Source organism: Lates calcarifer, linkage group LG16_LG22 (genome assembly GCF_001640805.2).
Source record: "Lates calcarifer isolate ASB-BC8 linkage group LG16_LG22, TLL_Latcal_v3, whole genome shotgun sequence".
NCBI classification, from domain to species: Eukaryota; Metazoa; Chordata; class Actinopteri; family Centropomidae; genus Lates; species Lates calcarifer.
The window spans coordinates 5,263,039-5,329,574 of NC_066848.1; the positions used below are offsets into that span (position 1 = coordinate 5,263,039).

A 66,536-nucleotide genomic window follows, 5' to 3' on the forward strand; every position below is an offset into this window, starting at 1 on the left:
TTCATGGTAAAATATGAAATCAGATGCTTCTTTTATAGTGGAGAAATATTATAGTTTGTTAATGGAGAAAAAAATGAAAAATACATTAAGCAAGACATTTATAAGATCAGCAGTGAATTAGTAAGCAAACAGGAGGATCCATACCAGCTGCTGAAAACTTTCCTTCCAAGGGTTTGGCTGCTCATACTCTTCTGGGTTTATCTGGTAGAACTTCCCTGCCTCAGGGTGCATCATGGGTCGTGTGTATTCAAAAACTTCCATGTACAGCCTCTTCCTGAAACATGAGGGCACAATGATGATTAACACCATCCTCCTCTCATTTATGCTAGAGTCTCCAGTGGAGAAGCTCTTGTACAACAGACAATTAAACAGGGGTCAATGGCGTTCAGGTTATGTTTAGTACGAGCTTGATGATTAAATTAACATGAAAGTGAAAATTGTTCAAAATCCTTCTTGATTCTTCACACTTAATTCAGCTTCGAAATATGCAGTTATTAGAATATAATATACAACAGCTGAAGCTGCTGTAAAACCATTCACTGAACACAAAGGACCAAGGTAAATATCACAATGTACTGATCAAGAGAAAATGTTCCAAACACAAACAATCTATTCTAACATGTCTCACCAGAGGATGGGGTCATTGGCCAGCTCACTGAAACGTTTGCACACACATGCAGCACGGCACAAGTCCTGCTCCAACAGGTACGAGAAGATCTTTAACACCACCTCGTCTGGAAGCTTCTCCTGCAAATACTGCTCTGCTGGAGCTGCTGGGAGGAGGATGACCACAGAATTAAAATAAAATATTTTGAGGGACACTTATATCAAGATCACGTGAGATCAGAACAGCACCAAATGTCTGCAGATGTGATGAATGTCCCTTTTAAGCATTTTTAAAAATTAACAAGTTGAAGTGACCTTTGATTGTCCTCCTGTGTGTTCAAAGATTTGAGGCTACAATGTATAAACAAGGGTGTGAGTCCCACAGTGTTTATCCAATATTGATGTGAACAGCCTCAAAGACCCTCAGAGCTGTGTCTACGTATGCAGGCTGCATGGACTAGAAGGAGACTTATACTTGTTTGGCTCTAACTGAGATTCAAAGAGAGCACTACTAGTGCTACTACACTAGCACTACCTCTGGATAAGGGAAGAAGATGGAACAAAAAAACAATTCTGAAGAAAAATGTCACATCAATTATGTGGCAGTCATTTTGTTTTTAAAACAAATCATGTGGAGCAAATGTGAGCACAGCAAAAGGGAACATGACAAATTTTTTGACCATGTACTTCGACACCACAAAGCCGTGCATGTTAATTGCAAAGCCAGAACCAAATGCCATGTAACGGCTGCTTTGGCTAGGACTACACAGTATGAGAAAGATTCCAAATGCCACAAATAACAGAGCTATAATTTCCACTTTGTGAAACTCGTGATGCTGTTTCGTGTCTTTACCAAAGAGGTTTTTGAAGAGATGATCTCACAAGAGGTTGATACCATACATACAAATCACATTGTATAAATAGGGTCTATGTGATTCACAGAACTGTCATTATGAAAATGAAAGTGAAATTTAGAAAACAAATAAATAAATAATGTGTTCATAAGAGACTTTGAAAACAGCAATGTGATACTGGGTGATGAATAACTTTCCTATGATGAATGCACCTTCCTGGAACATAGAATTCAAGGAGTCAAGTAAAGTGTTCCTAATTACCTGGTAAGTCCTGACACTTTCCTGAAACTCTGGGACGCTTAGGTCGGTGTCCAAAGTTGTCTGTGGTTGAAGTGGAAGCACCCTGTAGATTAAAAAAAGGAGAATAATTATGGAAAATATTTAAATATCAATTAGTGTATGTTTAAAATCAAACCTTTATCTTTTAGGTATTTATACCATCTTTTAAGGATGTGTGATAAATGTACCTCCATGTTTGTCTTTGTCGGACACACTGTTCTCTTGGGTAGAGACTTTCTTCTGAGCTGGTAGGGACTGTTCTGAGCTCCTGGACCGGATTCTTCTGCGACCATATCTGCAGGAACGTCCTCATCTGCACACAGTGAAGAAGATACAAACTGAATACTTACAGTGCTATTAGTTAAACCCACACAAAATACTGGAAGATGTGCAACAGAGAGATATACAAGCGGAATGTGTTTCTGATGTGTAGTTAACAATTCATTATGTGGCATTTCAAATATAAAAAATTGAGTTATCATTTAATAGTAAGCACTATGTTGTGCTGTGTGGTATGATTTTCTCTGCTGTGGAGCCCTGAATGGGCATGTGCAGTTTCATCTACAATAATGGATGTTGACTGTATGTATGTGTCAGATCTTTGGTTGACCAACAAACTTGATGTCAAACCTTCAACAAATTATTAACTATAGAAATGATTGGAATTTGAGCATTCAAACATTAAGTTATCAGTAATAAGAAATACATCATTACATCAGATTATCAGAGACAATTGCCCAATATCTATCCCAAGTATCTATCACACAGGTCACAGGACAAAACCCAAAGAGAACAAAAACATTTTTGTTCATTACCTGCTCTGTATGCCACAGACTGATTAAAGATCCTATCAAAAGGGGATTCAATCAACAGAACAACAAAACCACCATAGCATCAACTCCTGAGCTATACCAGGCATGTATTTAGAAGCCTATTCACCATGGCATGATGAGTTGATAGCTACCCCAGATGGGAGATGCAAACTCTCTGTCTGTCTGCGTGTTGCTCTGGTTGCAAGGATGACTCTCCCCGGCTACTGGAACAGTAACCACTACAAACACGGTCGGTGTAACAAAACTAGGCCAATTAGAGCAACTTCTCTGTAGCTGTAAACTGGAACAATATAAAGGTTTTCCTGTCCTGGTTGACTGAAACAAACACATATCACTTCGCAGCAAATATACACTCTGCTGTGTGAAAATGGGCAAAAATACTGTAGTTGATGTGTTACCAACCACACAATCATTTACTCACTGACTGTCACCTTGGAATGACAACTGTGCTATGCTGTAAACATCTGGAAAATAGGTACCATGGCAGGTCATGTCTGAATAAATGAATTGGGACAGGGAGAAGCACTCTAGAACTAAACTAAACTACTAATTAATTAATAGGATGGGCATGGGGGTTCATTTTCAATTAGGTTGTTTTGTCAGCATTATCAAATAATTACTTTAGTGTTTTACGCTTGCAATCTCTTAAATAAGAAACAACAAGTAAGAGTTAATCCTCTGCTGCTGATTGCCATTCAACTGATGATGTGAGGTCCAATATCACAACATGTCAGTAGTCCACCTGACAACGTTTAATTAGATTCAGCAACCAACCTTTAATGTTACCGAGCACTGTCCCCTAGATTAACCGGGAATCTCGCGCTGGTGTTCAGCCATGACAACTATGATTAAAGAGCATTCCTTACTAATGTTTACTTTAAAAAGATACAGTCGATATTCGTTTACATTACACCGTCTGTTCACACACGGCGTTCTTGGGAGGAAAACAACAAAATATGATGTGACTGAATTGTAACAGTGACGTTAGTAGATTTGTTCCGAGCATTATATTCCTGCATTGACATTTCAACGTTGTAAGGGTTATGAAGGCTTGGGCTTTCTTTGGAAAACGCCAGGACGCGGATAGCTAGCCAAACATGCTAATAATAACAGCTAACTAGCACAGGCTAGGTGCAGTTAGCATGCTACGACAACTGGCAAAACCACTTTGTGTATCCTTCTCTGCGTTTGTCACCCACGGACCAAGCAAACCGTTGTCTACAGCTGTCAGTTTCACTACGAATGTGACGCTGGCTTACATAAAAGTAAAATCTGTCAGCGGTTTGTGCCCAGACAAGCAAAAGAAAGGCCGCCTCGGAGCAAAAATCAAGCAAAACAAAGCGCGGCCTGAATGCTAGGTACTCACACAAAAGCCTCGGTGTTTCCTAGCTGCACGGCGACCCTTGGAGACTGCTGTTAGCTGCCCACTGTTTCATCTCAACAACCAGAGTTGCCGTAAGGTACGCACACCATATGACCATAAACAACACGTAGATCTGCCCGATCATAAAAAATACAGTTTAACCCTGAATCTAGCTATTTGACAAGCCGTTCAGTAATGCTAGTTAACATTACCTCTTTCCTGGTGGTTCCTCTCCGGCTGCACCGGGCGCGGCCTCGATACTCGCCTAGGTCTTCTGCTAACGTTACTTGCTCTGACGGAGTTCATTTGGGGTGTTGTTAATCTTGAGGAAATGTCGAAGCCTTCACAGCAGAAGAGGCGACGCCAAGCACATCATCTATGTCTTTTTCTTCAGCATTGCACGATCTGCCATGTTTAGCCGCAGCTCCTGGAAAACGTTTCTCGGTGTGTGTTATTCCCGTTCCCCTGCACTGGTGTTACGTCTAGCCCCGTTCTACTGTAGCAGGAGGAGCCATAACAGACAAGCACAGTCCGTCAGGCCTCAGTCACATCACATGGGAGGACCTCTCGCCGTCACGTCGCTCCTCCGGTTCACGGCGGTCTGTTCAACAGTGATATCATTTGTGCATTTCTAGCATCCATCATGGGAGAATCTGCATTTTGTCTTAGCAGCAGTCTACTTTCCACTTGGAGATGAGTGCAGCCATCGTAAGTGGAGGTCAGGGATCAAGAAATCCACATCTTCCAATATCCTTTTTTAGGCCAGACAGCCATTAATTTATCATTGTCTGTGATAACAAAATATCTAATAACACGCATTCTGTCTGGCTATGATAATATGCTTTTAGCTCTAACTCACTGACCACAGATCAAAGCTTGATTAAATGCATATATAATGTGCATATTTTCATCTGAGAATGGATGTGTAAAACTGGCAGTGAAGTATGACGAAAAAATAGGTAGGAATTATGTAGAAAGAAAGAAGAGGAAAAAAATATAAAATACATACATTACAAGAATATGTGTTAGTGTTAATGAATAAATATTTTCAGAACATATGTACAGGTGGCAGTGTTCACCTGTCACACACAGGTGAGTTGTTGTATAGAGCTATGGAGAATGGCAGGAATGATTTCCTGTTGCATTCCTTGTGACAGCGGAGCTGAATGAGTCTGTTGGAGACTTTGACTTTGGTCCTAGATCATACAACACATTCATTGTTTAGTAATGTCTACATTTTGTTAGGTAAAATCTGAAAGGTAAAAATCTGTTCATAATCGTTTATCTTTGGCAATTCTATCATTGCATAGCAAAATATTTGTTACCAGATATTTATTCTGTGTAAATATAATGTATTGGTTACATATTGAAATATATATATATTGGCAGTTGCAAAAAGGTGCCCCACATTATTCTAATTCTCTCTAGCTGTACTTGGCAGTTGGCAGGAATCCTTACAGGCTACTGAAAATTGCTTGAAAAATGAGTAATTTCTCCTGGGATCAAAATACCTCATAATTATCACTATGTAGACTAGGTATGAAGTGATAAAGAGAAGAGCTTCTTGTATATTTTCCCTGTGTTTCAGATGATGAGATGGTGGGTACAAGATGAGATTCTTGAACTTAGTGTTTTGAGGACACCGTAGTCCTGGACCACTGTTTCTTCATTTTTAGCAGAGGCTGTTGAGGCAGTTTTGGCACATGCTAAGGATATGTGCTGCATCCTGGCTGCTTGCCCTGTTACGACTGTCACTCTGACCTGCATAAGCACCTAGATAATGGATGACTGATCATTTTAATGTCAAACAGGTCAGTCAAAAGATACTTTAGTCTTCTCAGGTTCTGCCGCAGGGAATATTATTCATCCACAGCAAATATGCTCTCATTTTTTGCTGCTCCGTTTCAGACCTGTTCATACAGACGATCAAACATTGCACGGCCCAGTACACAAAATCCTAATGTTGCATCCTGTTGGATTATGACTGAGTGGAATCAATCAATATAAAAGCAAGGGCTGTAAATGACTGGACACCAGTTTACATACTTATCATGTACTTAATAACTCCAGAATCATCACTTACTTTCTCTGTTTAGTGGTTCAAAAAGTATCACAAATCATCTTTACAAAGTCTTCATTCAGTTTATCAGGAGGAATAAACTTCACTGGCCTGACAAGGCCGAGAACCACATCCAATCCCTCTGTACAACAAGCATGGTTTTTCCCTCTGTGTTATTCACAGTCCTTGTGATTTAATGCAACCTTGGCTTACACATTGTAAAATACGTGTATTCTTGGTTAACATTAAGTAGATATGAATGAACGAATGCTTGAGTGTAAATAAGAAAATAGTGGCAAGAACCAAACCTATCCATCAAATTATTTTATGCAAAGAATCAACTTTAAGTAAGTTAGAATTTTCTAACAATTCCCAACAACTGGAGGTGAAATGTTATTTGACATATTGCTATTTGAAAATCTGGCACCTTGCAGAATTCAGCCATTGCAACATGTCAAATGTTCTCAATGAAAAACATATTTTAGAAAAACTAATTCTGCCTTATATTGCAAAATATGATTATTTAAAATATTTTTTTGTCATTTATAAGTTTGGTTTTATTGTCAGTCTAAGTCTAGTTTACTAAATAGACAATTGATTATTTTGTTAATTAATTACTTGCACAGTAGCCTGGTTGTCCACTAGATGTCTCCTCATCTCTACCTCGGAGCACTCACTAAATGCTGTATAAGCATCACATGATACTTTACCTCTATGTCTGTGTCTTTTTGTCCCTATTGTCTGAATGAGGCTTCACCTTGCTCAGGTTTTATTTTCCACAGATGCTAAAATATCAGTTTTTGTTTCACATACATACTTCTCCTGGCAGTCACTGTAAGCTGAAGGAAAGGAATGGATGTTAGGATGCTGCCATGACAACAATATTGTTTGTCATGCTGATTGTGTCAAATTATCAGATACATAGAAAAATTATTATAAATGCCAGCCTTTTTATAGCAGCAAAGCTTAGCCTCATGATTATGTAAATATTTGCTTGTAGGATATCAAAATGTGTCTGCGGTGACAACATGGTAATTAATTAGCATATATTTTGGCTGGTCTAAATGAATACTGTTCCACTGGCTAATTAACTACCTACAGTAAATGAGTCATACTGAGCTGTGAAACTACCCTGCAACTGCCTTTAGGTGGCAGTGTCCTCACAAATTATGCAGTATTATTAGTTTTGATGCACATTTATAGCATTCATATTTTCTGTTTATGCATCTGTTTGCTTTCATGTTGTTATTTAGGCTTTCAGTCAACCCCCAGGCCTATCAGCAGGACCATCTGTGATTAGTTGCTCTGTGGTCATTGACCCATCTGTGAGTTTGTCTGTCTGATGAGGTTAATGTTGATTGATCTCGAGAGGAGTCAGCTGAGAGTCTTGTGTCGGACATTCTAACGTACAAAATCCTTTAGTTTCAATCAGTAACTATAATGCAGTGAAGTGAAAGAGTTCTTGTGTTTTGTCTTTTATTGGTAAACCTGCAGTTATGTGGGTGGTTATCAAAGACTTTATTAAGTTGATCACTTTTTCTCAATGGACTTGTTTTGTTTGTGCTGTCGCAAATGACAAACTAATTACCTTTGTGTTCATGATGCTCGAGCTGTTGTCCTGTGATGATAAAATGGTTGGACTCAGTGTTGCCATGGCCAGAAGGAACATTTTTCGTCCAGTCTTACATAATCTCCGTTTAGTCTTTCTAGTTCCATTTTTTTTTTATTTAAATTTACTCGTTTGGCATTTTCAAACTGAATCACCAGTCCTCTTAGAAAAATATACAGAAACATACTACTTTACTTCAGCATGAAACATGGAGAGCTTAACTGTCAAGATCTGTTGTTTTCGACACTAATCTGTTGGAGATATGACAGTGAGGCACATGTGTTGGCTTGGTAACCAATCTAGTATCCAGTGGCAACAGAGGTCTATTGAATGCTGGGTGGCTCTGTATTGGCTGGTGTGCCCACCACTCTCCTGTGTCACCAAGTCACAGATGCACATCCATATAGCAGCTCTGAATAATGGTAGGGTTGTGTAATATCCAGCTCAGGAGTCAATATTGTGTGTATGTGTGTGTGTGTGTGTGTGTGTGTGTGTGTGTGTGTGTGTGTGTGTGTGTGTGTGTGTGTGTGTGTGATTGGGGAGGGGTCATCCTAGCACTGATCCTACAAATGCTCTTTGTGTTTAACAACTTAATGTACTGACCTGCAGGTGGTAGCACTCTCTGTCTCTGTCACTTTCTCTGTCTCTTTATCAGATGCACTCACACACACAAACACAGAGAGTCTGTGTTTAAATCCTTACTTCAAAGAACCTCCCTCCTTTATATTACATACTCCCCATGAAAAGACTGAATGTGTTTCAGGATTGTCTCCATTCTTGGTCATCATTGAGTCCTACCCATATCTGAAGGCATCCACTGGCGCAGAGGCAGACACAACAGGATAAGCGTCTTTGTCTCAGACTCCTGTCTGTCAGAGACACCCCCCCCCCTCCCAGCCTCTCCTCTGTTTGGGCGGCTGTTACAGAGAGGGCAGATGGCTCATTACCATAAATAGGACAGAGAGAGAGTGAGTGAGGGGGCCTTGCACACCGACCAACAGGACCATGCCGCCCAAAACCAAGGAAATGGGAGGCCGTTGCTAGGAGAGAGGAAAGACAGCTTTATGGCAACACAAAGCTGATTCCCCCATCCGACCTCATATAACTCCCGCCCCCTCATTCCCTGCTCTGGGGACAGAGCCTTGAATCTGCTGGTTGGGGACAGATGGTCGATGGGCCCCACCGTCTCTACAGCTGGACACAGGCTACACTGACACAGTCAGACCTGGCAGGACTGAATCACACCTCATCCCGTCCAACGTATCAGAAGCAGGAGCAGAAAGTGCTGAAGCCCAGGCCATCATCTAAGAATAGATCCACACTTGTTGCCCACGGGAAATGTGTGGCTGCACAATAGATGATAATATGTTAAGAGTTTGTCTTTGTAGTAGTGTAATGCTCTCTTGAGGATGAAAATCATTCACTGAGGATAATCACAGGTTGTCTGTTGCTTCTCTATTGCTGCGATTTAGCTTCTAAACACTTAATGGCAATGATTCGGCCAATCCTTGTATAGGAAAGTTCTAAAATGATACACCAACTACACAAACACATACACAAATCCAAACATGAGTGTTTGACATGTTGTAAATAGCAGTCACAGTTCCAGTAACTGTACTTGTTTTTAATTACTGTTATATCAGTTAAATGTATTAATCTACATGCCAACAAAAACATGACCTGAAATCGGGAGAGGAGGGGTGAGGTGAAGCACCTCTTCCTATGGAGAGTATCTCAGTCAAGACACCACCTCTGAAACAATAGCACATCTGTTCTCACTAGACCTCTGGTTGAAAGGGCAAGTGCAGCCAACTGTCTCAGACAGCATGGTGGAGAAATCAATTGAGAGTAATAATTTAAATAAATGAAAAACGAAAATGAAAAAGTGAGGTAATTATTGAATGCATGTTTTGGTCTGATTTGAAGCTACACTTTTGTTAATTTCCTTTCATTTGCCATAATAGTTACTGTTGGTTGATTAGCTATGAGACCTTTCGCATATTGTCCATGGGGGAAAAGACAACTTGGGGCAGGTTTGACAGCATCACATTTATGTGTTTCAGGAGAAAAGAAGGATGGGAAAGGGAGAAGGACAACTAGCCAGAACGAGGGAAAGAAAGCGTGGCAGCAGCATGACAACTAAGCAGAATAGAGGCAGTCCTGCATCACCTAGCCATCCGCCCTGGTTGCATAGGAACACGAGGGCCATGCCTACCCTGCAGACACACTCCTTTCCTCTCTCCTCTGCCACGCTTCATTACCCAGTGCTCAGCCAGGCACAGAGAGGCACTGCACCACTTTCTCAACACCACAGCCGTGTGCCCGCTCACAGCCTAGCAGCCAGGCTCCCCGTAGACCCAGGCAGGGTATACACTACCCCTCAGGCATCAGGTCACACTCACTTTATATGCATAGTGCAGAGAAAACACTGTGAGGTCTCTACTTGTATCATACTAAGCAGTGGGTCACTACCTTTTTTTACCGTACCCCAACAGTCATGTTAGATGAACTCAGATACCCATTCACTGACACCACCCATCATGTTCCAAATGTGTTTGTTTGAACTGATTTTAAACTGTGTTTTATTCAACTAATAGTGTCATAAAAGTGGATATATAGCGGGTGCTACAACATTTTTTTCATACAGTTTAGCTGTCAATATTTAGGTCACTTTGGTCACACTTGCATCGGTACTACTATCAGGACTTGCAGAAGCTGGACATTTCAGTCATTCTCAGTAAACTATTTCAACCATATATCCTTTAGCCTACTTTTAGCCAAGAGTTTCAACCATTTATCCCTTACTTTTTTTAAAATCAAATGAAAAAATAGGTTTGATTAAATCAGTATATCACCGGTTGGGAAACAGTGATAGGCTACTTTGTGTGCCCTTACACAAAATGTATTTCATGGACGTATATGAATATTTTAAATCTGACTATGATCATTTTAAACTGTACATGAAAGTTTCAAATTATAATTCATACTACCAAACAGCAGCCAGGCTGATAATTGAACTGTATGCTCATGAAAAAACACGACACACACTGGAGGAACACTAGCAATCCCTCATATGTGTCATAGCCCACTATGGAGCTGGTACTGCCAGACAACGCTGCTGGGCACAAGACCACCATTGTCCCATAAGATAAAGTGCGTTTGTGACCAAGGCAAGGCGGGGAGGACCAGATGCTGTGAAAAGATAAGGGAGTGTCAAAGAACAAAGCTTTTGGTGTTGTGTTGTTGTTTACAGTGAATTCATCAGTTGAATGTTTCTATAGACGTCACGACTCCACATTGCTGATAGAGCATTTTAGGTCCTAGGTGCATATCAGAGTGGGATGTCTTTTCTTTATCCTCCTCCTGCCTCACAGTTAATTGACTACAAGTGTTCATTTGCCTGCAAGGAGCAGTCATTAAGGTTGAATAACAAAATTTAGCTTGGCAGTAGAACAGCCAGGGATCAATGGGTTAATTCAATTGCCCCTGCATGTGGTGTATTGTATAGCAGGGCCATTTGAAGGCCTTTAAGGGAGTCATGTGGTTTTAGTGTGCTTAAAAGTGCAAAGAGATAGCATGGATATTGGTCAATAAAGAGAGAAAAGAACAGCACTGAAGGCAGGGAATTAAAAAAAAGACCAAAGTCCAGTGCTGTGTGTTTGGTGACCACTAAGTTAAATACAGATGACTGTCATTCAATTGTTACAGTCAAGTTTGAGAAACTGTTGTTACTGTACACAGAGATTGATTTTAGAGATTGTAATAATGCATCATCATTCTTTTATGACACGTTACTGTCAGGTACACTGTATGTAGTCTATTACTCCCTGGCCCATTCATAATGTATGTTTATCAAGTTTTGCGGTGAAGTGGAGCCTTAAAGCCAGAGTAACCATCTTAGACCAGAAGAGAAGCTGACTGTGCAGATACATTTTAGGGTCTTACAAGGGGGCAAGTATTTATAGCTGTGCCCCTGTTTTGGCCCTTTGAAATGACAAAAAAACAGTCCTTTTGCTTATGTTTCTGCTGCTTGGGCAATGTGTCTTGTCCTCATCACAAGCTGATTGTTTACCCCACTGTTTACTGAGTGCTGATTACTGAAGAGGACAAATAAAACCTTTAAAAAAGCAGTTTGTTACACAGCCCTGTCTCATTAAACAGTTGAGTTCTTTTTCCTTAATCCTCACTAAAATTTAATTTACTGTCTTTAGTTCATGCTGATAATCTTAATCCTCCCCTGGAACAAATTGACACTTGGGCCTGTTTATACAAGCACTGGCCCAATCTAACCTGAACAAATAGACTGAATCAATACAGAATTACAGGATATTTGCTTGACTGTTAAAAAGATTATTCCTCTGCCCTAGATGTTGAGCATTTTATTGCCTGTGCATTAAAGGAGGCACTTATCAGCTGACAGATAACAGACAATCAGCACGCTGCTGACACAATTCATAAGACCCAGTTAGCAGAAAGGATTGTCAAACAAAGGCTCCTGTAGGCAAACACACTCTTCAGTTGAGGATAACTGCAGGCAAAATCTAGGGAAACCTCAGGGGAAAACAAACCTGAAGAACAAAGAAAGTGTTGCATTTGAAACAAGCTGACCACGCCTGGTTGCTCTGCTGACAGTTAGAGGGCATGTACATGTAACATTTATACTATTTTCACATAAATTTAGCCTCTGAGATTTAATAAGGAATACATAAAGGTAAAAATAAGCTGTCTGTGGTGCTTGTTTTATGCTCTCTCCTTAAACAGCAGTTTGCTTCCTCTAAAGCAATTAAGTCTGGACTGGTCTTGACTCTTTACACAGCAGGTGGCCTCTGGCAGCTTCACAGACAGTTGCATTCTCGTCCTTGTAGGAATGCAAATACTACCTGTTTAACCAGTAACTGCTCTGACCATACTTATCTAGGAAAATGAAATGCCATGGAGCCTCAGCGCATGTGTGAGCACATGCGTCTGCATGTATATCTGGGCATTCCCATATGCGTGTTAGGACTCACGTCACAATTCTCTCGATGGCTCTTCCACTTCACATTTCAAAGGAGGTTCAAATTAATTAGGTCAGGGTGCTGGTTGTCTGTTGGTGCTGCAGGTGATTGTTTCAATGCCTCAATCCTCTAAAAGGACCAGGACAGTGACTTCATATAGTACACTCTATAATGTCCTCACCTGTCCATGGTATATGAAGTGGACCTAACTAGAGTAAATACTGGCTAAAGTCTGCCAAAGTGTGTATAGTGATAAATATTTTGGGTAACATCATAGTCATAGTAAAGAAACACAGAATGCATTTATCTAGTCATTAAAACAGCATCTTCCTCTAAATGTCTGTGTGACAGCAAGCAGGAGAAAGTAAGAGGTAGAGATATAGTACCTCACAGGTTTCTAACGAATATGCAAAATTCATTATTCACATGCTACAGAGATAGAGAGAAAAAGAGATGATTTTGAGTCTGGATTATAGCTGTAGCAGGGCAATCCTGTTCAATGTTTTAGCAGCAAGTTTCCTCTGGAATGTGATTTATCTGAACAGTTTTCACCTCTTTACTGGCTGTGTACCAAAGTGTCAACACTGGTGTTCCCACTCCAGACACCAGAGCTAGGTGAAATGAGAAAAAGGAAAACAGAGAGAGAGCAACAAAGGCAAAAGGACAGATTGAATGAAGAGTAGCATACAAACAAGGGCTGTCACTAATAGAGACTTTTATGAGCTCCAGACCTGCTGAAATGGAGTGCCGTGCGTGTGCAGCAGCTCTTATCGGCTCGCTGGCAGTAGGGGAGGGTGAGAGCTTCCACACTTGTGCTCCGTAAAAATGGTCTGATTCATTTTCCGCATGAGAGGGTCTCACTAGGGCGGCATCAGACCAGCCAGTCCACACAGATTTATGGACCATTAAAGCAGCAGGCCTCCTGACCGCTACGCCACTATAGGCTGGCTGCTAAGACACACTGCACCCTCATTCATGCTCGGTCACTACTCTCCATCACAGGCCGGCTTCCTCATTGTTCATCCCTTCATCAGTACTGCTTTTACTGCCTCACATGAACTCCTCTCATAGTCTGTAATCCTGCTATTCCTCACCTCACTCCCTTTGATACAGAGTGAGCTGTTTACTGTAATTATTCTTGCCCATTGTTAAGTTAACACAATTGTCACAAAGAGTTTTTTGTTATTCTTTCGTGTTACAGAGAGGATAATCACTAAAGTCCCTTATCAGCACCTTGGGCAGACAGCATGTTATACGGTCCAGGAAATGCTCCAGTACTGTTATGAACGTCTCTGATGGTGGTCAGTGGGGCATGTTGTTTTAGCCTAACTGTTTTACAATCAGATTAGCACCATTGCAGGCACACAGACTAATGGATCTGTCTTTTCGAGGCATCTTCAATCAGCTGTTTCCCTGGTGATTAATGCATCTTGCTCTCCTCTCCCTCATTTACTAGCTTTGCAACTTCATCATCCCTAGGAGTGATACTAGAGGGAAAAATGGGGCAGAGTCTATGCTGCTTGCTGGCCCTAAGAATAGCTCACTGTGCAAGAAAATTATGCCACAGCAACCTGAACAAAGGCTCAGAAAAACATGAATGAATGAATGTAATGGTGCCCAGAGTGCTCTGCCACCACTGATAAATCACATCTCACACTTCTTTGTTAGATAAAAATCACACTTAATGCCATTCTTCACCTTCTGCATAAGCATAGAACATATTTCTTCACAATGTATCTAAACAAACTGACACAAGATAAACAATGAACTCGGTGAAGTAGCTTAATGTTAAATAGCAAGCCACAGATCAACAAAAATACTTTCCACAGCATCACTCTGGCATTGACTCTGACACAAAACTGCCATTACACCATCGCAAAGCCTGTTTGTCCAGTTGACAGAAGGGGAAAAACAAGGGTGTGCATCAGCACCAGTGTACAAGTATTTACTACAGCACTGCTGCGCAGCAGGTATTTGGATTTATACACAGTAAAAGCAAACAGAGAGGCTATTAGATCAGTCCACAGAGAGCTACTCTTGTACGCTTATGAAATGGAGTGGCTGAGATGAGTAAGGTATCACCATTATGTGAAAGTTACAGTTTGGTGTGAAGTCAGTTGGCCAGTAAAGCTGCACTCAACAGATAGCCTGGAAGAGACGCAAAACTGACCCACTGCCTTTCCTGGAGTACACTTTTAGCAATAAAAACACATCCATACAGTCATCTAAATAACAATTATGTCTAATTTCGACTTTTCACACATACACTGAGAATGGGTTTTATCCACTGGAAAAGGTGCATAACTGTGCTTTTCTTTCTCTCCCCATTTCTTTTTGCTTTGTCCCAGTGCTCAGGCATCACTCAGCATGTGTCTGTTGTGTATCTACATGTCACATTAGCTCCTTGAATCAGTCGTTTACTCTAGGAGGGGCCCTGTTGAGGGTCCGCTATCGTCATGAGGCTGGGTGTGGTGACACATCCTTTCTCTCCGCCCCGAGGTGTTTGTGTAGCCCAAATAACGCGGGAGTGCATGTGTTTGGGTCTCGTCCGACTTGATCACTCACACATTTTATTAATTTAGAATCAATCCCATCACTACTTCACCATCAGTAACGCCTTAGTATTCAATCAGTTTGTTGAAAACACAATGAAACCCAAAACACTCCTCTAGATTACGTTACAAGCAGCTGGCAGTAGAAGTGAAAGCACATTGCACGATGCAAAATAGGATGGCGTGCGCGTTCTCGGAGCTCCTGCGCTGCGGCAGTTGCCAGGGGAGATAGGAGGGGAGGGGTTTTGATTGGCTGAAGTGGGCCTGTTGCCATGACGACGGCAAGGGGTTTGGTAGCGTTGCCGTGCCGTGTGTGATCTGCGCGCTGCGTGTATGGAGGAAGCAGCTGCTGATCTGATCTCTGACATTGTGTGAGACAGACATCTGAATAAACTGCGCACAGACGTGTCTTTAAACATACCGCACCGAGGCACGCCGTGCATGATTGTAAGTATTTGATCGATTTTTTTGGTTTTTAATTTACAGTAATTAAATAGTGTTTGGCAGGATACGGCTTCTGTTTCGAACAAGCTAAAAGTAAATGTGGTCAAGTGACTTTGCTTAGAGCAGCCAGCATGGCAGATCAAGCGACAGCATGTGGCCAGCTAGCTAATGTTAACGTTACTTCACTCTGTTCTCCGGACTCGAAGCTCGAAGAATGGACAGGGATATGTACGGCTTCTAAGAATGGTTATCGTTTGATATGTGGACATAGAGCTGCTGTAATATTCTGGATAGTTAAAATGTTATGCTAACGCTAGCAGCAGATTTACCTTCACTGACCCATCGAGCGACCGCTAACGCTACTTTGCCTCACGCTCGTGTTGGGTGAGCTAACGTAGGTAACGTTACGGCTTGTGAACTTACTTCTAATTAAAGCCAAACAAAATGTAATGAACTAAGCGGAGGTATGATACTTCGTAACGACTCCCTTGTGTCGGGAAGTGTTGTGCAATTCTCCACGTCATTACGTGTAACTTTGTATTCCTCATTGTGTTGCTGGCTGTGGTTGCTTGTGAATGTAGTCTTGAGACCGTGGTGTTTCATGCCACAGTGTCTCTAGCATTAGCTACAAAGCATATTAGTTTTCCTTGCTAACAGCACTTTCAGTTTATCTTTTCCACTCGCTCGGTCACAGCGTTTTATTAAATGTGTTTGGTTGTCGTATCGTTTCTCAAGTTGAAGTAGACAGCGATATTAAATCAGTTTTTGATGGCGTTCATTTAAGACACACACCTTCCCCTGTTATAAATAGATTAATATTTCATGGTATATATCGGCAATAGCAGAGGTTGGGAGGCTACACTGGGTAGCTGAGCACATGATGTAATGGATTATCACAAGATTGTCCCAGATACAGAGTGCTCTACAAACAATGTCAGAGTGTAGAAAAAATATCTCTGTTTAATCCAGTTGGATATACTTTATATGTAGTTGTTCCTGAATAGAGCTTAATACACTTTTATTCCACATGTCTGCCCCTGTAGTCTCTTCAGTGTTACCTGACAGGTGTGCTATTTACTTTGCTGGACGTACTTCATCTAAAATTCAGGTTTCCGTGTATGTTTGGAAAAAGTGATGGGAAAAAATATTTTCCTTTGTGAGGTTATGATATTAATGTAGACTGACGCTCCTTTTTTCTTCTCGATTGACAGTTGTTAAAGCCCTGGTGGTAAATAGAAGACAAAGGCAACAGGAACTTAAGGGACAGAAAAAAGACAACAACAACAAAAAAAAGAAACAGATGTTGTCAGTCTGCCATTATTTTATTGCCAGAATCTCCATGGTCGTGTTGTAGGTCAAACCATCTGTTGTCTTTGCTGTTGTTTGTAGTCCTAGCATGTTTCTACTCCCCTACATGTTGATATGTACAGAAGCCTCTGAAGGGTAAGTACCTTTGCCTCCCAGAATAGATGAGGGTCTGCTAACTTTACTGACATTCATTTCTATAAATAAGACTTGTCGTAACCCAGTGATGCAGTTATTGCTGACGTGAAATGGCTTTAATAAGTGCAAGGATAAGAAATATTGTTGGTAGAGTTGAATTATTGTTGGTTGTGCGCCATTATAAGCTTATTTGAATTGCTGGAATAGGCCTCTAAGACATTGTATTTACCACAGATGGCATTACTCCATGAGGTTTGACATACTTTTCTTCCTTAACAAGAGGTGAAATACAGGTGAAGTAGGAGACAGACTGGCCAGTGTTTGTGAATATTCTGGTCTTTTCTAATGGGTCTATTCACAGAGGACAATGCTTGAAAAGGTATCTGGCAGACTTGAGAGTCAAATACTTTAACTGATGATAACCTGAAAATGAAATTTACAACTAGCTGATGTGACAATCGCTTACATGAGTCATAGTATCATTTGATGTCTTGTCATATAATCCTGACAGTAAACCCTAGGGGTATTGGCCTGCTTGTTACAGTCATTTAATTAGATAAGAGCAAAGTCGAGACTTTTATGTTCTCATTTAAAAAAACATTTTTCAAATGAGTAATGCTCAGATTGTCTCATACTTCAATGTTTTGACTATACTAGTAAAGATTTTATTTGACATTATTGAGATATCTTACACCAGATGAGCACAGTAGTAGACACAGTATCAAATATATCTTGAGCAACTCTTGAACCCTTGAGAGTGCCACATTTCATTTTTACTACTTGGTAAACACACTGGTGCCACTTTTCTGAGAAGTTGTTCCGATGTACAGTACTGGTGACAGAAAAGGAGGATGTATAATAACAGTGAAGCAACTTGACAAAATAGACTACCGCACCACAACATTTCAATCAATTGAATTTTTACATTTTAAATCCAATGGAGTTCTGTTTTCCTGTTCACACTGAATATAAAACATTTTAATACAAAAATGGCTTGGTAGTGCATTGCAGCTTGTAGCTGTTACCCTCTTTCCAAGCAAGCATGGCACAGAATCTGCAGTTCAAAATGGTGGTGTAGCCATGTAATCAGTCTTATCACAGAATTGTGTACTCTGACCGAGGGCAAAGGATAGGTTGTGTCCTCTAAAATCCACTATGTTCTTTGTGGTTACATGAGTGACTTGTTTTAAATTCTTTACAAAAGCTGACCAATGTGGCAGAAACATTTTGGATTGCTTGACACAGTCTAAACCTGGTCTCTGGCTGAACAGAGAAGCTCACAGCTTTATAATCTACTGTTCTCTGAAAAACCTGTAATTATCAAGTCATTTGTGACTTTGATTTTACTGGCTGTTTTAAATAGTTAGATTAGTGTAAAGGTTGAGTAATTTGATGATTGTCAGAATAGGGAAGTTGACAGTATTTTCTCACTTGAAGTGACTGTTTCTATGATTTGTGTGCATTGTAGTGTTTCAAAGCTGAAAATAGTTTAAAATAAATCCATGTGCCATGAATGAAGTGAAAGTAGACAAGCTTTATATTTTTTAAATTGTTAACCAAAGGAAGTCTTCATATTCTGTCATTTTATAAAGAATGTGCTGCTTTCCCTCTACCCCCGTTATGAGGGTTGGTAAATTGAACAATCACATATCACATATCTGAGATCAGTCACCAATCAGTGAGCTCCAGCACTGACTGCTGATGCTGACCTATCTAGCTTGTGGAGGGGACTGCCTTGTGCAGTTTTGTGGTGGTTGGCTTTAATGATAGAAGCTGCTCATGTGTGTTTCTTGACCCACTCACAGCCCCTGTGTGTTTTTGAAGGAGGGACGTCCCCAGGAGTATGTGCTCCTCTGTTGTCTCAGGTCTGTGACATTCTGCTAATCAAACATAGGTGGTAGCTGAGAATTTGAGATGCAAATGAAAACGCCTGTAGAAGCATGCTTACACTCATACTGTCTCCTTTCTTTTTCTCTGGTTATGGTTTTGCTTTCCTGTGCTGTTCAGATGATCAACTTTTTGTGATGTTTCACATCATTTAGCGTCTCCTGAGAGATCAGGGTACAGCTAAATGGCATCTATTTTTATCCCATAAGCCTTCTGCTTAACAGCTGTCACTATTTTACAAACTAGGGTCAACTTATTGTAGTTAATGTCATGACCAACAAAAAGACAGAACAGGTTGAGATTTAGTCCAGCAAATCTAAAAATACACAGTGTGTGAATGTTTCCAGTAATTGTTTTTTCATCTCTTGATTGGTGGCCATTGTTGTTCAATGAAAATGTAAAAGTTTAGAGTTTCTACCTCAGTTTTTCCTCTTCTTAGACTGCCATTGTATGTGAGTATTTACAGAAGTTGCATTTGGGCATTGTGTTGTGGCGCCTCTCCCTCTACTCCAGTTATTGTTTTGCATTTCTTGATTGGTCACAGGGGTTATGCATTGACCCCTCCTTCTCCTCCCTTCCCCTCTCTAACCCCCTGACTGTCCCTGTCTCATTTCTGATGCGGCGGACTCAAGACACAGCCCATTAGGGCCCGCCTCATTGAAAACAACAGTGATGTGACCATTTCCTTGATTGAGAGAAAGGAAGAGGGAAACATGGCTGTGTCCTGTGTCACAATGGGTCTTTGTCTTGTCACCCCTTGCTGAATTACCAGGATTTATTTAATCGATGACAGTATGACAACAAAAATGCAGACAATTCAGTTTACCAAGACTTTGGAACCAGTGCCAACTGAGGTGCCACAGAACCTCACCAATTAAGTGCTCAGTTGTAATACAGTATCGTCATTACAACAGCACTGGTTAGGTGTTTGCCCAAAGCCAAATGTAAACATGTAAACTAATGTTATCATACAGTGTTATTTGAAAGATAGTTTTACATTGGGATCTGTTTATGAAACAATCCACCAACACATGAATAAGTACAAAGCTGCATTTACTAGAGCATGTCTAGAGCTTTGCTATTTTTAAAAAACTGGCAGTCATCAGATCACCATGGTGATTTATTGCCAAAAAAAAAAAAAAAAAAAAATCAGTTAGATTTAATTTAATTTGAGTAGAAGATGTAGCAGAGGCCACTTGTATGGCACTAAAATGTGTTTACATTCTTGAAAACCAAAAAAACAGAAATGTATTTTATGTTTTTACCACAGTTCCTCTGATTTCACCAAGCTGCCCTGTTTTCATTGCAACAAATTTGCTGTATGTAAAAATGTTTTTAAGTGAAAAATATGATTGTATTAAAAACAAAATTAGGTACTAAGAAATTAATGTATACACACCCCTAACAACATAGCACGATTAAAAATAATACGTGAGTTTACAATAAACAGCTTTATAATGATTTGTACCTTGTTATTCAATAATTTAAATATTGAAACGGAACATAAACAGAAGTGAGTGAAAGACAAATATCACAGGCTGTAATGTAACATGCCAACAGCCAACCCTTCAGTGCTGTCAGAATAACGCACACAATGTGTTGCCTGTCTTTATGTTATTTTACTGCCACTTAAATAGATGCTTCAGATGCTTCAGGAAATATTTTCACTCTTTGAAATCAAGGCACTTCCACCTGTCTTTATGCTGTTTCCTCTAGGTGTTTTGCAGGAGCCCTGTTTTCCCACTTGTAGTTAGTCTGAGTTTGCTGTAATTCTGACATGAAGGTTTTTGACACTGGTTTCTGCTTGTACACAAAATTTAACTATTTTACTACACTTGTAGTATTTACATGGTAAGTAATCTCTTACATAGCACATTCCTGCAAGGGCTTATGTTGAAACTTTAGCTGAGCTCCAGATATACAGGAACTTAAGGATTTGGACATTAGTGCACAGACACAAAGCAAATGTTCTGGCAATTTGTGCTGTTTTTGGTATTTGGAAGTATATGAGGTTGTTGCTTACATTGAGTGGTGGTGAGTGTTTGTACACTGAATTTACAGCCACATGACCCAAGAGATAAGGTTTCAGCATTGGTTGGGGGCCGACATGTACTTTGGAAGGCCTCACCTCTATTTACAGTCAAAGTAGCAGTGCAGTATGTTTCAGTTTTGAAAACTCTGTGCTGGAGTTAATGTTTCAGATGAACATCACAGTATACACTGTTTTGTTTGCTTGTTTTCCCCTAACTGTTAAATGATTGCAGCAGTCAATACATTAGGTTTGGCTCAGGGTGTCAGCAGTCTATGAGCTACATGCTGGTGGAATTCATAGATTGCCAGAGTAAATAGTGCTGCTTCAATAAATGCTACCTCGCTACTCGAGTCCACTGTTTTGGTGCAGAACAGGCCTAACTGTCTTTGTGTGAAGTCTGAATTTGTTTTCTGAAAATGAACTTCCTCAACAGGCAGGAGGTGTTTCCTTCCCTCCCGGTCCTCTGTTTGAAACTGTGAGGTGAATACTGAGCACTTCTGAAACATGACTAGAGCAAAAACAACTGCTCCTTTGTATGAGTCAAGTGCGGGGCCAATTGTAATGCTTTGTGCAAGTTTTTTCTTTTTGCTCTTTCACCTCAGACACCAAGTAGATCGTTTTAATCCATTGAGTAGTTTTATTTAAAAATGACTCATTTACACATGCTTTAATAGTACCCTGATTAGCCTACACATTAATGGATGCTTTTTTGTTATGACATAATTTGACCTCTGATAAAATAAAAGACTGCCACTTGGCTACCTTGCTCTGGAACAGCCTCTTTCTCTCCCTCCCTGTCTCTCCCACTCTAACTCAGCCCCCCTTTGTCTCATTCACAGTTTCAGAGCTCCAGCCAGACTGGGTAGTCACCTAAATATCAGTTAGGGTTTCAAATAACAGCCCTCGCCATGGGGCTATGCGACACACCTTTGTGTATTTATTACAGAGGTGTAACTGGTTTGTGTCAAGTGCTTTATTTCTTGTGAAGAGGGTGTGGCATGAGTAAATCAAGGCAGTTACATACATTATCTGTAGAGTTTTATTCTGAAATCTTGTCTTGTGAATTATATGGAAATAATGGTCTGAATGCAATATTTTACGAGTATTATAAATGTATGGCCTTAATGGCACTTAGTCAGTAGTGCCATGACATCCAGGTTGGCTGTGGCCTTTCCCACTGCTCTTTGTCAGACAGGTTTGTGGAGAACAGCAGCAGACTGCTGGCCTCAGCATTTTCCGCCTGTATTGATCTCCCCACATTAGCTCTCTCTTCATGCACAGACATGAGCACAATTGCTTCCCTTACAACACTGGCTGCCGTGGCAACTGAGTCCTGATCGTGAGATTCGCTCCCAGAAAACATCTCAAACCAGAACCTCTTCATTTTGATGCTGCTATCATCTCCCTTACATTCCCCCGTACATATTTGACACATCAACGGCTTGATTTGCCACTTAAAGCTATCTCCATATGTCTTTGTGTATTTTTGAATAGGCTAAGTGCTTAACAGGATAAAAGAGCAGTTTGAAAGGGGGGAAAATGTGCCTTGGCACCTGCTGTTAGTGCCTGCCTGTTTGCACATGAATATGATGAGGCTGGCGGTGCGCTGTGCTATTTTAACTTGCAGATGAGCCCATCAGGTCAGCACCATTGCAGCTTTGGTGTATTTTCAAGGATGAGCTGCAGTCAACAGGCCAGTCCGGCTTATTAGCTCCCTCTCCCCTCTCCACTCTTTACACACTAACGTCCCATTATTCATCGTGTTCCTAGCCGCCTCTCTTTGATGCCTTTTCATAAGAGCAATGATAACTGCGATCATTGCAACAGCAGTGGTAATTGACCAGCTGCAATCATGGCAAAACACTTCCTGTGTTTGGCTGGATGCAAGGCAGCTTTCTCATCCGTCCACCCTGCCTCTGTTGATATTCAAATGACCGGCTTCTGGAGGAACTACTCAAAAGAGGATAAGCGCTCTCTGGCATCCAAGGGCCCAGCTGAGAGGTCAGGCCTGTGAAGATGGACTGAGGTGAAGCTCTCTTGTGCTTTTAAGGTTAATCAGTGGTCTTACACTTTACCCAGGCCATGACTTCTTTTCATTTTCCGGCCACACAACTGAATCAAGTTCACAGTCATTCATGAGCTGTTGAAGAAGAAAGGACAACCATGTGGAGTAAACAACTGACTCTGGCTTCAGAAAACACTTCAGCCGCACCTTAATCAAATGAAGACCTGAGGCATTCATAGCCTTTTTTTTTTGCCACACCTGTGTTAGCTTGTGGTTTAGTATGAGCTAAATGTTTGTCATCAGCATGTTTTGGGTTACAGTCATGGATTTAGACTTGACTTAAACTCACAAAGACAGCCCAAAGTAGGGCTCCTGAGTTGATCAGTCAGCTGCATTAGCTTCCATTTAATTATATTTTGAACCAAGTCTGATTCAAAATCCTTGTCAAGTGCACCCTCACTCATCCTCTCTATCTCACTGCCTTCAACAGAATTAAATATACAAACGCTTTGTAAAAATCAGCCCTTAACTGTAGCTAAACATTTCAGAAGACATTTCATCAGAAGAGCACACACAGCTGAATATAGTCTGAAATAGATTTTAGAAGGATAAATGATAATTTCCTCCAAAACTATAGATTTCTCTCTCTTCTTGAGATCCTCTCTATTTGTAAATTCATTTAGAGTAGGAACCTGTCATGTCAAAAAAAAATCTTTTTGTGTTTTGGTCTCTTGAGCAGAGATTTTCTTTAAAACACAAATGGGCAGTTCTCTTGCTGCCTGACATATCTCATTGCTCTACTTTGCTGAGAGCTGTGATTCATCCTAGACTAGGGATAACTTACATAGCCTACCTCACTACCAACTGAGTCTCAGCTGGCTCTCTCTCTCTCTCTCTCTCTCTCTCTCTCTCTCTCTCTCTCTCTCTCTCTCTCTCTCTCTCTCTCTCTCTGTCTTCCTCTCAGTCTCTTGGTCCCTCTTCCACTGTTTCTGCCTTGCTCTCTTTCTGTAAAAAGGATTTCCCTATTGTTATGTCTCTTCCTATGTTTGCTCTGCCTGTCCCTTTGCCTTTGGCCTGGAAAACTCTTCTACTTACTTCCTTTTTGCTGGTGATCAGAATCACACAAGTACTTGTGGTACACACGGACATGTCTGTGGTCCTGATAAATTAAAACACAAACAACTGAGGATTGACGGGTAGAATACAGGACAAAATGTAGTTAACATGACGTCACCTATAGAATGGACAGAAGGTATGCTTTTAAGGCTGGAGATATCATGATCCTGGATTTAGAAGTCACCCGGTCTGTCTGCTGTATGTTCCTCTCCTCATTGAGAGTCGAGTGGTCATTTTGTAAATGCATGTCTCCTTCTCCCCCCTCCTGTCCTTGCTGACCAGCTTTGACAAACTGATTTGTGTGTGTGTGTGTGTGTGTGTGTGTGTGTACTCTTCCTCTCTTGTCTCGCCCACTGTGCAAACACTCTCAAGTTTGACCCAGTTCTTATCTTATCACAGAAATTAAAAGATATGCCTATCCCCCATGTTCTGTGTGCTTTTACCTCTCGAACCTACCGAAGCTTGCTTCCTCCTTGATCTGGATCCAGAGCATCCAGGACCAGAACCCGGGACATCTGGTGTCCACACATGGGTGCAGCAGGAGTATTTTGTTACAGCGTAGCTGCCCAGTGGTCGTCCATGGATGAGCCAGCCAGCATGGATTACTTATTTTCCCATTGACTCTTGTTTGTGGGATTTCTGCTCTTAATTGAAAGAACCGCATGGTTGTCATGGTGACACCCAGGACATAAAGCTTGTTGTGAGCTGAGCCAAAGAGTGATCTCTTTGTGCTTTTGGCCTCACCAATCAGTGTACATAACCATAGCAAAATAATATAAATCTTTGTAGGCAGTATTTAGTGAAATATTCAATATTTGGCTATGATGACTGGACATATCTCTTTTTGTGCCTGTATTTATAAACATGCATAAGTCATTACATTAGGTTCAACTAAAACTTTGACAGGATCACTTCTGTTGTATAAGATGACATGCTTCGTCTGAGCTCAGGTTAAAAAAAAGTATTATTGTCTTATTAATAATGGTACTTCAGTGGAATTAGCTAATGATATAGGGCTTTTGGCAATATTGAATTTCCCAGCGCTGTTCAATGACTGACAACTTCTGGGGCTGCAGCCTCTTTACACTACTTAATCTGGCATGTGACAAATTGAGACTTGATCTTGGTTGAATGCAGATCAGTCTGTAAGAGCCATCCACTCTGCAAGATGGAGGCTTTCCACTCATTCCTGCAGTCAGTGGATGGTTTCATGCTCATTTACACGTAACGAGCAGCTGGGTCTCGTCTGAAACGAGGTGGGCGTCGAGGAGTGGAGCCTTAAGTCGCTTCAGTTGCTTGAGAGGACCTCCTCAAAGCTCCTCGGCTTGAGTCAAGAGGGGGTGGGGGGGGGCTGAGAGCCTCTCCGTCCTCACCAGTCGTGGAGGAGAGGGACAGTGAGAGGGTCAGGAAGTGCAATAGAGGCAGACAGGCACAGCTATAAGGGGTGTGCCCTCAGGGGAAACTTAAGAAAACAAGGTCAACGCTTGGAAGAGCACATCATTCCAACATGCCACATCCAGTTATTTCAACTCAACTTTGTTTTGAAGTCTAGTCACCATCAAAACTGTGATTTTGTCTATATGCATTTGTCTATATAAGCTGTTCAATATTAACAAGTTCTTCTTCTTTTCTCTCACTGTCTCCAGACCTCTTTGATTTAATGGGTCCAATCATTGGGATGTCACCAGATAAGAAAACGGAAATTCCGGGTATGCAAGAGGAGCGGACGGGGCTCAGAGGTGTTTGTGGTGTAGGAACACTGCCTGAGGCGGAGTGCGCATCCAGTCCGCTGGCAACCAGCGTGGATCGTACTGGCGGCACTGAGGATGAGGAGCTCACCAACCTCAACTGGCTCCACGAGAACTTGCTTCAGAACTTCACTTTGGGGGGTCCCGAAGCTCAGCCCAGTGGCAGCCCCCTTTTCGACATAGAGGGAGACTACGGGTCCAGCCAGGGCCCATCATCCTCCTCCTCATCCTCGTCACACAGCAGAGGCAGGGAGCGGGACTCGTTGAAGTCGAAGCCACCTTTCTCATTTTCTCTGCTCATCTACATGGCCATTGAGCAGTCTCCCAGCAAGTCTTTGCCTGTTAAAGAAATCTATGGCTGGATTCTTGAGCACTTCCCCTATTTTTCCAATGCTCCCACTGGCTGGAAGAACTCAGTTCGTCACAACTTGTCCCTGAACAAATGCTTCCGCAAGGTTGAAAGGAGTTTGGGAAAGGTAGGTTAGCGCACCGCCTCCTAACTTTAATACACCTCACACAGACTTAAACCTAGAAAACTGCACTGTTTAATGTATGCGTCCTGAAACTGTTGTCATCTGTATACCCTGATGATATGATACCAAAATTTCCATAGGCCAACATTTGTCTGCAAAACACTGTTTGTGAACAGTGTGTTGCAGCGCGAAGCTGCAGCGGGGCTCATGTGACACTGTCTGGGACTGTAACACTGCCGCAGGAACCTCTGACTCTGCTGCGATAAGGGTGGAATCCAGTCAAGGTCGCAGATACTCCTTCAGAGGAAATGCAAACACAGCACACTAAGATAGGACTTTATCTCCCAAAGCACTATAAGGTAGTGCAACTGTTTTAACCGGGGAGAGAGGCATCCCACGGTTGGAAACCTCAACGTCACACTGCGAGAAGGAAGCAAGCGTGTCCTAAAGTGTAGACATGAGTTTGTAGGAAGAATCTTTGTCAGCCTATTTCTGGCAGAATTATGTTTCACTCATGCTCATTTGTGTTCCTACATAGAGAGGGGGGAAAATAGAGAAGTTGGCCATCTCATATGCACATGCTTGTGACAAAAGGTTAAACACATCCTGTATATCCTGCCCAAACATTCTTGTGAAATGAATAGTGAGTGAAACGCTTCTTGTGAAATTGTTAATGTATTTCCCAGTGGCTGCACTTTCCATTTAGCTTTCCAGCCTTGTTGTGTTGAAAAATGTGGTGAGGGACAGAAGAGAGAAGTGGCACTTTCTGAAAACATGGTTTCTTATGTATAGCATAAGTAAGACGTTATCAGCACTGTGGGAGTGCGGTTTGATGAAATTTGATTGATAGTAGCCCGGTAACATAAACAAACACCCCTGAGAGTACGTTTGTCAGACCTGTATATGCAACCTAATTTGCATGCTGTAACTGATGCAGGGAGTGACATGATGGTAGCCATATTGAGCTTCAGTATGAGTTCAGACTTGTGACCGGTAGAGCCCGTGGTGCCAAGGCTGTGCCTGGCTAAGACCTGATATTTTCCCACCACGGGAGGGAATGGTGGTTAGCACTCAGCGAGTGGCAACGCGGTGCAGTGCAGGCCGCTCAGCGTGCAGGTGCACAGCGTGAGCCCTTCGTCTGCTGAGAGACCAGCACCAGTTTCACATGACACACTAGCTGGTGGTTTCCGTTGCCATGGAGACATTTCCTTCTTCCTGCATCAGGGCTGGTTGGTAATCTGAGTCAAGGTTATTCTCCTCCCTCCCTCCCTCCCTCCCTCGCACTATTCTCCTCCCAGACTGGGCAAGAATACGCCACCATCAGATAAAGTGACAGTTAACACACTCCCGCACACATCACCAACAGACAGATTCATTCCTGGCACAGTGCTGCGGAGCAATTATTTCCTCCTCCTGCTAAAGCTGTTGTGGAATTCTTACTTGTGTATTTGCTGTTTTGTTTATGACGTAGTGCTAAGAACTATTGCTTTAAAGTTTTTCGCAAAAACAAGACTTATAACAATATTAATGAAATGTGACAGATCACTATGCTGATTTCTGTGCAGTCTTCTGTATCACAGATCAGCTGAGAATTTTCTGAATGTAAGCTCTTTCACAAAAAATCTGTACACCAATTAGATGGACTGAAAGTAGAATAATTGCCACAAGAGTTAACTTTTTTCAATATTGTTGTTTTTTTTTCAATATTAGAATAAGCATATTTTGTATAAAAGGTGCTATGAGGCTTAATGTTGAAAAGAGTGTAGGAGTGCACCCATAAGGCAGTGACAAAGACTGCAAGCTAGCAGACATCAAGTAAACAATGCAGGACTCAACACAATCAAACATTCTGCTTTGCAAACACCTTATTTAAACATAGGTTTTGTTTGTTTGCTAGAAAACTCCACAGGGATTTTGTCCAAATATAATCCGAGAACCAATAAAAATAATATCTAATTGAACCTATGGTAGTTCTGTAACACATTTATCCACGGTCAGAAATCAGGACTTTTTCAATATAAGAATTTTGAGAGTTACTGTAAATAAAGATTCCTGTCACAGTTTGTTGCCTCAAGTTTCAGGCAAGTTCCTTAATTTTGAGTGAAGCAGTCTGACTGTCTCTGCTCTTTCCTACAGGCCAATGGAAAAGGTTCTCTCTGGTGTGTTGACCCCGAGTATCGCCCCAACCTGATTCAAGCCCTTAAGAAGCAGCACTTCCCTGCCGCACATGCCTTCTGCACACCACCCGCCTCCCCACCCAGGTAAACCAGCATCACTCGTTCTCTGGATGTTATGAATTATGGGTTTGTATTGGCACAGCAGCTTTTGTGTTAAAATAATATTACCGTAGTTGCAGTGTTAGCAAAACACATATTCTGGGGGTCTGTATGTCTTGTTAAATAACTGAAAGTTTTGACTTTTCTGTACATCTCCTTGGCAATTCAAAATCTGACCCTTCATATTTTCTTTACCTTTCACAGTGCCTCCTCACCCCCTCGGCATCTCTTTCTACAAGGCTGCTCATTCAAAGGTGAGACTGAAGCAAACTTGATACGTACAAGAATCTGAAGATGTCCAGAAATTCCAATCAGTGCAGGTTTTTTTTTAGCTTGTGTTTGTGCAGTATTTTGATTATGTTGCCTTTGCACATTTCAGCCCCAAAACATTCAGCATCACCGTGTTTTTACCCTCAACCCTTGGTTTGATTTGTTGCTTTCAAGTCATTGATGCCTCATGTAGACCATAATGTTGAGAGCTTCCAGTCGATGTCTCAGCCCCCCCCCCGACCCTCCCCTGCCTCTTGGATTTGTAACCTTGACGACAGGCAGAGGTTCTGCTGGTGCTGAGTGTCGAGCACTCAGTCTCACTGTAATCATTAATAATTTAGAGCCCCAGAAGTGAGCTATGAGGCTTTTAGACACTTTGTCAGGTCTGAAAAGATTGGATGCACTCTCTCAATATCAGTGGCTAGAAAATATCCCCTGGTTTGTTTCAGTGAATCTTCTGCATATCCAGTCCATTCAGTAAACATCGACTGGGTCAGTGTGTCTCTAGTTTAAAATGACTGAAGGAGCCCAGTTCTCACAGTCCTAGTAGAGATGCCATGCTACCATGCTTTCACACCTTAGGACTGACCATCATGCATGTTCTCTCCTCTTCCAGAGTCTGACATTGATGCTGCCACTGCCATGATGCTCTTAAACTCTGCCCCTGGGCACCACGTTGACCCATGTAAGAGAATCCACAAACTGCCATACTTTCACCTATCTTCCAACTCTTTGTCTCCTACCCCTGACATACCACCCTGTCATTGCTTAACTCTTCTTTTATTTTGCGTGCTTTAATTTGTAATGTGTACGTCACCAGTTCTTACAAGCAAAGTTTGGTTCTTTCGCAGGAAATGTTTCCAGAGCAGTACTCGTACCTGACAACATACATTTTCTCCTGTAGAAGGCATATCATAGGAATAGTTCAACATTTGGAAAATACTAGAATCAGTAGATGGTTATTAAACTGTCCCTTTATCATATAATTGAAAATGTTTTTAGAGAATATTACAGCAGCTTAAGGCAGTTTCAGAAATTATTGTCAAAGTTCATGATCTTTCTACATGGTTAATTAATTTCCTGTTTTTTAAAAAATGTAATTAATACTATTGTTATTGCTTATACTTAAGATTAGATTAGAATTTATTTAGCCTGTACTTAGTTCATTTGATTTGTTGCCAGCAAAAGCCCCCAAGGACCATTTAATGTGAGTGGGTTTCCCCATCTATGTTGATTCTGCTTTAACATGCATGCAGCAAGATATTTTTAAATCAGGTTTTCCCTTTTGGCCCAAGACCAGTCTTAGTTCTGCTTTATACATGTAAACAAAAGAAGCTAAAGCTGCAGTGTGTAGTGCACTGTGTCTGATTTCTGCTTTTTCTTATCCAGAAAAGAAAAACAATAGCAAGTTTACTGTAAAGTTACAATAAGATTTACTTACTGTAAGTCACAACCTACTTACCCAGCTAGTTTGTATTTTATGACTATAACGAGGAACATTTGACATGCTGTAACAAGCCTGTAAAATCTCCCTTTGCATTTGAATGTATACTCATCACTCTGTCCATCTTCTGCTCTCCTCAGGCAATTCTGACAGCCCACTGGACCTCTCCAGACCTGACTCTGTTCTGGTGAGCAGTGATCCAAAGCAGGACCACAATTACAGCAGCGTAGCTCTGCAGCGCTGCTCTTCCCGCTCCTCCTCCTCGTCTCTTTCCTCCCTGGACGAAGGAGGCTGTGACCGCAGGCAGTCCCGCCGCGCTGGCAGCGAGGGCTTCCACAGTGACGAGGACTCCGACCTCTGGGACGAGAGGGGTGTCCACCAGACTTCTCGACGTCCGCCCGCCATCAAGTGGCCCGCAGGCAAGAGGGCACGGCGTGAGGTGAAGCCAGAGCTGGATGAGGAGCTGAAGGAAGCCGCCGGCTCCTTGCTGCACCTCGCTGGTATACGCAGCTGCATGGAGGGCTCCAAACGTACTGTCAAGAGCACAAAACTTAACAGGAAATGAAGATTTTTTTTTTTTTGCCCTCATCAGACTCCGGACCCTGTGAACCCTAACCTCTGACCCCTGATCGTGTGTCCCAGTGTGCCTCCTTCTCCTTATCTGATCGTTCATTGGCCATTTTGAGCCTTTTTTTGTTTGGGAATATCCCTGTCCAACAAAACAAATGGCAATAGTATCGTTCACACAGGAGAACAAAGCCATATAGAGACTTTTGTAACTCGGGGGTAACTGCTGGGGGTGGGTGTTTGGGGCTATGGAGAACCATCAAGATACCTATCCAAAATGACCTGCCTGCTTCTGTTGGATTAGGAGATTGCGATTCAAGAATTTTTCTCTGAAAGACAAAGTGGGAAAAGCTGAAGGTTTTATAACTCAAAGCGTTGCATGCTTCCTCCTCAAACCTGTATCCTCTTCCAAGTGAACCTATTTATGAAGCGAATGAGTGCATGTTTGTAACAGACAAAAACTAACCTCCTGGTGTTCATCAGTTTCTCTTTGTGCTAAAGAAAAAAAATGCCACTGTTTTGAAAGGAATTCTTGCTCTATGAACCCTCTTGTAAGAGAGATGCAATAATTAATCCACAACCTTAACTTTTTGACGTTACTTCATGGTGGCATTTTTCAGAGTTGAGTATGCTAGTTAAACTTTCCAATTAAGAGAACGAATGGAGTAGTATTATGATCTTGTTATACGATAAACTTATCACACAGGAGCTCTGGCTCTATTTCAGGATTAGCAAGATGTGGAAATAGTATTACTCTGCCACTGCCAAATTTAGTTGCAAAGTTAGCTATACTACTTCGCTCAGTTTTGTGCGGCCATTACAGTGCTATACGAATGAAAGCTGTTTTCTTCTTTTTAATTCACTGTCAATCCCCTTCATTCATCAGTGTGTTTTTGACATTTGTTGTGCAGACAAAGAACATGTAGTCACATGTTTGGTGATGGCTGAGGCAAAGTGAACATCTGCCACATATTGCCAGATGTTCTCTGTGTTCATAGGTTATCCTCCATAGATTTTTATTTTATTTTTGTGGGGGTGTGTGTGTATCATAGTGCATGTCGACTTCAGCCTAAACCTGAGATGATGGTCACAACAGAAAAGAGTTTGAAATGGTCAAACTCTTTTTCTTCTACTGACAAAGTAGTCATTTTACTCTGATGACTACGACTGACAGGTCTCCTCGCTGTATTGTAGGGCTGCTTGGTGCTCTGCTTGCTTCTCGTCCTTTTGAATGCAGAGCTGGTTAATGGTCAGAAACAGGAGCAGAGAGCAAATTACTACAGCTTCTTGCTCCATTATTTGGGTTTGCAGTTGATTATACCTCTGTGTGTTCTCCTTGACTTAATTTTTTTTTTTTCTTATTCTCTGCTGGCTGATCCTGTGGCCAAGCTCACTAACAACTTGAGGGAAGGTGTGTTTGCTTTGGTTCAAATAAAGATCCAGAGCTTAGAGCATATTCAAATGCAAAGAGGGAGAAGGGGACGATGCAGTTGTGGCCAGAGAGAAGTGGATTTTGTATGTGCAGTCGCAGGCGAGATGTTGAAGACCTGTGCTGCTGCTCTCATGTTGTGCCCTCGATTCTGGCTGGCCACTAGTGCTTCGTTCTTCCTCCTAGAACAAAATAAGGAAGTGCACACTCTCTTCTCAAGCTGTGAAATGGAGTGTTTATTGTCAGTTGATTGCATGCAGTTCACTGAGGGGAAGTTGCGAGCCACTTTTGTAAAAGGCCAATATTCTCATCTGAGCTTTTAAAAAGGCTGCATACTCGCAGCACACAATACAAGGTAGCATGGAACCGCACAAAGCTAACAAACTGAAAACGATATTATTCTTCCCACAGTACCAGATCACATTGTGTCACAGTGACTTAGTATAGCATGCATGGTCAGTGCCAAACATTTTCTTGTGCCACTGATGTAAAACTGAAAAAGGTCATGGCCACTGTATTCCCCTGCTGCCACAATGTAAATGTGATTTAGAGCAACAGTGCCCTAGTTTTCTGAATCATCTTAACAGGAAATGGGAGAGGACTCTGGTCAGTACAGTGACTTAACCAATCTTTTGGTTTATATTTGTCGCTTTAGAGTGAGAACTGTTCTTCCAGAGTAAGCTTCAGTTCTCAGAAGTAATACTTGCATACACTGGTCTTGTTTAGCTGTGAAAAAGAGAACAAATTATTGTTCATTAATCATCACCTTATTTATGACATTAATTTATGGGATTATTGAATGCATACTCTATCAAACGCTGGTCATTTGAAACAAATGATTGAGCACATTTATTTTTCTCCCTCTGTGAACCCCTCTTAATAAGTATTTTGTTTTTCTCCTTGTTTATTTTTCAGCAATACACTTTTTTCCTTTCACTATGTTATAGTGATTAAATATGCCAATGTCTTTTGTCTTTAGAGCGGGTGTTTTTTTGTTTTTTTGTTTTTTTTCATTTTAACCATGACTGCCAGGTTTTCTTGATGTTTTGTTTTGCTTTTTGTTAGATGGATAGAAGACAGTTGATTAACTTTGATCCTGAAATATTTTGTTGCCAAAATTGATGTACAGCTGGGGTTTCAAATTTAAGATGGACACATTCCCCATGTACTGTAGAAGTTCTTTGAAGCTAATTTAATCATTTTTACATTTGTCACATGTATGGTTTATGTTTAGATATTATGACTTAGTAGTCATCAAGATTAGCTCTCGATCTCCATCACAGATACAAATCTGTAATGAAAAATTACTGCCACTCATAACTCAAGCTTCCAGGTATTGTTATGGGATGTTTAAATGTTTTGAATAATTCTGAAAACTGGATCAGACTAAGTCAGTCCTCATGCTGCTGCTGCTGCTGCTGTGTAGTTTCAGACCTACATTTGCAAAGAAATTATGGAGAGACTTGTAGAGGAAAATCTCACTCATTCTTTCTGTAGCACTTGCAAAGGAAATGTTGTATTGGTCTCAAAGTGACACTGAGTCAGTGAGTTGATCTGTGGACGAGCTACCTAAACGTTTTGGGGTCCCAGGAATTAAAAACCCAGTTGCTTCATTGCTCAGCAGCTGTTATTGAATACTGATTATGTGATTCTCTAAATTCTGTTGCAGTTCCTATGGGTATGATGAACATTTTGTTGCATTTGACAAAGCTGCCAACCCAGTATCAGTTTGTGTCAGTTGTCTGCCATGTCTATTAGACCGACACACCTTTTGGTTTTTGTATGCTAACCTCTGTTGATAAAATGTTTATAAGATTTATTTTCGCCAAAGATATGCAATTGCATTATATATGGTATTACAAAATATTAATAAAAACCTGTTCTTGTTATTGCTGTGAAGTATCTTTTTGTTCTAGTTTGAGCTGCAGCTCAGCTTTAACTTTTTATCACCGCAAATAAGACTTGACATGTTTTTTGCCCTCCAAACTCTCCTCCACAACAGAAGAATGCCATCACGTTACATTAGTCGCCTACATTACCTAAATTTTTGATCAACATTGCCACCTGCTGTGAAGGCCACATTGTAGTTATTAATGCCTTTTCTTCAGAATAGCTACCTCTGCATGTGGCTGGTCTCTCAGTTTTCACATAATCATGTTACAGCTGGCAAATATTTCCCACCAAGTCCAGCAGTTCAGTGCCATTTTGACTGCACAAGCTGTGTTCAGCACCACGTGTGGCGGCTCCACCACACTTTTCCTTTTTTGGCTGCATGTCTTTTGAATGCACCAACATGGCAGGCTGCCAGAAATGCACCTCACATTAATGTAGATTCCAGGGCTGTGCCAGTGATGGATGCATCATCAGATGTCCTCTACGACACTCTTCGCTGTAAGTTAATTAGTCATGGAGGACTGTGGGATGAACACAGTGTGACCCTGAACAAGGGCTCGTCTGACTAGCCTCAGGCCCATTGGCACAGCTCTATTGTTCAATAGAGTCCTGTGTGTCGACTGGAAGAGGGGGGCTTCTCCCTACTGACTGCCTCAATTCAGCTGGAAATCAGAGCAGCATCACCTCCCCCCCTCCCACACGGCCCTAGCAACCACGCCACGCCGACAGTTGCCAGGCAACCAGACAATGCTGGAGCCACTGGCTGTGGTGTGCGTGTGAGAGTTTGTGTTTAGCCTGTATGCATTTAAGATCAGGACTAGTGAGACAGCAGCAGAGGAAATGTCTTTCTTTGGTACAAAACATTCAGCCCTTCTGTGAATACTTTGCATGTTGCAAATTTTAATAGCTGACAGAATAAGAACTCAACAGTTACAATTTCTTTAAAGAAACAGTGATACTCTTTGGTGAAAATATAAAGAGATTATTATGGATTAGGTGAAATTAATCATGTAGGATTTGAGCAGTGATGGCTGCATTAGCAACATGTCGTTTCACTTCTAGTCTAAACCAGGTCATGTGCGTTTTAAAGGGAAATCTCAGAGACTATCCCTCAGAGCGCCACAACCTGCTTGTCATTTTCTGACCTTGTTTTTGTTAATGCAGCCCTTACCAGACTCAAACTCTGCAGTAAATAATTTATCAGTGACATCACATTGCTTAATTGTAAATGGCATTAGGTCTCTTAATGGAAAGTTAAAGGGAGAGGAAAGGATGTTATAATGATAGCAGTATCTCCATTTTGGTTTCATACTGAAATCACATTCAGACCTTTTTATAATTGCTTGTACAATACAGATGTACAAATAGGTACAATGTATTACAGAATATTTTAAGGGTACAGTATATCACCAGTGTAATGTTACAAAATGTACCCTTTACTTGTTTTTTTAAATTCCTTTTTATTTTGATTTCCCCACATTAATGTGTTCTTGTTATGACCCTATAGCATCTGTCTATCTACAATGATGACAGCAGTGCTTGGATCCTTTGTTTAACTAAAAGTAGTATGACAGAGTAAAAATACTCCATTACAAGTAAAAATCCTGCATTTAAACTATTACTTAAGAAAATACAGTTATCAGCAAAATGTAAAAAGTATCAAATTAATATAAAAGCACACGTTATGCAGAATTGTCCTTTGTCATATTATATTAATAACATTACTATTGACAATAGAATCTATCTGTTGTTGTTGGAGACCTTCAAACGCTAGACGGCGCCCTGCCCATACCAGCTCACCACTTTTCTGCTTTCTGAACTCTGACCTTCTGTGTCTGTAGTCGGCTCTCATACGAGGAGGATTTTTGCGGGTTAGAAAATGAAAGTGTTCCTTCAGATGAATTGATTATTAAAGCTATTTCATTTGCTCGGCAACAGTTACTCCCACTCTCAGATACGATTCGAACAGGCAGCGGGTTACACGGCTGCTGTCAGATGACACCGACCAAGCCTACATGTGTTGCTCAGTGTCGGGATTTGTTTTGCTACATAGCTAGTTAGCTCTTGGCTAGTCGGCTAGCTAGCAGGCTCTGTCATCGCTAATAGTGCTGACTTTTAAAAGGGGCATTGCTGTCAAGTCGGGATAACATCCTGTTTTAGAAATCAGCGTAAATCGGGAGACCAGCACCCGCTGCTCTCTCCGGGACTCATGAACGCCCCTTTATCACAATGTATCCGAGGTCAGTTTTACCAAATGACGGAACAAGCCTCTGTAAAGTAGCTAATTACAGTGATCTAGCCCACCTGAGTTAGTTATAGCTCACAGTATCCACCGTCAATATTTCAAGCAGCGGGCAGCGTGACGACAAGGTTTGGACAAGCTAACCGGAAAAGCGTTAGCTAACCGGGCTAGCTAGGATAACGTTACCTCGCATCATCGGTTAACCGTTGGGATAACGTTTCCACACCGACAATGGCTAACGTCACAGACCTGCAAACAAAATATAGCAAGCTGGCACAGGAGTACTCCAAGGTAAAACACTCAGCTATGTCTGCCCATTTAATATTTGTAAAGTTAGTTGTCAGTGATACACGTACAGTTACTGACGGGGTGGAAGGAGGACAAAAGCTGTCAATTAGCATTAGCCACCTGTTATTATGCATCTGAAATCATTGACAGATATTAATCAAACATATTAGAGCAAAGAGATAGCCTCAGTTGCTGGGATACAGTCAAGGTTACAAGTTATTGTCCAGTTTATTGTCCAGTTTCAGGTAAGAGAAATATTGACTCACTTTTATGAACTTGATGGTTATTTATGACTTGTAGGCTGTAATTTAGTTGGTGGTGGTGCTGAACTGTGTTGCTACATTGAGAGATGTTAATAATTTATTGACTACCCATTGTGTATAAACAAAAGTGGATAATATTAGAACATGTATAACATGAGAAATAGAGCAATACAACTCAGCAGCACCACAAAGTGCAGCCTTTAAAATGACCACAAAGTTGAGCACAACAAAATAGTTTAAACAGAAATGTAACATTTTTACCTTTGATTTACTACATGACTGTTGCATTAGTTTTAGTGAGGTGTACTTCAATGGCATATGACTATACAGTATCCTTGTTGGATAAGGACATTGTGATGCAGGGCTAGATGTTTCATGGTTTTGTGGTTGTCCTAATGCATCTTAACCTACATGTTGCAATTTCTTGATGAGTAAAATTTCAGTATGTCCAAGCTGTACTGAGCTGTAATAAACCTCTACTTCCTGGGTCTTAATGCAGAGGCCGTATCACTGTTTTGAGTTTGTAAAGATCAGTCATCAGTCTACCTCTGGTTAAACACTACTTTTGCCACATTTTGACATTTCAAGTTGCCAGTGAACACCCTGTGCTCAAGTGCTGTGATGGTAATTTATCAATGAGTGACAGTTCAGTAACAGTAAAGCCTGTGTGCCTGTGTTTTCTCTTGTGAGCTGTATGTGCCCTTTGTTTCTGTGTCAGCTGACAGCACGGGGAGTGTGTGCTGTTTCCTGTTTAACTCTGATCTCCCCGTTAGCCAAGCACCATGTCCTGCTCAGAAAGTGCTGACTGTGTAACTGTCACACACAACTGCCACTGTCGTTAAACTATGTGTTTAAAGGCTGCTCTCAGTGGAGTAAGAGCCTTGTGTTTTAAATAATTTGGTGCAGAATAGGATAAAAGAATAGTATAAAAACAGTAACCTTTCACAAGCCATTTAACACATTCTCTGCATAAAAGCAGCTTAAGATGCTGCCTGCATACCACAAACTGCCTTGCGTGCCAATCCTGACCACTGATGATGTTTTATGTTGTCATGTGCCCTGTCTCAACATTTTCTCTGTTTTTTCACAGCTTCGTGCCCAGAATCAAGTGTTGAAGAAGGCAGTTGTAGATGAACAGGCCAACTCTGCCTCACTAAAGGTAAAGAGACATATAAAAACAAAAGTATTATGATTAGAGCCACAGATAAGTGTTGTAAACATCTCATGTTCACTAAACAAATTTAGACAGTCACCGCAAACTGGGCGATGTGGCAAAAAATATGATCACAAATTTTTTTCGATCACTTTTCACATGATGCAGTGGCCACAATAGAGGACAAGATAGATTTTTGTTTTGGAACAGTCCCACTAGCCCAGCTAGAACATGGTGTGGACAGACACCTAATCTGACTAGTACTTGTCGCTTTGTTTTGAGCCTTTTTTTCAATCCAAGCATGTACTCCCAATGTCTGTGCATAGCACTACATAGAATCACATCACTGTGATATAGAGGAAATTATTTAGTCAGTGTGTTGGTTTGTAAGGAGAAATGTACACCAATGTTATGCTCAACATTTGTCACTGCACTGATCCCTCATCAGGAGCAGCTGAAGCAGAGGGACCAGAGCCTGAGGAAGCAGGAGCAGGAGATGGACAGTCTCAGCTTCAGGAACCAGCAACTGGCTAAGAGGGTGGAACTGCTGCAAGAGGAGCTAGCTGCGAGTGAAGCCAAGGGCAAAAAGGGGAAGGTGATCATGAGGGAATGCAAGGGAGTGGCTACTTGGTTGGGTAGAGGGTGTACAGGATATTTTGTGTACTTTTTGTAATGGACATGAAATTATTCTGATACGAAAATCATTAGCTTTGAGAGTGATTGTAAGATTTGTAAGTTCAGTAGTGATTATGATCAAACACTTATGTTTGTGAAGCCAAGAGATCATTATTAATGGCCCCTGTTTTATCTCCAATTCCTCCAGACTAAAGGGGACTCTCCCTCACAACATGGGTTGCAAACCCAGAGTGTTTTTGATGAGGACCTGCAGAAAAAGATAGAAGAAAATGAACGACTTCATATCCAAGTAAGCAGCCATGTCATGTTTATACTGATCGACCATTGCTCTGCATATACTGTATTTAATGTTAATGCACTGGGGAAGCCATGCATGCGATGACTCTGTTTTCTGTTGTACACTCATTAGTTTTATGAAGCAGATGAGAAGCACAGGAGGCAGGAGGCTGAGCTGAGGGCACGACTAGAGGAGCTGGAGAAAGACTCAGAGCAGCACCAAGGTGTTGTGGACGGACTCACCACTAAGTACATGGAAACAATTGAGCGGCTGCAGGGCGACAAGGCACGCTTAGAGGTGAGGATAACCAGGACGAGGATGAGGTACATTATGTGACTGTCAGTTTTAATAAAGCTCATTAAATATGTGTATATTTTAATTCCATCTGATAGGTTAAAGCACAGACTCTGGAGAGGGAAGCAAAAGAGTGTAGGATGAGAACAGAAGAGTGGTAAATTTACTTTTTATTCACAGTTTGAGAATAATTTAAACCACCAATGTTGTGGAAGGAACATTGAAAAGCACATTTAAAATCTATTTATTAATTTTTTTTTTTTTTCTTTCTGCAGTCAGCAGCAGTTGAGGCGGTGCCAGTCAGAGCTGAACAGACAGGTGAAACAAAGCAGCAGTGTTATCCAGGAGAAAGTGCCCTTCAATGACACCAGTGAGTATCACTTAGACAAAAACAAATCTGCTAGGGAGCAGACATCTATTTGAGAACACTGGTGTCTGTGTCACTGATACCATAACAGCATTCTGCCCAGGAGTAAATAGTGTAATGCTACACCGCACTGAAATATTGCACGCCAAGGAGGCAGCAGGCTAAACCATTTTACCTGTTTGTCGAGCCATTAAAGTTCAGTGCAGACTGAGGTTCTGCTCTGGTTTAACTGCTCTGCTCTCTCATCCTGCAGAATTTAGTGACTACAACAGCCTAAATGTACCACCACACAATCGAAGGCACCAGGTGAGTGAGCAAACAAACCTATGTGTGACTCCGTATATTGTTAATATTATTGTTCAATAAATTATTTTCATTTCTATACCCAGCTTGGAATTTTTTATTACTTTAAGCAATTTGTCATCCACAATTCTTTGTTGTTTCTAATAAATATTCACAGACACTTGCATCTACTCAAGTATTCACAAATGTAGTGATAATGACTTTGATACATACCATATGTTGTAGATGAGTTCATACAGCTTTATGTCTTACTAAGGGGGCTGAAACTGTGTGTGTTCTTTCTATGGGTTTAGCTTAAGGCCCGGGACGTGGCAGGACAAGCTCTGAGCTTTCTTCAGGACCTGGTTGCTGCTCTGTTGAACTTTCACTCCTACACAGAGCAGAGAGTACACATCTATCCCCTGGACTCCTCCATTGAGCCCATCTCCCCTCTTAACCAGAAGGTGAAGCATACCGTACGACACAATAGACTGTTGTCAAATATAATGTTATGACTGGTTCTGCTTGTGGAGGGGATATTAATTGTAGTAACTCTGAGGCATAATCTTAACCCAGTTTTCTCAGTACCTTCATGAGAATGCAGCCTTTGTGCGCCCCCTGGAGGACAGCTTTCTGCAGTTACACCAAAGCATCACAGAGGACACGGTCACAGTACTGGTGAGTGGTTTTTAAACAGGGATACTGGGTTGCTTCTCTATAATTAACCACTAATAGTGTTTTTTTGTTGTTGAATTGAAGGAGACTGTGGTGAAGCTGAAGAGCTTTGCTGATAATTTCTCCTCATACACTCACTTTCTGCAAAAGATTCTTCCCTACCAACTGAAAAGGTCAGTACTGTGTATGTGTGTATGTGTGTTTTTGTGATAGAGAAATGGAGTGGAGGAGGCTGTGCTGATGGCTATCTTCTCTTTGCCTTTCAGCCTGGAAGAGGAGTGTGAGGCAACCCTTTGTACTGCTGCCCTTACTGCGAAAAACCAGGAGCTGCAGAGTGACATGAAGAGAGTAACTTCTGTGTTTGAGAAACTGCAGAACTACATTAATCTTTTGGCCTTACCCAGTATGTTATCATTTGACTCTCTTTGCCTGAAAACTCTGTCACGTATTGCAGTTAATGCTAGATTGGAATGATTATTATACAGCATTATGTAAATAACTGGATTTTTCCTTTACAAAATATGGACTTAGGAAAGGCTTATGAAATGATAATAAGAAATGCTTTCTTTTTTTCTTCTTCTGTTTTTTTTTTTTAACAATATTGTACAATGTGTCTCAGGTGTTCGGCAGGATGCCATGCCACAGAGCAGCACCTCAGCTGTCTTCACCCAGCTGGCTGCCTGCCTGCACAGCCTCCATGATGCCATTAAAGGTGAGCAGCGCTGTGAGCCACTTTTGACTAGCAGACATTCACGACCAACGTGACACAGCACGACTATTCCCTCATGTAACCACCTAACTGCTGTTGCCATTCATAAAAGTCACACTCATTTTCTGTTTTCACAACAATGCGCAACCAGCCCAGTTTTTGTAGAGTAAATATCCAGAGGCTTTAGTGTAACATCTGTGACACTGTTATGCCAAATGGAAGTATAATTTAGTGCTCTCTGGTAGAGAAGAGACACTTGTATATAGCAGACATATTTAGCTGAATGGAAATGTGTTTATATAATGAGTACCTTTATTGTCTATATTATTTGTCTTTTTGTGGGGACAGTGATTGTGGCCAAATATACATAAAACCTGCAGTTTTACATAATGAAAATATTGTGAAAAATACCTTATCTAAGAGAGAAGCTCAAAGGGCCACATGTTTAAAATGCCTCTCCTGCTGCTCTGTTTTCTCCCTGTGTGTCCAGAGATGTCAAAGCACTACAACCAGAAGGCCAGCTTAGAGCAGGAGCTCCCCACTGTCACCCAGAAGCTCTGTACCACCACAGAATGCCTGCTGGGATCTCTGGGCTCGCTGACAAACAGCACTGGCAAGGTATGGCCAACAGAGGGCAGGCAACAGCCAGGTTTATATTTCCTGTATTGTACGTTCAAGCAGTGTGTGTTCTTTGTTAACTGTAATGCATAAAGGCTTAATTGTAAGTATCAGTGAGTTTTCGCTGCAACTGGACTCTGTTGGTAATTTGCCACTTCTGTGATAACATAGAGCAGCAGGACTCAGGTGGGCAGCAGTTAAATGTTCAAAGATACTGTCCAAATCACAGTTTGTACAGCTGCTCCCCAGTCAGAGTAAAGGGATAAATGATTTCTCTTTGTGAATCAAGTGAACCGTTGGCTGAGATGTGTGCATTGATGGGAGGCACAGTGTGGTGGGCTGCAGCGTCGAATAACACGCTGGCACTCGATGTACGGAGTGAGCTGCATTTTGAGAGTGATCATCTCTGCAGACAAAAGCTTAATTGCTCAGACATTTATCACCGTGGACACTTGGTGGTGGAATCTTCTCTCTGCTGTAAACACAGTGGTTAATTTGAGGCACAGAACTGTATTGAGTAATGTAAGCATTAATTAGTGTTTCATCCTCTTTTGTTTGAATGATATGTGATAATGATGTCTCTGATTTGTTGCAGATTGCCACTTTCTTCAGCAACAACTTGGACTTCTTCACATCCTCAGGCTACAGTCCAAGAGGCAGCACAGTAGCCCTCAACCCTTTGCAAGCTGATAGTATGCTGGCCAACAAAAAGAAAGCAGCTGCCTATATCCATGCTATCAAAAAGGTTAGTATCTGCTTAAATCTGCTGGGTATACCCAGGTCTCGGCTCTTGACAAAAGATGACCGTGCCTTTGGAGTTTGAGCACCACTCTGCCCACTCAGATTACAAAGAAAACATCAGTAACTTCTTTCAAATCCCTTCTTAAAACTTTCTTTTATGAGAGAGTCTTTGTGAATATTTCATATGTCCCATCTGGTTTTATCTTGCTGGTATTTTATGTTGATGAATAATTAATAAATGTTAATAAATGACTGTTCTCCCACTATACTCCTTGTTTTGTTTCCTCACTCAGCCCAGGCCACAGTCTGTTCCATACAGAGAAGCCCTGTCAAACCGCCGTATACTTACCAGCTCCACTGAGAGCAGAGAGGGTCTCACTCAACAGGTATGATGCTCTTTCAGAAACTCTATACTATAATTGTTTCTGTATAAAACTGATTAACCTAAAGATTTTGCTTTAGTTCTTAAGAGGTTACATCTGGCCAAGACATCCAGGCAGTGATTGTTATGTGGACAATGTAACCATGAGTGAGTCAGTGTGCCAGCCCTAAACGCAGTGGTATAATAACAGAGATAAAGTCAAAAAAGGTTCCATATGCAATTATGCTTATTGTGGTTTTGTGTTGTTTGGAGCACATTAAGATTAAAGAACAAACTGAAAATGTAGGAAAACTTGAAATGGCAAAAAATAGCATCAATAGTTTCTTGGTAAATATACAAGTATTGGAAATACTTGTTGAAAATCAGTCATAAGTCAGAGGTGAAGAAATCTATGTTTTAAAATGATGCAACACAGTCATGGGATATTTTAAATGAGGTGCAGACAGTTGCTCTTTAGGGAACGGGTGTGAAGAATTTCGAAGTTTGGCCCTGAGGCTTTGCACATTCTGTCCTTTTCTTTCTTTTTTTTGTAATTGTGTCTTTTGGTGCATATTAACCTTTTTTAAATTTGTCTCTTCAGCACCAAGTTTACTATTACAAGTACCAAGTTGTAAAACACAACTATAAAGTTAGAGCTTATTGGGATTTTGCCATTTGAGCCTCCAGGTTTTAGAGCAGCATTAAGAGCTCAGGATAGCAGAATCAGCTCCATCTTTTATATTATCCCATGAATTATATTTAAGAAATTTTATTTTTTGGTTACTGTTATTTTAAGTCCTTCAGTCGGATTAGGTCTATAGAATGTGTTTGTTGCTTTTATACAGTTTCCCCATTTCTTCCTAAATACGTATACCTTTTCACTTCCCCCTGCCTCTGCTCAGCCCTCTTCCCACAAGCTCACTGTCCACTCCTCTCCTCTCCCTGCTGGCCTCCTGCAGGTGCAGCAGAGCCAGGAGAAGATCGCTCGGCTGGAGCAGGAGAAGGAGCACTGGCTCCTTGAGGCCCAGCTGGGGAAGGTGCGGCTGGAAAAGGAGAACCAGCGCATTGCAGACCTGGAAGCCCAGCTCGCAGCAGCTCTAGGGGGAAGTCCAAACTCGCAAACAGCTGCAGCCAGCACACTCTCAGCACAGAGCCATGAGGAAGCCGGGACAGAGCAGAAAGCTGCAGGGAAAGAGACTACGCTGTGCACCAGCCTGGTACAGTCACTCTACTGGCTGCTGTTTGTTTTTTTTTCGCTTGCAGAGATAATTTTCAGCCCATGGCACTGGTGTCTGATTTGCTTCAACAAAGGGAGTATTATCATTCTTTTCTTGTAGCTCCCCCGCTTAACAAGTTTTTGCTTAATAAAACTCAGACTTCCAATGTGCTGATGTGGCAGAATAGAAGAATAAAGTTGTTTATGTAAGTCAGTGCACAGAGTTCACAATGCAGTCACAACCCAGAGCTGTTTGTCTCACCAGCCTCTGTACTACTGGTATATTAGCCTTTGTTGTTGTTATCTCTCCTATGGCTGGTTTGTCCCAGTAGTCTGTCCTTGAAGTGGTTTTTATAACCTCTGATCTATGATTCAGTCTCTGACATGTGTCTTTGATTTGTCTTGTTGTTTCCAGGTTGGCATGTTGTGCACCACACCTACAGTTGAGCATGTGAGTTGTCATACACTTAACCAATTATTTAAATTAAGAATTCCTAAATATAAAAATATATATTTAGGGTTAGGTTAGTATTTGAAATTCTGATACTTCCCACAAGGAAAAAAAGAATCTTATCTAACTGGATGTTGTGTCTGTATTTGCAGGTGGGAGACGAGGAGTCTAGGGAGCAGCTGATAAAGACTCACTACATGGCTAGAGTAGGAGAGCTCACTACCCAGCTCCAGATTTCAGACAGCAAAGCTGTGCACTTTCACTCTGAGGTGAGGCCCTTACTAGAATGTTTATCTCACTAACTGCATCTTACAGCAGAGACCTTTTCAGAGCACACAACCTTTCTAACATTGTATGTCATCTGAGAACAGATACATTCAGTACAGAACTGTCATTTGCCTTGTTCCCTCTTGTGTTCCTTCCTATAATCATTCTACAACTATTTTTGTCTGCTTCTTTAATTTGCTTGAGAACATAGAAACTGAACCAGAAATTAACCTTGTTTCTCTGTTCTTTCCTCTTTGTCCTTTGTACTCTGGAAATGATTCCTGAATCCCAAGTGTTGCCTTTTTTTTAAACTGAGAATCTGACACCTAATATTTTTAGTATTACAATGAGGCTTGATCTGAATGTAGATACTTGTCTAAGTGCCATCCTGTCGCATTGTGACTAGTCAGTCATCCTCATTTTGTATCGTAGCAACAGGAATTCACCTGACCTTGAGTCAGTGTCTCAGATATTAGACTGTCACTTTTTCAAAGTGTGCATTTACCTTTTGATGCTGTCCTCAAATGTACTCCTTTTACTCTCTTACTGCAGCTTTTGAAACTGATTTCTAAACTGTGTTAGACATGCATTAAAAATATCAGGGATAGCAGTTGTTTACTTTCTTTTTTCTCTAGTGTCGAGCTTTGGCCAAGAGATTAGCCATTGCAGAAAAATCACGGGAGACTCTGAGCGAGGAGGTCAAACTGGCTAATCAGAACATCACGCGCTTGCAGGTAAGATGCAGCTTCTTTATCAAAGAGCTTCCTGTCTAAGTATAGACTTCAGCCTCTTCTTCCCAAGTTGTATTGTAACTGTGGTTCCTGTCACACAGGATGAGCTGGCTACGACGAAGAGGAGCTACGAAGACCAGCTCAGCATGATGAGCGACCACCTGTGTAGCATGAATGAGACTTTGAGCAAGCAGAGGGAGGAAATTGACACACTTAAACTGGGCAGCAAGGTACAACGCTCAGCCATATTTTTGTTGTGTCTGCTTTTTCAAGCTCTTGCTCTCAGGTTTGTTTTCATCTGTCACACACTGTCAGTCTCCGTAAAAATAAATAAAAATGCTCCATCGCTAAAGAAGAGTGATAAAAATCCACTGGCTTCAGGGAGCGTGAAGGATCATTTCAGGTCTGGCAGCGAAATGTGACATTGTAAAGTTTCTGTCAGTTATGAGGTGAACCGGGAGGTCATCGTGGTGTTGTGGTTGCTGCTGGGTCTGATGGGAAAAGCACCTGCTGGAACCATCTGAAAAAATCGTTAAGTTAAAGCCGCAGACACGGAGAGCCCTGTTTTAAGCGTGCATGTTGCTGCATGTATGCGCACACATGGCTTCATACTGGGAAGTTGCAAGACAGAACACGTTTGGTTATCTAAAGGTGGCTATTTTCTCTTGAAGGCCAGAAACCAGCCTGAGCATGTTTTTAGATTTTGAAACGGAATGTAAATCAGTTCTGAGGTAACTCAGCAATTTACTGCACTTAAACGCAACATTGTACTTTTGTACCTATCCTGGATATAACTTGATAACATTTGTAGAACTGAGTCATATGTTTTTTATCTCCCTTAGGGAAATGCCAAAAAGAACAAAAGTCGCTAGAGCTGCCCTTAAAACTCTGGCTCCATTTGGCATCACAAACGGGACCTGGAGAGATGAGCTGGACCGTGGAGCCTTCAAGCAGCGTCCTGGTACCAAAACTACCACTGTCACCAATCCACAGGACAGCCACACGAGCCTCAGATTCCTTTGCTGTCAGACAGTGGCAGACAAACTGTATGGAGGCTGTAACGTGTTTGACTGAAGAAGCTTTTTTTTCCCCTTTTCCTTGTCACAGCACCAGTTATAACATAACATGATTTGCTAAAAATGCTTTCTGAAACTGTACCGGAAGCTGCTGCTTGACCTTTAGGTCAAAGCAGGGTGGGAGAGAAACAGCTTTTCCCCACAAGGGACTGAGGAAGATAAACAGCTGAAAACAGCTCAAATTGGTAATGCTCACTGAAGTCAAGACTTGAAGACCAAACCCTGTTGATCAGTGTGTGTACTTTTTTCTGCTTAATGTGTGAGAGAAAATGAAACTGCATTCTTACTGCTTATCTGTGGGAGCAGGCAAACAGAGCAAATGTTGGTGTGGCTGTATGTGTGCAGAGTGTTTTGTCATTGTGAGACCGTGGCACCAGGCTTTACAACATGTGAGTATTGTTTTATGCTTAGATTTTTTTAGATCAAATTTGAGATTACTTGTGCACATGGTTCTAAGGGCCTGTATGTCTACATACAGCATAATACCCCTTCTAACACATGCATATATAATGAGCTTCTGTAAAGAAGGGCTTTAAAACCTGAATGAACTATTAACAAAGACACACTTGAATTCATTCCTCATTTTGGAAAATTTTCAATCCTCTGGGAGTAGAGAAAAGAAAACAAAAGAAATCTGCCTTGAAGCACTGATTAACTGTGTTTACCTAGACTAGAAGGGTAGGATGGACAAGTCAGAGCTCGTAAAATGGTGTCAGTCTGTTTCTGTGGAGTTACTCTGTAACAAGTTGTTTTTATCACCAAAGTTAAGTGTAGATGTGCACAGGTGTGGCACAAGAGTCTCTAAATTCATGTTGTAATATGTATGGATAAAAAGGGTTAATATGAATATACACTCATTTCAAATCACGATATAATTGTACTGTATAATTTCTAAACAAAATATATACAAAAAAGGCATTTATTCAGAGGTTAGAAATCTTTATTTTCCACTAAATCTGGGAAACTGCAGCTAGTTTTTTGTTTTGTGTGTGTGTTTCCAACAAAGCCTGATTCCTGGGAGGTGTCATAGAGGGGTTGGCACATACTGTAACTGGTGCTTAGATGGCCTAATTCATGAGTCATGGCAGAGTGCAGTCAAGGTTTACAGTAAAACAGAACCTCTCTGACTTGTAGTGACTCGAGATAATTGAGAGAGATAAGCCCTAGCTAGTGACTGTGAGCAGTTCATTCAAACCTCTTGTTTGCCAGTCTACACCTGCCAGCAAACCTTTGATCACAAAGATTTGCCAACGCCCCCAGAACCAACAAAATAAAAAAAGAATAATACTAATACTTGTATTCTCACAGTGTAACCTGTTCAAAAGCACATATAAATATGTGAAACAAAATAAAGAGCTTGCTCAACACTTACATGCTTTGTGTATTTAGATTCACCTGGTCATTCTAGATCCTTGTCTGACCAAACTTTTCATGCTGCATTTCTGGGAGTTGGAGGAGGCTGGGATTTTAAATTCCCTGTAATTTTTTTTTTTTAAACAGCCCGTAACACACCCTAACCACTGGGAAATGAGGCAGCACCATTAAAGTGGACATATGAGAACTGGAAGATTACTGTTTGATGCCGTCACTTTGTTTTGGAAGGAAAAACATATTGTGTCATTTTAGTTGAATTCCTGATGCTTTCATGTACTCTTGGTACAAGACTGAGTTGTATTTAGTATTGTACAACTAATTTAAGTCAACATAATGAAGGGACAAACAGGTGGTTCCTGCACAACCCCTTTAATTCTCCATGAGCATATGGCCTACTCAATGTTTTATTGTTATCTTTTAGGTACTGTGAGACACCTTTTCATTCAAGTCCATCCTTTCCTGAATCCATTGAATTGCAACTCTGTAATGTTTTAGTTATAGCTTTGATACAAAGCCTACAAAACCTCATCTCTGAAATTAATTAAATTCGTATAGCATTCATATGTCAAAACACGGGCTTGATAAAACAAAGGATGTGCTCTTTGTTTATTTCCAACCATGGTGATATAATCAATGGCCTATTATTGGAATTATTCACCCTAAAGCTGTGTTTTCTGTGTGTTCTCGTTACTTGTTGTGATTGTGCGCGCCCATCTCCGGATAGAGACATTTCCTACAGTCATGAACACATCGCTGCTCTCTCTGTTCATTCCTGCAGTGTCCCGTTGGAGGACAGTCTGTCTGAACTCGCTGCGCTGTTAAAACTCCCAGGATTTACACTCTGCCATTTTGAGCAAAACCGGCCGACATCAGACTTCAGACGCGTCCATCAAATAGAAGTCATGACCTGAATTAGTGAACCACCGCTGTGAATTTGTGAGTATTTTCTTCTTTTGGTTGCACTCAACGTTTGTTTCCAAGTGAGCTGCGATAGTTCGGGTCACGTCAGAAACGAGCCATAAAACAGTTTGTGGTAAATGTTGACTCAGTTTGTTGTCAGTCGTGGCTCGGTTGTGACTGAATGGCGCATGCTGTACTCCCTGAAACGTGTGCAAAGTAGAGTACGACAAAAAAAGTAACGCGGGGTGACACTTTATTCAGACTTCGCATCACAACAATGGCGCAGAAGTGCTCCCAGAAGTGGGCCTCTGTGTCCGGGACATGGGCCTGGCTCTGTTGTGGATGACAGCACGCTGGTACTGTTTTCTTTCTCCAGTCTGAGTTGCCACGGGCGAATGAAAATAAATTACGTTGTTTACCGGTAACTCGTGTGTTTGTCAGGCAATTACTGACCCCACGTTGCAAGAATGCGTTGTAACAATAGTGCAACAGTGTATCAAGATGTGTTTCAACAGGAAGGATGCACTTTATTTGCACATGAAGATTACATTCATTGGAAATACAGCTGTAGATTCGTCTCTTCGCGGACATCTTATGTACTGCCTAATGGAAATGCATTTTTAAAAATAACTTATCTAATACTATTTGGTCAGTTTTTTAAAACAGGTATCAGTCCTTTAAAGTGAGGCAGAGTGTTTTTGTTGCCACCAGTGATAAATATGTGTAATGGTAAATGCTAGAACACAGAAACAATAGCAATACGATAAAAAGTGGACGAGAGTCAGCAAACTGGCACAAATGTCTGTTATAGAGCAAAATCTGGCTAAAGTTTGTTAGCAACCAAAAGCTAACCAACCCGAGTGTTTTGACATGAGCAGCTATTAATTTTACTACTTATGAACTCAACTTGCTTACTAGTTATTTCTTGTCTTAAAAGCTGTTAGAGTACTCTGAAGTATAATAAATGCATGTTTTTCCATTAGTTTATTATTAGTTTAAATCCCTGACTAAAACCAAAATGAATCACTACCACAAACTAAAAGCACCGCAGTAGTGGAAAGATGTTTTAAGAGCGTGATTGAGTGACTGACACTGTCTCCCATTCATTCCTCCTTATTTTTTTTTCTCCCAGTCTCGCTTCTGTGAACTGGAACAGATCTGTACAATAAATGCAGGGAGCCATGGAATTAAAGAACAAAACAAAAAAAGGAGCAGCACCCAAACTTTCTCTCCTGCTTTGTTTGATGAGCTCACTTTGCAGACAGTGCCCTGGAAATGGGTCATCACGTTTTCAGCCCTGCACTGCACCACATAGTCATTGTGGCCACAGCAGTAGTACTCTACACTCAAATTAAATGGGAAATGTCTTATTTTGTTTATGTATATACTTCTCCAAGGAAAACTCAGTGAGAGTGCACAGGAAATATCCAGAGAATCCTACAGAAACTTATCTCGTTTCGCCAGGAAGCATCTGTCTGCTGAAGCTAAAGTTCAGATGTGAGTTTTTAAAAAAATCAGCAGTTTTATTGTTAAGCCAAAATAGTTTCCTCTCAGTCATCATTTGTCAGTAAATGTAGTGGTAATGGTAAATAGTGGTCAATGTCATATTAGACTAAATGCCAAGGCGTAGCTTTTGTATTCTCATATCCTGATTAGCTAAGTTTCAGCTCGTGACTGCTGTTCCTCTTTGCGGATTGGAATTTTTCTATGTTTGTAATAAGTTCTCATGAAAGTCCAGACTGATCCAGACAGTGCAGTTCTGGAGGGCTCCCATGTCAAAGTGCTGATGGGCGTCTTTTAAAGCTGACAAATGCCACAATTTGGCTACATATTATGACCCAATAATTATGATTAAGTGACTTCAGACTTTCAGCTGTCGTACATGAGGTGTGTGCGTTATTTTGCCTACCCCAGGCTTAGCAAGTGTAGTTATTTGTCTAAGTATCGTAATCATCAGTGATGATAAAACCTGAGATACTGCATTGTCTTATTTGTAGTGCTGCAATTTAAGCAGGAACAAACCTGCACAGTATTGTGAAATTAAATGACAATAACATTGAAAAAGAAGGTTATGATTATAAAAGTAATTCCTCAGACTTGTTTTATTTGTTTATAAAGTACCTAATTACTATAAAAAGTCTGTCCTAACCTCCAGGCTTCTTTGTTACTGTTAGACCAACAAGAATGCATTTTTGAAATTTGAATAAAATGACATTAAGATAATATTTGCTGTCAGTTCATGCGGATATAGCAGGCTGGTATTTCCTGTGTGCAAAGCTGCTTGTCCCCGAGGAATGTGTGGAATGTATTCTTTTGTCCTCTGTAGATTTAGCAGCTTCTCATTTCTGTACTGCCTGTTAGAGACGACAGACTGGAAATGAGTCTGAAAAACTGTCAGTAACCCCCGTGGAGAACTCATCCTTCCCTGCGCCCGTCTCTTTGAACCAAAGCTGAGGGATTCTATAAGTCGAAGAGGAGGGATGAACTCGTGGAAACGTCTGTGTGCCACTGCAAACATGGTCTCATTAGAAAGATGTTCTCCAGCGTTTGACTGAAGACTTGTCAATCCACCACCCTGAAGCAGAGTCCCCCACTTCCCTGTTTATTTATAGCTTAGAGGAACTTGCCACTGGATGTCTCCGTCAAGCAAGTCATGGCTGTGATCTTGAAGGGAGGAGGGAGGCTGTAATTGAGGCTTTCTGCTTTCAATTATTTTTTTTTTCAAGATTCTTATGGGGATATGAGGCTTCAGCATTTTGAAAGTGGCTTCTCTGTGGCCTCAGAGCCGGATGTTGGTGAGAGCAGAGCTGCCAGCACATCTAAAGACAGATTGTGATTGAGTAGCAAGAAAATTAACTATGAGATTGTATAAAGATTACAACATGTTTACTCTCTGCCCACTGGAAAATTAGCCTGAATGCCATTAGTATTTAGTAATATTCCCGCACTTTTTAAAATAGTTAATGCCTATATTGAATCATCTTTTGCAGATCTAATACCAGAGGATGAAACATTCATTTTCCAGAGCTGCCTTACACATTTAACCAGCTCTGTTCCTCTCTGAAGCTGCATGCAGTACCAGCTGCTGTGCCACATTATACCTTCTCACAGCCGACTTCATGCTGGTTAATGAGGCAGGATCTTTGCCGCCATGGCTAACTTCTTTCACACGCACTTTAGAGCAGGCTTGCTATGAAATATTTAGACTGTGCTCATTTCAAAGCACAGTATGTCTAAAATACAACATTTTACCTCATCAATTTGCATAACAAAACCTTTGAACTCCTAAAACTTCTGAACTTTGACTCCGTTTGAAAGCAGCAACGTTTCCCTCTCTCTCTGCCTCTGAGCCTTTTCCTTTATCCTCCTTGCTTTTTAAAATACTCCTCTGCTCAAGTAGGAGTTTGTAAAAACATACTACAGTTCACAATCCTGTGAGAAACCCAGTGTCAGTTTGTCAGAGTTTATGGACACAACAGAATTTTGTAACTGTTGGATTAACACTTCCAATCTTTGTTTTCCAAAGTTTGGAGAACTTGGAAGAATAGATTTTCTAGTACATATCTCAGTGTATCACGTAGAATTAGAGTTAGAGTGGTTTTTTTTATTGTCCTCACCCATGTATCAAGATATCAAGAGCAATACTCCTCCCTTCAACCTCACTGTACAAATTACTTATTATTTAAACACACACATGCATAAATTACAACAATATTAAATTACTGCAACAAAATCTGGGGAAAATAAGAATATGATAAGAATCCCCAGGAGCCCTCTATCACCATAGGTTTATTTTTCATTCTTATAGCTAAAAGATGAAACTCCATTAAAGATTGTTCACACTCCTCTGATCGTGTACTCGCACTGTCACTGAGAGAAAATGTCCCGCTGTGGCTCTAAACTGCAGAATGCTTACTTCAGCTTTACATCAAATGAGCCTTATTTAATTGTGGTGTTAACAGATATGAACTTGTTCCAGGTTTTCAAGGTCAGTCTCTCATTAAGCTTTCATGGAGTGCATTAAGGAAATATGTTTTATTTATATCCCCAAGAGCTCTCTCTTCTCTACCGACAGGACAGGTGGACATGTTCATGCTTTCAAATGATCTGTTCAGGATGTGTTACCGCTGGAAAATCTTAAGTTATTTCATCTCTTTTCTAATTCTTCTGTTGTGTTTTCTTACAGAGGAGACGGTCTTGAAGTGGGGGGCAGTTAATCAGACAAAGGAGGAACTGTTGTTAGGACTGGTCTTCAGTTGTCTGCAGCCATGTGTTCTACCAATCATTCAAACTGGGTCACATTTGAAGATGACAACACACCGCTCCCCTCACCTCAGAAGCCCCTACAGTCACCAGGGCTTATCAAAGCATCGGTACCACGTCCCAACGGTCTGAAATTAGTGCTTCCTCCAATCAGAGACACTTCCTGGAGCTTCAGTCGTTCCCTGGAATCCCCTCAAAGCCACTCGAGTCCCAGTGGAAGTTCCTGTGTACCATGTAACACACCCTTTTGCACTCCTGTGAGCGGGGCTCCCAGCAGTGCATCCCCATTTCACCCCAACATGTGGGAAAAGAATGACTTCTTCCGGAGTTTGTCCAGCGCGTCAACCACCTCTGCCCCCTCCCCTGCACCAGAGGCCGTGAGTCAAACCTCAGATGGACCAAGCCCTTTCCCTTCTTTCCAGGGGAACTCAGGACACTATAACCCCTTCTGGGATGGATCTAGGCACAGTGCAGATGTGGGCAGCTCCTCCTCAGACTCAGAATGTGACAACAGCCTACCACGTTTCTTTATACGGACCAAAGATGGCAGTGAGCCTCCACGTGACCACCTCCAGAACTCCTTCTCCTACGTTTGCCACAAACTGGAAGGCCTTCAAACAGAAACAGACCATGACACACAGACAGAGACAGATGGGGAGAGGCGGCTAAGTTGCAAAAATGAGGTGTTAAGTGAAGATTCATCTCACTTTGTCCCTCGGGGTCTGTTTCGTAGCCAGAAGAGAGACGGCTGGTCTGTCATGCTCAGGATTCCTGAAAAGAAGAATCGCATGTCCTCTCGACAGTGGGGGCCGATCTATCTCCGCTTGTTGCCGGGAGGTGTGCTGCAGATGTACTATGAGAAAGGGCTGGAGAAGCCATTCAAGGAGTTCCAGCTTCTCCCTCAGTGTAGGCTCTCAGATCTTAAACTGGAAAGTTACGGCGAGCCTCGCAAAGTCCTCACAGTGAAGGTGGAGCATTTCTCCTACATAGAGAAGAAACGCTATCACCCAAAATTGGAGGTCAGTCATGAGGCAGAGGTAGAGCAGCTGCTCAAGTTTGGCTCCACAGTGCATGACGACATGGATGACTTGGTAGTCTCCATGGAGGAAGAAATCTTCAAACTATGTTTGCACCATCAGCAGAGGCGGCACTACGAGGAGCAGGAACTGTCATTGCAGATCACTGATCATATCTGGGTACAACTGGATAAGTCTGGAGGAGTCATAGAGCGGACAGCCTTCACCCAGATTCACTGTCTGGCTTTTCTGAATGGACTAGGGGATTGTTTTCTTGCTCTCAATGATCTCGGGCTGCTGCACAATAACTCCAGTTATGGGTCTGAAGACGGCAGTGAACTCTGGATGGAGATCACTGACTGTCATTTTCATAAATGCGTGAACGAGACAGAGTTTCAGAGGTCCCGGCTGATTAAGTTCTCACCTCCTGACGCCTGCAGGGTGGAGCTGATGCGGTACAAGACGACAACTTTGGGTTGCACAGAAATTCCTTTCTCGATCAAAGCTGTGGTCACTGTTCAAGGTGCCTATGTGGAGCTCCAGGCCTTTCTTAACATGTCCGCTACCTTCCTGTCCTCCTTGGCAGGGTCTGACAGGTACCCTCTGTGTGAGAATGTAGTGATTCGTGTGCCAGTGCCAGGCGACTGGGTCAAAGTGACACAGACGGTGGCCTTGCTGCGACAGAGGTCACTGAAGGCTCGTATGAACAGAAATGCCTGCTTGGGCTCTGTCACTGATGCAGATTCGCAGCCTGTCATGCAGGTGTCAATCGGCACTGTCAAGTATGAGAATGTATATTCAGCCATCGTGTGGAGGATCGACAGACTGCCTGCCAAAAATACAGGTAACACATTTCTGACTGATTAAAATTTTACCCTGCACTGCAGTCTAACATAATATTTTCTAATGAGCTTCTTGGCCTTGGCTTCTTGCACATGTTACAGTATGTTTGCCACCTTGTGGTGCAGCACTCTAACCTTAAGTGATCTTTGTTTTCTCCTTTGCAGCAGTGGATCATCCCCATTCATTTTCCTGCAAGCTAGAGCTGGGATCTGATCAGGAGATCCCAAATGACTGGTACCCCTTTGTCACGATGGAATGTGAAATAATGGGCGCAGTCGTGTCACAAACCAGGGTGAAGTCACTGGGCACTGCCAACGACATCCAGCCACAGAAACACTTGACTAGTTGGACACGCTATCATTGTCAGGTAAGATGGTTAATCGGTGTAATCATATCTTGCTCAATACATAGAGAAAATGTCCTAATTTATTTGTGCAACTAACTTAATGTTTTGTTTTTTTAGGTGGAAGTTGAGAAGAAGTGGATTGAAACAGAGTCAGAAAGGCAGTCTGGCTGTATGACACAGTGATGATTAAAACAGCTCTGAAGAGGATGTTATCCCTTTGGTCAGAGACATTTGCCAAAATCCTCTTAATGGTGAAAAGGGATAACAAAAAATGAACAAAAACAAGGGTGATGAGGGACTTTCTGCTTATATCCGGTGTCAAATTCATCTAATTACACATAGCCTGGTAACCGATTTTGTATCCTTTTACTGAGACTGAATTAGCCTAGACCTAATCCAAAATTTAACATGGACCTTTTGCCTAGCACTTTACATTTAATAGATTTATTAATTGTATGATTCCAGTTTATATGAGTTCTGTATATAAGCTTGCATTTGCATCATCTGCACTGCCCTCCAGAATGATTGGCAGCCTTAATAAATGTATGCCGAACAGGCTGAATGAGATAAACAGCACAAGTAATGAGAAATATTCACTGTGTTTGAGAAAACTAATTATCAGCAGATGTTTAGAGCAAGGCTCTGTAGTTGCCTAGCACTGTTTAAACTTCACATACTTCCTAATTGATTTGTTTAGGTACAACTCCTCCATATTTGTACTAAATGCTATTTGGCAGTGGCATTACAGTTTTGATTATTGTGCTTTAGGTGTCTCAATATGTAACCCCAGGTATCAGTAATTGTCAGACAGAATAATTGGAACACCTGGTGGGAAAGAACTGTAGTAATGTAATTATAGTTGCACAAAAACATTGGTTCAGGGGCGGGTCACACAGTGCTGAGTCCCACAGAGCAGCATTTGTCTAATGTGACTTAATCAAAGGTTATTAGAATAATTTGTTTGAACTGACTCCGGTTGAACGCCATTTAGCAGCTAATTCTCCTCGATGGAACACCTCGATAAGATGAGTTGTCACAGCAACATGAGACCAACACACGCTTAAATCATTTTTTCCCAAATTATATGTGCATTGGCCAAAAAAGCTACAAAATAACTGTCTTGCTTTTGCCTAAGTGAAACAGCAGTTGCCGTTTATAAGTAATCCAACTTTAGTATGACTAATACAGTGTGTCCCACCTTTTGACTGGTTTTTGAACAAGATGTAGTATAGTAGCAGCAGTATAAAACTTTGCTGTGCAAAAAAATTGTTGTGCAACACAGGGTGCGTTATTATAAGTGAGTATTAAGTGAGGAATTGAGAAATATGTTGGGTTTTTTTTCAACATGAAACAGCTCATTACTTTTGTTGCTTACCTCAAGCTGACCTTTGGCTTTATACCAAGTTTGTATTCTGGAGGACTGTAATGTTATTTAAACAAATCAAATCTTTATTATGGGATCTTTCTGCCTCTGGGTTGTGAATAGGTTAAATGGGAAAAAAAGAGTGGTGAAGCTTTGTAGTGAACAACAAGGCCTTCAGTGATGACTTGTATGTATGAGGTACCTGGCTTAAGCTGGATATTATGTACATCAAGAGTAAAAATTGAATTAAACCTGAATGACTCATGGTATTTATTCATAGATGTCTGTGCTACTCTGTCTTGTACTCACTCTACTAAGCCTTTAAGGTAAAATAAAAATACATTGAGTTTACAGCTTGTTAAACTTAGTCCCAAAGTTTCAAACCACTTAATGTTAATTGTGTTAGGGCATGTGGTAAACACAAATGTCTATCTTACAGGGGGCGGCTATATGCAGGGGCAAGAGGGAGCAGCACCAGATCCAGACCTTATTGTAAGACCAATCAGAGGCGACTGTTAGGCGGAACGGAATCACTTGGCCAATTGGTGTTTTTTTCTGCCGTTGTTGGTTTGCGTGTGTTGTCATTGGTCATGATGTTGTGGGAGGAGCGCAGAGAGGCGGAGAAACGAAGTCAGGAAACAGATTAAAACCAACGTTTGAGTCATTGACTCGGTTTGTCATTGCTGTGAGAAAACTTGATTACTGAAGAAGCATTGATGCTAAAACAGGCTTTGAAGCTGCTTCTTTGTCGAACACGAGTGAGCCCGGACGCTAAACACACCTGCGGCGCGAAGGTAAGGCTAAGGAATGAACTAGCTAGCGGCTAGCGTTAGCGGGGAGCGTTAGCATTAGCCTTCTCTTTGCTTTTGACGTCGTTTTTATGGCGTGGGTAAGAGTGTGTTTGTGTCCTTGACATGAGTTGTGGACCCCCAACATGGACGGGTGAAAACACGAGTTCCCCCTAGTCTATTTAAATCCCTGTTGTAATTGTTTAGAGTCACTCCATCGCCATTTTGCATCTCTTTGTAATTTTGTGTTACATCCTGGTCATTTAAACTCTGCTTGTTTGTAGCAGTCTATCATGTCCTTGTCATCGTTGCGTGTACATTACGGCTGTACCTAGCTGCTTTACACTTGGATGTCAGCGTTACCAATAATTGATGTGCGTTGAATGAAGTGCCGCTATGACTACGCCTTTTGACGAAAACTCAAACTTTTGATAACTTTTAATCACAAAGGCGTTAACAGTAAACTGACTCCGTTTGAAGTCGATATGATTCAAATCTCTAGGAGGAGTTCATTCAAATACAGCGTCCCCAATTGGCAAAATGGCTCTAACCCCCCCCCCATAGTATTGTGTAAAAATGTTAAATGTTCTGGTTCAGCTGTAATGTTGAATATTTATCTGTGTTTTCATGGTTAAACTGTTGATGAAGAATAGGTAGTAGTGTATTGATCATTTTCCTTTGTATGTTTCTCTTTGATTTCCTCCAGGTGTCACCACTTTGTCCACAATAAGGTGTCACCATTTCGTCCACAACATCATCCATGATCACAGAGACATGGTCCATGACCGGAGAGACATTGTTGAGGATGAGGGAGACATTGTCCACGATCAGAGACATTGTCCATGATCGCAGAGACCTTGTCAAAGATGAGAGAGACGTTGTCCGTGATCAGAGACATTGTCCATGCTTCGTAGAGACCTTGCGATAGAATCGGCGGAGACGGGGGTCACCGATTTGACGGCATTGCCCGCGATCAGGGACATTGTCGATGACCACAGAGACATACCGTCTATGATCTCAGAGACATCGTCCACGATCACAAAGACATAGTCCATGATCGCAGAGACATTGTCCATAATCTCAGAGACATTGTCCGCGATCACAGAGACGTAGTCCACGATCACAGAGATGTAGTCCAAGATCACAGAGAGTCTTCGTACAATGAAGAAGTTCTTTCAGACCAAGACAGAGGCCTCCAGGTAATTCACAAACAGCTTTACATCAACTGTCCAACACAGAACACTGTTTAGTAAGGCATCAAAATGGTCAAAAAATGTAATAGTATATTAAGGTGTCAGAAACTGTCATAGTATAATAAAGCATCAAAAATGATCAAAAAATGTCATAGTATAGTAAGGTGTCAAATACCCTCAAATTATATCATGATATAGTAAGGCGCCAAAAACCAGGTTCAGGTGTAATGTTGAATATTTATCTGTGTTTTCATGGTTAAACTGTTGATGAAGAATAGTAAAGGGTCAAAAAACGTCATAGTATAGTAAGGCGTCAAAAAATGATCAAAAAATGTCATAGTGTAGTAAGTTGTCAAAAATGATCAAAAAATGTCATAGTATAGTACGGGGTCAAAAATAGTCAAAAAATGTCATAGTATAGTATGGGGTCAAAAAATGTCATTGTATAGTAAGGCGTCAAAAAATGTAGTATAGTAAAAGGTCAAAAACCACCAAAAAATGGTCGTCAAAGTAAGTCGTCAAAAATGATCAAAAAATGTCATAGGATAGTATGGTGTCAAAAATGGTCAAAAAATGTCTTAGTATAGTACGAGGTCAAAAATGGTCAAAAAATGTCATAGTATAGTACGGGGTCAAAAGCCACCAAAACATGCCAAAGTACAGTAAAGCGTCAAAAATGGTCAAAAAATGTCATAGTATAGTATGGTGTCAAAAATGGTCAAAAAATGTCATAGTACAGTAAGGGGTCAAAAATGGTCAAAAAAATGTCATAGTATAGTAAGGCATGAAAAATAGTCAAAAAATGTCATAGTATAGTATGGTGTCAAAAAATGTCAGTATAGTAAGGCGTCAAAAAATGTAGTATATTAAAAGGTCAAAAACCACCAAAAAATGTCATAGTATAGTGTGGTGTCAAAATGGTCAAAAAAATGTCATAGTATAGTAAAGGGTCAAAAAAACACGAAAAAATGTCATAGTATAGTATGGTGTCAAAAATGGTCAAAAAATGTCATAGAATAGTGTGGGGTCAAAAATGGTCAAAAAATGTCATAGTACAGTAAGGGGTCAAAAATAGTCAAAAAATGTCATAGAATAGTGTGGGGTCAAAAATGGTCAAAAAATGTCATTGTATAGTAAGGTGTCAAAAAATGTCATAGTATAGTATGGGGTCAAAAAATGTCATAGTATAGTAAGGCATGAAAAATAGTCAAAAAATGTCATAGTATAGTAAGGCATGAAAAATGGTCAAAAAATGTCATAGTATAGTAAGGCATGAAAAATAGTCAAAAAATGTCATAGTATAGTAAAGGGTCAAAAAACACCAAAAAATGTCTTCCTATAGTACGGGGTCAAAAATGGTCAAAAAATGTCGTAGTATAGTAAGGCATGAAAAATTGTCAAAAAATGTCATAGTATAGTACGGGGGCAAAAATGGTCAAAAAATGTCACAGTATAGTATGGTGTCAAAAATGGTCAAAAAATGTCATAGTATAGTAAGGCATGAAAAATAGTCAAAAAATGTCATAGTATAGTACGGGGTCAAAAATGGTCAAAAAATGTCGTAGTATAGTAAGGCATGAAAAATTGTCAAAAAATGTCGCAGTATAGTATGGTGTCAAAAATGGTCAAAAAATGTCATAGTATAGTAAGGCATGAAAAATGGTCAAAAAATGTCACAGTATAGTATGGTGTCAAAAATGGTCAAAAAATGTCATAGTATAGTACGGGGTCAAAAATGGTCAAAAAATGTCGTAGTATAGTATGGTGTCAAAAATGGTCAAAAAATGTCATAGTATAGTAAGGCATGAAAAATAGTCAAAAAATGTCATAGTATAGTGTGGGGTCAAAAATGGTCAAAAAATGTCACAGTATAGTATGGTGTCAAAAATGGTCAAAAAATGTCACAGTATAGTAAGGCATGAAAAATAGTCAAAAAATGTCATAGTATAGTAAAGGGTCAAAAAACACCAAAAAATGTCATAGTATAGTATGGTGTCAAAAAATGTCATAGTATAGTAAGGCATGAAAAATAGTCAAAAAATGTCATAGTATAGTATGGTGTCAAAAAATGTCATTGTATAGTAAGGCGTCAAAAAATGTAGTATATTAAAAGGTCAAAAACCACCAAAAAATGTCATAGTATAGTGTGGTGTCATAGTATAGTAAAGGGTCAAAAAAACACCAAAAAATGTCATAGTATAGTATGGTGTCAAAAATGGTCAAAAAATGTCATAGTATAGTAAGGCATGAAAAATTGTCAAAAAATGTCATAGTATAATAAAGGGTCAAAAATGGTCAAAAAATGTCTTACTATAGTACGGGGTCAAAAATGGTCAAAAAATGTCATAGTATAGTACGGGGTCAAAAATGGTCAAAAAATGTCATTGTATAGTAAGGTGTCAAAAAATGGTCAAAAAATGTCATAGTATAGTAAGGCATGAAAAATAGTCAAAAAATGTCATAGTATAGTACGGGGTCAAAAATGGTCAAAAAATGTCGTAGTATAGTAAGGCATGAAAAATTGTCAAAAAATGTCGCAGTATAGTATGGTGTCAAAAATGGTCAAAAAATGTCATAGCATAGTAAGGCATGAAAAATGGTCAAAAAATGTCATAGTATAGTAAGGCATGAAAAATAGTCAAAAAATGTCATAGTGTGGGGTCAAAAATGGTCAAAAAATGTCACAGTATAGTAAGGCATGAAAAATGGTCAAAAAATGTCATAGTATAGTACGGGTTCAAAAATGGTCAAAAAATGTCGTAGTATAGTAAGGCATGAAAAATTGTCAAAAAATGTCGCAGTATAGTATGGTGTCAAAAATGGTCAAAAAATGTCATTGTATAGTAAGGTGTCAAAAAATGTCATAGTATAGTATGGGGTCAAAAAATGTCGTTGTATAGTAAGGCGTCAAAATGGTCAAAAAAATGTCATAGTATAGTACGGGGTCAAAAATGGTCAAAAAATGTCGTAGTATAGTAAGGCATGAAAAATTGTCAAAAAATGTCGCAGTATAGTATGGTGTCAAAAATGGTCAAAAAATGTCATAGTATAGTAAGGCATGAAAAATAGTCAAAAAATGTCATAGTATAGTGTGGGGTCAAAAATGGTCAAAAAATGTCACAGTATAGTATGGTGTCAAAAATGGTCAAAAAATGTCACAGTATAGTAAGGCATGAAAAATGGTCAAAAAATCTCATAGTATAGTAAAGGGTCAAAAAACACCAAAAAATGTCTTCCTATAGTACGGGGTCAAAAATGGTCAAAAAATGTCGTAGTATAGTAAGGCATGAAAAATTGTCAAAAAATGTCATAGTATAGTACGGGGGCAAAAATGGTCAAAAAATGTCACAGTATAGTATGGTGTCAAAAATGGTCAAAAAATGTCACAGTATAGTAAGGCATGAAAAATAGTCAAAAAATGTCATAGTATAGTATGGTGTCAAAAATGGTCAAAAAATGTCATAGTATAGTAAGGCATGAAAAATAGTCAAAAAATGTCGCAGTATAGTATGGTGTCAAAAATGGTCAAAAAATGTCATAGTATAGTAAGGCATGAAAAATAGTCAAAAAATGTCATAGTATAGTAAGGCATGAAAAATGGTCAAAAAATGTCATAGTATAGTAAGGCCTGAAAAATAGTCAAAAAATGTCACAGTATAGTATGGTGTCAAAAATGGTCAAAAAATGTCACAGTATAGTAAGGCATGAAAAATGGTCAAAAAATGTCATAGTATAGTAAAGGGTCAAAAAACACCAAAAAATGTCATAGTATAGTATGGTGTCAAAAAATGTCATAGTATAGTACGGGGTCAAAAATGGTCAAAAAATGTCACAGTATAGTATGGTGTCAAAAATGGTCAAAAAATGTCACAGTATAGTAAGGCATGAAAAATGGTCAAAAAATGTCATAGTATAGTAAGGCATGAAAAATAGTCAAAAAATGTCATAGTATAGTAAGGCATGAAAAATAGTCAAAAAATGTCATAGTATAGTAAAGGGTCAAAAAACACCAAAAAATGTCATAGTATAGTATGGTGTCAAAAAATGTCATAGTATAGTAAGGCATGAAAAATAGTCAAAAAATGTCATAGTATAGTATGGTGTCAAAAAATGTCATTGTATAGTAAGGCGTCAAAAAATGTAGTATATTAAAAGGTCAAAAACCACCAAAAAATGTCATAGTATAGTGTGGTGTCATAGTATAGTAAAGGGTCAAAAAAACACCAGAAAATGTCATAGTATAGTATGGTGTCAAAAATGGTCAAAAAATGTCATAGTATAGTAAGGCATGAAAAATTGTCAAAAAATGTCATAGTATAATAAAGGGTCAAAAATGGTCAAAAAATGTCTTACTATAGTACGGGGTCAAAAATGGTCAAAAAATGTCATAGTATAGTACGGGGTCAAAAATGGTCAAAAAATGTCATTGTATAGTAAGGTGTCAAAAAATGGTCAAAAAATGTCATAGTATAGTAAGGCATGAAAAATAGTCAAAAAATGTCATAGTATAGTACGGGGTCAAAAATGGTCAAAAAATGTCGTAGTATAGTAAGGCATGAAAAATTGTCAAAAAATGTCGCAGTATAGTATGGTGTCAAAAATGGTCAAAAAATGTCATAGTATAGTAAGGCATGAAAAATGGTCAAAAAATGTCATAGTATAGTAAGGCATGAAAAATAGTCAAAAAATGTCATAGTATAGTGTGGGGTCAAAAATGGTCAAAAAATGTCACAGTATAGTATGGTGTCAAAAATGGTCAAAAAATGTCACAGTATAGTAAGGCATGAAAAATGGTCAAAAAATGTCATAGTATAGTACGGGGTCAAAAATGGTCAAAAAATGTCGTAGTATAGTAAGGCATGAAAAATTGTCAAAAAATGTCGCAGTATAGTATGGTGTCAAAAATGGTCAAAAAATGTCATAGTATAGTAAGGCATGAAAAATAGTCAAAAAATGTCATAGTATAGTAATGCATGAAAAATGGTCAAAAAATGTCATAGTATAGTAAGGCATGAAAAATTGTCAAAAAATGTCGCAGTATAGTATGGTGTCAAAAATGGTCAAAAAATGTCATAGTATAGTAAGGCATGAAAAATAGTCAAAAAATGTCATAGTATAGTAAGGCATGAAAAATGGTCAAAAAATGTCATAGTATAGTGTGGGGTCAAAAATGGTCAAAAAATGTCACAGTATAGTATGGTGTCAAAAATGGTCAAAAAATGTCACAGTATAGTAAGGCATGCAAAAATGGTCAAAAAATGTCATAGTATAGTAAAGGGTCAAAAAACACCAAAAAATGTCATTGTATAGTATGGTGTCAAAAAATGTCAGTATATTAAGGCGTCAAAAAATGTAGTATATTAAAAGGTCAAAAACCACCAAAAAATGTCATAGTATAGTGTGGTGTCAAAATGGTCAAAAAAATGTCATAGTATAGTAAAGGGTCAAAAAAAACACCAAAAAATGTCATAGTATAGTATAGTGTCAAAAATGGTCAAAAAATGTCATAGTATAGTAAGGCATGAAAAATAGTCAAAAAATGTCATAGTATAGTAAGGCATGAAAAATAGTCAAAAAATGTCATTGTATAGTATGGTGTCAAAAAATGTCAGTATAGTATGGTGTCAAAAAATGTCATTGTATAGTAAGGCGTCAAAAAATGTAGTATATTAAAAGGTCAAAAACCACCAAAAAATGTCATAGTATAGTGTGGTGTCAAAATGGTCAAAAAAATGTCATAGTATAGTAAAGGGTCAAAAAAACACCAAAAAATGTCATAGTATAGTATGGTGTCAAAAATGGTCAAAAAATGTCATAGTATAGTATGGGGTCAAAAATGGTCAAAAAATGTCATTGTATAGTAAGGCGTCAAAAAATGTAGTATATTAAAAGGTCAAAAACCACCAAAAAATGTCATAGTATAGTGTGGTGTCAAAATGGTCAAAAAAATGTCATTGTACAGTAAGGGGTTAAAAAATGTCATAGTATAGTAAGGGGTCAAAAAATACCAAAAAATGTCTTAGTATAGTACGGGGTCAAAAATGGTCAAAAAATGTCACAGTATAGTAAGGCATGAAAAGGGGTCAAAAATGGTCAAAAAATGTCATAGTATAGTAAAGGGTCAAAAAACACCAAAAAAATGTCTTCCTATAGTACGGGGTCAAAAATGGTCAAAAAATGTCATTGTATAGTAAGGTGTCAAAAAATGGTCAAAAAATGTCATAGTATAGTAAGGCATGAAAAATAGTCAAAAAATGTCATAGTATAGTACGGGGTCAAAAATGGTCCAAAAAATGTCATAGTATAGTAAAGTGTCAAAAAACACCAAAAAATGTCTTCCTATAGTACGGGGTCAAAAATGGTCAAAAAATGTCGGTAGTATAGTAAGGCATGAAAAATTGTCAAAAAATGTCATAGTATAGTGTGGGGTCAAAAATAGTCAAAAAATGTCATAGTATAGTACGGGGTCAAAAATGGTCAAAAAATGTCGTAGTATAGTAAGGCATGAAAAATTGTCAAAAAATGTTGCAGTATAGTATGGTGTCAAAAATTGTCAAAAAATGTCATAGTATAGTAAGGCATGAAAAATGGTCAAAAAATGTCATAGTATAGTAAGGCATGAAAAATAGTCAAAAAATGTCATAGTATAGTAAGGCATGAAAAATGGTCAAAAAATGTCATAGTATAGTAAGGCATGAAAAATAGTCAAAAAATGTCATAGTATAGTGTGGGGTCAAAAATGGTCAAAAAATGTCACAGTATAGTATGGTGTCAAAAATGGTCAAAAAAATGTCACAGTATAGTAAGGCATGAAAAATGGTCAAAAAATCTCATAGTATAGTAAAGGGTCAAAAAACACCAAAAAATGTCTTCCTATAGTACGGGGTCAAAAATGGTCAAAAAATGTCACAGTATAGTATGGTGTCAAAAATGGTCAAAAAATGTCACAGTATAGTAAGGCATGAAAAATGGTCAAAAAATGTCATAGTATAGGTACGGGGGCAAAAATTGTCAAAAAATGTCACAGTATAGTATGGTGTCAAAAATGGTCAAAAAAATGTCACAGTATAGTAAGGCATGAAAAATGGTCAAAAAATCTCATAGTATAGTAAGGCATGAAAAATAGTCAAAAAATGTCATAGTATAGTACGGGTCAAAAATGGTCAAAAATGTCACAGTATAGTAAGCATGAAAATTGTCAAAAAAATGTCGCAGTATAGTATGGTGTCAAAAATGGTCAAAAAATGTCATAGTATAGTAAAGGCATGAAAATGGTCAAAAAATGTCATAGTATAGTATGAAAAATGGTCAAAAATGTCATAGTATAGTAAGGCATGAAAAATAGTCAAAAAATGTCATAGTATAGTGTGGGGTCAAAAATGGTCAAAAAATGTCACAGTATAGTATGGTGTCAAAAATGGTCAAAAAATGTCACAGTATAGTAAGGCATGAAAAATAGTCAAAAAATGTCATAGTATAGTAAAGGGTCAAAAAACACCAAAAAAATGTCGTAGTATAGTATGGTGTCAAAAATGTCATAGTATAGTAAGGCATGAAAAATAGTCAAAAAATGTCATTGTATAGTAAGGCGTCAAAAAATGTAGTATATTAAAAGGTCAAAAAC

General features: G+C 40.2%; 4 protein-coding genes across 6 annotated transcripts in view; 3 read left to right on the forward strand and 1 right to left on the reverse strand.

Annotated features, from left to right (window-relative positions):
* The window catches only part of fbxo11a (F-box protein 11a), a 12,425-nt gene extending 7,913 nt beyond the window's left edge, over positions 1–4,512 (reverse strand). Inside the window, 5 exon segments of the mRNA XM_018693021.2 lie at positions 145–274; positions 629–773; positions 1,722–1,803; positions 1,928–2,052; positions 4,148–4,512. Coding sequence (XP_018548537.1) covers positions 145–274; positions 629–773; positions 1,722–1,803; positions 1,928–2,052; positions 4,148–4,241 — 576 coding nt within the window. The 5' untranslated portion in view covers positions 4,242–4,512.
* Positions 4,513–15,434: 10,922 nt separating this feature from the next.
* On the forward strand, positions 15,435–34,175 carry foxn2a (forkhead box N2a). 3 transcript variants are annotated; one of them, XM_018693028.2, is made up of 7 exons: positions 15,447–15,599; positions 16,808–17,039; positions 25,726–26,303; positions 28,437–28,561; positions 28,781–28,830; positions 29,463–29,531; positions 30,431–34,175. In XM_018693028.2, exons 3-7 carry the CDS (start codon positions 25,740–25,742, stop codon positions 30,853–30,855), a joined length of 1,233 nt encoding a protein of 410 aa, XP_018548544.1. In that variant the 5' UTR covers positions 15,447–15,599; positions 16,808–17,039; positions 25,726–25,739; the 3' UTR covers positions 30,856–34,175. The 3 variants fall into 3 exon arrangements, with proteins under 3 accessions (XP_018548543.1, XP_018548544.1, XP_018548542.1); XM_018693027.2 differs by lacking the exon at positions 16,808–17,039 and having other exon boundaries at positions 15,435–15,599; XM_018693026.2 differs by lacking the exons at positions 15,447–15,599; positions 16,808–17,039 and adding an exon at positions 18,491–18,904.
* Positions 34,176–35,997: 1,822 nt separating this feature from the next.
* ppp1r21 (protein phosphatase 1, regulatory subunit 21) lies at positions 35,998–48,197 on the forward strand. Its single transcript, XM_018693024.2, has 22 exons — positions 35,998–36,712; positions 38,063–38,131; positions 38,574–38,720; positions 38,949–39,050; positions 39,171–39,335; positions 39,431–39,489; positions 39,608–39,702; positions 39,953–40,005; positions 40,296–40,445; positions 40,558–40,659; positions 40,741–40,829; positions 40,923–41,059; positions 41,276–41,368; positions 41,856–41,983; positions 42,579–42,728; positions 43,018–43,110; positions 44,045–44,302; positions 44,717–44,752; positions 44,905–45,021; positions 45,655–45,753; positions 45,852–45,980; positions 46,593–48,197. The coding sequence occupies exons 1-22, from the start codon at positions 36,653–36,655 to the stop codon at positions 46,620–46,622; spliced, it is 2,361 nt and encodes a 786-aa protein (XP_018548540.1). The 5' UTR covers positions 35,998–36,652; the 3' UTR covers positions 46,623–48,197.
* Positions 48,198–48,957: 760 nt separating this feature from the next.
* On the forward strand, positions 48,958–57,182 carry LOC108894395 (stonin-1). Its single transcript, XM_018693047.2, has 4 exons — positions 48,958–49,136; positions 53,287–55,223; positions 55,387–55,589; positions 55,686–57,182. Exons 2-4 carry the CDS (start codon positions 53,369–53,371, stop codon positions 55,749–55,751), a joined length of 2,124 nt encoding a protein of 707 aa, XP_018548563.1. The 5' UTR covers positions 48,958–49,136; positions 53,287–53,368; the 3' UTR covers positions 55,752–57,182.
* The last annotated feature ends 9,354 nt before the right edge of the window (positions 57,183–66,536 follow it).

Bases quoted from the DNA above. Each gene is read 5' to 3' on its own strand.
- ppp1r21 (XM_018693024.2), top strand. From the start codon at position 36,653: ATGGCTAACGTCACAGACCTGCAAACAAAATATAGCAAGCTGGCACAG. The intron at 39,336-39,430 runs GTGAGGATAACC...TCCATCTGATAG, and splicing joins GCGACAAGGCACGCTTAGAG to GTTAAAGCACAGACTCTGGA. The intron at 44,303-44,716 runs GTACAGTCACTC...TGTTGTTTCCAG, and splicing joins CTACGCTGTGCACCAGCCTG to GTTGGCATGTTGTGCACCAC.
- foxn2a (XM_018693026.2), top strand. From the start codon at position 18,883: ATGTGCTCCTCTGTTGTCTCAG. The intron at 18,905-25,725 runs GTCTGTGACATT...CACTGTCTCCAG, and splicing joins GTGCTCCTCTGTTGTCTCAG to ACCTCTTTGATTTAATGGGT. The intron at 29,532-30,430 runs GTAAGAGAATCC...TGCTCTCCTCAG, and splicing joins TGGGCACCACGTTGACCCAT to GCAATTCTGACAGCCCACTG.
- LOC108894395 (XM_018693047.2), top strand. From the start codon at position 53,369: ATGTGTTCTACCAATCATTCAAACTGGGTCACATTTGAAGATGACAAC. The intron at 55,224-55,386 runs GTAACACATTTC...TCTCCTTTGCAG, and splicing joins ACTGCCTGCCAAAAATACAG to CAGTGGATCATCCCCATTCA. The intron at 55,590-55,685 runs GTAAGATGGTTA...TTGTTTTTTTAG, and splicing joins GGACACGCTATCATTGTCAG to GTGGAAGTTGAGAAGAAGTG.